Source organism: Dermacentor albipictus, chromosome 8 (genome assembly GCF_038994185.2).
Source record: "Dermacentor albipictus isolate Rhodes 1998 colony chromosome 8, USDA_Dalb.pri_finalv2, whole genome shotgun sequence".
NCBI lineage: Eukaryota > Metazoa > Arthropoda > Arachnida > Ixodida > Ixodidae > Dermacentor > Dermacentor albipictus.
The window spans coordinates 43179283-43239943 of record NC_091828.1 but is presented as its reverse complement, the minus strand read 5'-3'; the positions used below and the strand labels follow the sequence as shown (position 1 = coordinate 43239943).

The 60661-nt window shown below is 45.0% G+C and overlaps 2 protein-coding genes across 2 annotated transcripts; one reads left to right on the top strand and one right to left on the bottom strand.

Annotated features, from left to right (window-relative positions):
- Nucleotides 1-3352: 3352 nt before the first annotated feature.
- Nucleotides 3353-36325, bottom strand: Adsl (adenylosuccinate lyase). The gene is made up of 10 exons (XM_065425587.2): nucleotides 35766-36325; nucleotides 28724-28927; nucleotides 26346-26390; nucleotides 25256-25335; nucleotides 23353-23571; nucleotides 19638-19728; nucleotides 15975-16192; nucleotides 11296-11476; nucleotides 7354-7530; nucleotides 3353-3573 (listed from the first exon to the last, which is right to left on the bottom strand). Exons 1-10 carry the CDS (start codon nucleotides 35898-35900, stop codon nucleotides 3487-3489), a joined length of 1437 nt encoding a protein of 478 aa, XP_065281659.2. The 5' UTR covers nucleotides 35901-36325; the 3' UTR covers nucleotides 3353-3486.
- A 119-nt stretch (nucleotides 36326-36444) lies between these two features.
- On the top strand, nucleotides 36445-54250 carry LOC135897024 (uncharacterized). Its single transcript, XM_065425588.2, has 5 exons — nucleotides 36445-36467; nucleotides 36741-36908; nucleotides 41395-41475; nucleotides 43896-43926; nucleotides 52700-54250. Exons 1-5 carry the CDS (start codon nucleotides 36460-36462, stop codon nucleotides 52892-52894), a joined length of 483 nt encoding a protein of 160 aa, XP_065281660.2. The 5' UTR covers nucleotides 36445-36459; the 3' UTR covers nucleotides 52895-54250.
- The last annotated feature ends 6411 nt before the right edge of the window (nucleotides 54251-60661 follow it).

Here is a 60661-nt window from a genome sequence, read left to right as displayed (position 1 = left end):
GGGTTTCTGCGAGTGTTCAGCATCATTGGAAACTACATGTGCAGAGCATCGTTTTTGAACTAAAGAGATGTAGGTGGCAAGCCCACATGTTTTCGTTAGGCAACTGCACTTGACATCTGAATCTGGCTTTTTCTTGCTTAAAAGTGCCCCCAAGCCACCACTGATAATAATAATAAAAAAAAATCGCAGGCCCCTCTTCGGGCTATTTCAGTCCCTTCCTCACAAACCGCGATGCCATTCAGAGTCTGCGCATGACATCATGAATGTAAAAGTTATCGACTAGCTATCTGCTAGTTTGCTGTAGCATGGCCACTCTTCCTTGTCTCGTTTGCCTGTTGTGTACAACCAACTGATGTCACTTCGTGTAGTGTGTTTCACACTGTGTGTGCAGTGGCAACAGCAGGTAGCTGAAAAGCGCATTGTCCACATAAGCAGGGGTTTATGGTGCTTTCAAAAACAAGGAAAGAGTGTCGGTGTGAAATTTCTAATGTCCACTGGTCCTCTAGATAGATATGTGGTGAGGAACCACTAGCTCGCCTTCCAAGTTCGGAGTGGTTTAGCGGCAATTTAAGAGTAAGCTTTAGCTCGGGGCCAACTCCAATTTCCCAGGTCAAATACCAGTAGAATCTCGTTCATACGTCTTGGAAAAAAAAAATGCGAGAAAAAAAACGTACTAACCAGGAAAACGTATGATCCGAAGTAGCTAAAAAAATTTGGTGAACTCAACTATTGTTCACATCTACGTAATGCGAAGTGTTGGGCTAGTAGTGCTACAGTGGCCTGAGATGCATTTTGTTGTTTTCCTATTGCTTGGTGTTTTAAGAGGGCGATGAGAAACTGAAACGAAATCGAGCTGGTGGGCGACGCCGGATGCCACCTAAGCAAAACGCGATTCCTGCATCGCACTGCCTGCAGCAGGGAATGGCAGTGCATTTGGATTATTGCCTACTAAAAGCGTGCCGTATGCTACCAGTTGCACTATGCACCACGTGCTGTAAAACAGATAGGTGAAAATGCTTATCGCAATAGATATGGCAGCGATAGCTGTGAATGTGGCGTGCGACGACCCGGGCGGAAATTTGTTGGTACTGGAATAAGAAACTGTGCACGCCATTGTTTTCACGTGAGTCGGGTGGCTATATACACTTCTTGAAAACATGCACCTCACAGTTTTTCTTGTTCACATGGGATCTAGAGGCCAGAAAACGTATGTGATCGCAGTCTGCAGCAGGCAACGGCGGTGCGTTTTGGTTATCACCTATTAAAAGCGTGCGCTACACTTCTGACAGCACCACGCGCTGTGAAACAGATGGGCGATGATGCTCATTGCAATAGGATTGGCAGTGATAGCTGTGAATGCCGCGTGCAACGGGCGGTCAACTATTGTAGTGAAGCTGTCGCGACGGGCAGCTACATACTGTTCTCAATCGTGCGCGCCGGAAAATGCATCATACGATCGCAGATTGGTGACACACTGAACACGCTGGTGCCAAAATTCGTGTTTTCCAGGAACATATGAACCGGTAGAAAATGAGCCTAATTTTATTGGGTCATATTTTGTGTTCTCGATTTCGAACGTTGGCGCCGGGAAAACGTATGTAATGGGAACATTGTCAATGAGGCTCTACTGTAATACATGCGAAATACATAACTACTCCAATTGGACTACTAGCTCAACCCATTTGAAAGAAATTTGTTGCCTTTGTGAGATAAAGCTTAATTCCACCGACTGTAGGTTTAAAGTTTGATTCAAGGCCTCAAATTTTTTAAAAGAGCTGCCAATAATTTGTAAGTTAATATAAAATTCAAGCACATAGTTTACAAACCCGTAATTTTGCACTGAATAAGTGTTTTCAAACTACTTCTATTAGAGCATCTGAAGTGTACAAATTTGATGTACTATATCAGTTTACAATTTGTGTTAAATTTTTAGAATTTACGAGGGTTTTGCAGAAGTCCTATGACAAAATAAAACAAATGTTCACTCTTTTTTCTAGGGGGGGAGGGGCCACAGCATCATTAGAAAAAGCTTTGAATGGCTGCCAGTTATTAGACGTCTCGGTGCTTGTATTGTGGCCAGGGACAGTGGGGCATGTGTATAATGGAGGAACATGTACTGCGTCTCATGAAAGTGGCCCCTTTCCACTCTTAATGTTTTACCTTAAAACTTTCTGTATGCTTCTTCACGTAATATGGCTGTACTATAGCAAAGTTGACTCAACAGAACTTGTCATCATGCATCTTATATTCAACCGTTGCATCACATGCACTCCTCAACGCATGATGATGACGAAGCCTCAATTAATGGCACGAACCCAGTACGGGGGATAGGCCACGAATCAGGTGGTAGTATGATTACCCCAATATGTCTCTGTCTGAAGCAAACTGAGTTAGGTCTACACTGGTTACACACAGATGGCTTGGATTTAAATCTGACTTCGGCTAGATACCTGGCACATAATGACAATTATGATGTGGCTGTGCTGCATGACCTTTCCTTCTTTTTTTCTTTTTCAGTGGAGTTGAAGGTTCTTGCAAGATTTATGGTCATGCCTGTACAATTGGGGCGATTGGTCATAATCCACGAGTCTACTGAACAAATCAGAAGAGCTGACAGGGACACCTTACGTTTTCCTTGGCTTCTTCAGCTGTTGCTTCATATGGTTGTCGCTAACAAAAATCAGCGCCCCTCAGTTTCCCTTCTCGTTAATAACACTCTTGAATGGGCAATTATATGGCTGCCATATGGTCGCATGTAGCGTCGAAAATGTAACTTTGTTATACTTCATTTCATGCATAGCAACAACGCTGTGAATGCTAGAGTGAGTGCTCACATTTGCAACCGAAAAGTTGTGCCTCAGATATAACAGAAAATAGACGTATGCATCATGTAATTCAATCCAGCATTGTCTCATGATAATGCTACAAAATATGACAAAGTATTCCTTAACACACATCAGTCCTTCCTGTAGTCCTCGTGACATTGCTGCCATCAACATCTCACACGGTACATCTGCTTGAACTGCTGTTTGCATTTCAGCATATCTTGTAAACAGTGTAGTGCATAAACAAACACTGCATTAGATTTCACGTTGCACAGCATGACAATAAATATGAGTGTGTATCACATTTAGTTTTACAGCATTTAATTAACTGCTTCATCAATTGGATCCCAAAATTCGTGTTGGATCCGCGTAACCTTTTCAGCACTGTTCCTGAATCGGAACATGATGAACAAACACAGCAAGTGCATTTCCTGCAGGTGCAGCCACGTATTAAAACTAGCAGTTTTGTTCACACAAATGATACAAAACGCAGAATGCCACTGGAAAAGAACAACTCACTCAGAGGATTAACAAATGCAGTGTATATTTATTTTAGGACGTGGAAAACAACTGTTTCATTTTTTCGCTCTTAGATTGAACAGCTAATTGCTGCCTTGCAGCTAATGTAACCTCAGTGGCAACAACGTCAACTACCATGTATTCACAGCTGGACGGTGGCGTCGACGTTCATGTGCGCTTTGTACGGCTCCAAGGCAGGCATCACCTCCTTCTCCACAAACTCCTTCACCTGCATAGATTGTGAAGCGTAATTAGCATGTCACTGCATAATTTAAACTGTCCTTCAAAACAAAACAAAATTTAGACTCACATAAAACGCATAGTTTCATGTAGTGTACATATTGACCAGCCTCCCAGCAAAATTTTGTGTGAAATACGAGTCCATGTATCCCAAAAATCTTGTAAAAGTATGATTTTGACACCAAAACGCACAAAGAACAAAGAAACTGGTCACGACACAAAAGTGAAACATGTATTCTAAGAAGCAGTGGCAGCTTTGTTGCACATTCACAAGTCCACAAATGTGCACAGTCTTTTATTAATTGCAGTTTCGCTCGAAAGGCGAAGCAATGACAGTGATAACAAGCATATGAGACATGTGCTGCTGAGCAGCGAAGGGAGCTATCTGGAGGCTACCAAGCACGATAGGTTTATCCAACACGACAGTGATTGCATATGTGGTGAGACTGCATTATTAAAGCTACGGCAATATTGTGCACGCGTGCCCATACACATGATTAAAGGTTAGCAGATGTGCAATTGGCAAGCGTGCTTATCAAGTGGAACCTCCCTGCCTTTCTTTCTTCCCTTCTCTCTCTCTCTCTGGGCTGAAGGCAAGTATGACGGGGCGAGCAAATTTGGCGGGGTGGGCACGTCCCTTCCTTACCAACTGCTCCTCAAAACCCTTTCATGAGTGACCCCTCCATCTCCCCCTCCATATCGTCCTACCCTCCTCACAGTGTTCCCCTTTCAGCTCCCACTGCCTCGCAAAACGAGTTACTAAATGCAGCTCTATACAAAACGGCAAAGTAGCGCCACCTCCCTGAATGCCAGGAAATTCGCGTGACAATTTCGTGGCACGTGACATATATATGGGATAGATTTTCGCTGGAGCACAACAGAGAGCACTTCTTAAAAAATGCTGCCAGTACCACTCGCCAGAAATGATGCAGAAACTGAAGTATTGGGTTTCTTCGACTATCCCCGACAGTACTGGACTGCCCAAAGCAGTGCTTTCAGCCAATGAGCTTTGCGTATACAGTGTCTTGGGCAGTCGTGGAGAGTCCGGGACAATGCATCGAGGAGGCCCATTTAGAACCAGTGTGGGTGCCTGAACATAATCTCAGGAGATCAGGTGGTCCTCACAGCATGCTGGGTGCATGTGTTGCATACTTAAATGCTATACAAAGGTTGTTAACCTTTTCAGTGTCAAGTTTTTTGGGAGGTGGAGCATCCCTAGTGTCTGTTTTTTCTTCTCAGATATCATACAATGAACAAAACAACTTACTGTTGGTTGTGCAGAAAAGAAAAAAATGACGGGTAATAGCAAAAGCTCTTTCCTTGGTGTGGCCTCACAATCTGCCAAAAATAACATGGTAGGACAGGAACGTACTGGAACATCAGTGACGCTCAAAGGGCTAATCGGGCAACTATACAATTGCCAGCCCTGCACTATTGCAGAGGTTGCTTTGATATGCATATCTTTCTAAATTTTCAAGCAATAATAGGCATTGTTCAAATCTACACCCAAGCGATGGCTGCCTCAGAGTAACAGAAACTGACCACGAAGGATATATGCCTTTGTGGGCTGCACGAGGGGGAAGCGACTGCAGGAGCTGGGTAACATGTCATGGCCACCATGTCTTAGACATCACCTATTGAATGTGATCAATTTGCAAAGCCACAAAGTCATCAGAAGCCAGAAATGATAAAGTACTGCCCATCGTTCCCATGCTGGTGAATCGCCACGCTTGCAGTACTTCTGTGGACATGCAGTAGCGCCAGGTATTCCTCTAGTAATTTTTGTGGGACATTCTATAGAAACCAAACAGGCTCCATGGGGGAAAGCAAGCATCACAGACGGTGACAGAGTACACGGAATTGTGACGAGGTTAGGAAAGTTGCTGGCATGGGGTGGAATCGGCTGATGCGGGGTTACACGTAATCCTCTGGGAGATGCTTTCATCCTTCGGTACATTTGATGATGATGACGACGACAGTGATGGAGAAGGGCACACTGCAGAGGAACACCAATAGACAACATGCAGTGGCACGATGTGCCAGTGTGCAGTTGCCAAGGCACAAGCTACCAGCTGACATCAGCATGTGACAAGCTTTGAGAAGCTAAAGGTTACCAACAAAAGAAATTGAGCAAGAGGTCGAACATTCATTGCAAGAAACAAAAGGTGCATTACGACAAGGACTAAAGGAAATGAGTACCAGGAAAGGTGCTCTGAATTTGTCACTACTCCGAGTCACAGTTTTTTAAATTTCACTATCTCTTTGAGTAGTGAGAGACTGAAACACATCCATCCCTTATGTACTCAGTACCACTTGAATTGAATTCTGTGTTTTTATGTGCCAAAACCATAATTTGATTATGAGGCACGCCGTAGTGGGGGCACCGGATTAATTTTGACCACTAGGGAAATCTTTAACGTGCCTCCAATGCATGGGACATGGAATCAAATCACCCCAACCGGGATTTGATCACATGACCCCGTGCTTAGCAGCAGACCACCATAGCCACTAAAGTCAGTACGCTTCCGTTAATTCGATCCCGACCAAAGGCCGGCCGGCACTGATGCATTTCTATAGGCTTAAACTTTATTTCTATCCTAAAATTGGCCTTCGCCTGGTAATTCGAACGTGACCAATCGGAATGCACGCGCCTGATCCCTATGGCAACCCCTTTACTGGCAGCATCTGTCCCGGCAGAGCTTAGAGGACAGTGAATGTGTTGAACACATTATATCTCGTACAAAATGCTAATTTCAAGCAACGGTGATCGTAATGACTTATCACAGTACTTGACTGATTCTAACGCACTTCTTTCTTTTTTTCCAAGAAAACAACCAAAAACCACATTGATGGCGTTCGTATGCTTTGCCGCATAACGCGACTGTATTGCGGCAATGCTGACTTCAGGAAACCAGCCACCACTGTGCAACATGGATCTGTGCCCATTTTTCTCGAAAAAATATCGAGTGCACATTAGATGTCCGCTTTGTGTAGGAGCTTGATGTTATCTCTACATTATTTTTCTACTTTGGACATATTGAAAGCGGGTCCACGTTTGATAGGGGCCGTGTTAAAATCGGGCAACTACTGCCAAACGAATCAGCGGTGTGCTTTGAGGTTTTTTCTGCATCTAGTTTAATTCGACCCACCGGATAATTCAATCAGTTTCATTGATCCCATCAGGGTGGAGTAAACGGAAGTCGACTGTAGTTGCTTAGTGGCTGAGAAGGGGAACTGAAGAACTATATTTTTCTGTAGGACACAACCACGTCAAGCCAACCAACAATGAAGCCAAGGATAGCGTAGGGGAAATTACCTGAAATGTACAAATGTTAAAGTAAAGGGAAATGAAAGCGGATGAACAGATAACTTGTCATAGGGGGGAATTGAACCCTCATCTTCTGCGTTAAGCATGCAGTTTGCTACCAGTTGAACTGTGGCAATGGCTGTTCTCGTGTTCACTTTCTTGGGTAGTTTGCGTATGCGTACAAGATCTGACCATGGGAGTTTTAGCCAGCAGCACTCTTGGCCTTATCATTTCTACACTTCAGTTAAAAAGCATAAGTAATTTCCCTGATGCTTTCGTTGGCTTCATTGTCTGTTGGGCTCATGTGGTTGTGGCCAACTACTTCATGGGGCCTGCAAGGAAATAAAGTGAAGGAAAGCGGCATGCATCATCACTTTTTCTTTTCCTTTTGTCCTGTCTCCGCTCGCACAACGTTTCACACCATGGCTGAGCAAGGCATTGAGCGTGCACAGGATGACACACCTGTTCAGAGGCCCGCCCAGTGAATGACGAAGGGTGCAGCAGTGAGTCGAGCTGCTGGTGAATCGGGGCAAAGTAGGAGTCAGCCCGGATGCGCTCCACCAGGTCATTGGACAGGCCTTTCTCCTTGACCTGGGCGGCCGCCTCGTGCGACAGGACGCGAATGCGCTCGTGGCAGTCCTGGAAGAAAACGGGATCATTGTACTCACTGCAGTACCCTACAGGTTCCACGGTCAGCAGCAGCCATTCGTGGGAACGTTAGCACAAAGTCTGCAGCATTAGAACGTTTTGGCATGTTGTTACAGCATCGCATTTCTGCTACTGCCGCATGGCAGTTGCATATTGCCTTGTGTCATCATTTAACTGCATTATGGCATTACGGATTCAGGGTGTAGACGAGCCGTATGTAAATATATTGAAAGATATCTATAGCAGCTCCACAGCGACCGTAGTCCTCCATAAAGAAAGCAACAAAATCCCAATAAAGAAAGGCGTCAGGCAGGGAGATATGATCTCTCCAATGCTATTCACAGCATGTTTACAGGAGGTATTCAGAGACCTGGATAGGGAAGAATTGGGGATAAGAGTTAATGGAGAATACCTTAGTAACTTGCGATTCGCTGATGATATTGCCTTGCTTAGTAACTCAGGGGACCAACTGCAATGCATGCTCAGTGACCTGGAGAGGCAAAGCAGAAGAGTGGGTCTAAAAATTAATCTGAACAAAACTAATGTTCAACAGTCTTGGAAGAGAACAGCAGTTTACAATGGGTAGCGAGGCACTGGAAGTGGTAAGGGAATACATCTACTTAGGACAGGTGGTGACCACAGATCTGGATGATGAGACTGAAATAATCAGAAGAATAAGAATGGGCTGGCTAATAAGAATGGTTTGGCAGGCATTCTCAGATCATGAAAAGCACGTTGCCATTATCCCTCAAGAGAAAAGTGTATAACAGCTGCGTCTTACCAGTACTTACGTATGGGGCAGAAACCTGGAGGCTTACAGAAAGGGTTCTACTTAAATTGAGGACAACGCAACGAGCTATGGAAAGAAGAATGATAGGTGTAACGTTAAGGGATAAGAGCAGATTGGGTGAGGGAAAAAATGCGAGTTAATGACATCTTAGTTGAAATCAAGAAAAAGAAATGGGCATGGGCAGGGCATGTAATGAGGAGGAAAGATAACCGATAGTCATTAAGTGTTATGGACTGGATTCCAAGGGAAGGGAAGCGTAGCAGGGGACGGCAGAAAGTTAGGTGGGCAGATGAGATTAAGAAGTTTGCAGAAACAACATGGCCACAATTAGTACATGACCGGGGTAGTTGGAGATGTATGGGAGAGGCCTTTTCCCTGCAGCGGGCGTAACCAGGCTAATGATTATGATCATCATCATCATTTTACTGGTGTCACTTTTCAATGGATTGTCACTGTTATTGCTTTGTGCCACACAGATCTACTGTAGCTTAAATTTTACAAACACCGTCGCCAGTTCTGTAGCAAAAGAGACGTGTATGATTAGGTTGAGTATACATGGGGACCAACGATTACCCTGTTGAGACATGTACAGTGGCACGATATAAAAAAGTTGGCACTTTACTTCATTCTATCGAACATTTTGTTGTACATGTATACTGAAATTTGAACTTTTATGCAATAAGTACAGTCATAGATGGATTTTTCTTACACAAAAGGAGCCGTACAATTTTCCAAATGATCGGGGCAATCGTAAAGAAATAAATTTCAATTGAAAAAGGAATCTCATTTGTTAAATTTGAGAGTCGCCAACGAAAGTTAGGGTTTCATGTTGTGCTGATGATATTTTCACATCTGCAGTAGAAGGCGAAGCCAGCAAAGCTTTCGCATCCATGCTGCAGGTGACGGTGCTGCCCTCAGTGGAATTTGGCTATTAAGAGGAGTGCAGGCAAAGGGGAACGAAAGCTTTGTCTACCTCTCACTTCAACGAGTCTCCGAAACTTGAGATTACGTACCCTCTGGAACTAAATGCACGGGAAACCAGTGCACCTTTCAAATAAACGTTTTGATATATATAACTTCGCTTGCCGCAGATTATTATAAAAGATAGCACAATTGGGGCACACACGTGCGTGCTCAGCCATGCTGACAGCCCTGTGTAGCGAAGGTCGGGATAGCAAACACATTCCCTTCTTATTACACGGTTGATCACATTACTACCATGTGTTTGCCCCCCCCCCTTACCCTTGCTCACATGTGAAGATGGCACACATCAAGTCACACTTCCTTCTCGGCTCACCGCTGCACGCTTTACCTCACACCTACAGCATACGTTGCTCGAGGCACAATATTCTTATCACACTTGAACTTTGTGCAGAACATGACAGTGAGAGGGCCTTGCTGCTAAGCTTCGGCAGTCACTCTTAGTTGTGCAGCGTGTGGTTTTAGAAGTGAACTCACAAGCAGTTGCGCGTAATTCCATCCGCATGTGTAGCAGCTGTTAAATTTCGTTATACGGAGAAACCTCATTACCATGAGGTTTACCATAACTTTTCATGAATCCCTTGCTTACCTCTTATAGTTTCAATGTAGAAATATTTAAGTGCTACAAACTTCAGAATACCAAACCTTCCAGAACGACAATCATTATTCAGTTTCTGTGTCAGGCTAACAGTGCCTCAATACTACAAATTAATATTTAAAAATCTGGGGTTCCTTAGATTTTCGTGTATTCTTCACGGCAGCCGGAGCAGTAGAGTAGCAGGCAAGGCACAGAATGCAGATGCCACAGTGCATCGGTTTGGAAAACCTGAGACAGTGCTGGAGGAGGTAAACACTGTGCAGATACTTTTTTTTTTTTCTATAGCGGAGGTGATGACACATCAGGTTTTCCAAGTGCATGCTCCGCACGGAGAAGTGTCACCTAGCAGCGGAGGCACTCCTCTTCCTTCTTTTGCCCTTCTTTCTGTGAACGTACTAGCACGCATGGAGTAAGGTAACCTCTACGCTCACGGGGATGCTACATGGTCCACTGTTGCACTTTGCAAGTGGTGTTGTTTACACACGCTTGCACTTTGAAATAGTTCAGGTGTCTGCCTCGAGCGAGACAGTTGTGGTGTTCAAGAAACATGGAGCTTCCTCTTTGTCAGTGATTTTATCGGTGTCAGTGGCTCTTGTGCGCACACCACTCTTGCTATACGGTGCTCCGGTAGCACGTAGCGGTGGAATAGATGGAAAATAGCAGCAGCGCAGGGCGAGACCCAACAGCAGCATTTTCGCGGATAGCTCATACAGTGACAACTGATGGGTTGGTGGGCGAAGTGGTTGATCTTGACGCTTTCACTGTGATGACCTTTCAGAATAATGAGCAAGTGGCCACGATCCCCTAAGTTCGTTATATTGAGATTTCACTGTATTGAGGCTCAACATACATGGTGTTTTATGGATTCAGACTGGGATACATAGCGCAAAAAAATTACACAGGGACAAGCAGAACACAGGACGAGCGCTTGTCCCTGTGTAATTTTTTTGCGCTATGTATCCCAGTCTGAATGCATACCACCAACAAGCCCAAACTTCTTCCCTGCTAAAGTGTTTTATGGACCTGACGTAAAAACTGAAATACTTTGTTGTACCCAGAATTCCGTTATATTGAAGTTCATTATGAGGTTTGACTGCGTGCATTATATGTATATAACAGATGGAACTAACCCACCATATCAAGTTCAACAGCCAAACATTGCTCTCCACTATTGTAATTCAAGGGTTGCTTCTTTTTCTGGGTGCAAATTCACCAGATAAAAAGTTACACTTGCATCTCGTACCTTTGGAATTGTTCAGCTCTGCACCTACACTACAATACTATAAGATGTGAGGAAAGGAACAGTCTCAGGTCTTCATCTGCCGTCGCAATAAAACGCCACGGAACTCTCTCACGTATATCTGGCTCGAGTCTCTCTCTTCAGTACCTGTCGGTTGCCGCCGGCCTTGACCATGGCCATGATGACATTCTCGGTGGCCATGAAGGGCAACTCCTGGCGTATGTGGGCCTTGATCACCTCGGGGTAGACGACCAGGCCCTCGGAGATGTTCTGCAGGGTGTTCAGCACCACGTCCGCCGTGAGGAATGCCTCCCCCAGGCAGATGCGCCTACGTGACGTGGAAGAGATTGCAAAGAAGTAGGTAAGTTTACAGGAATGCAACCTAACAAACGTTATGCTTCAACTACCATAGGTTTACGTTAATTCCGCTCTAACTAAGCTAGTGGCAACCACAGTTGTGTCAAGTATTTTCGGCGTTCCTGAAAATTCCTCGTATTGCAGGACGAACTGGCAAACTACATTTGGCTTAGGTGTGGGTTACCACATGGTTTTGCAATTGTTGCAGGGCTATGTTATGAACGCGGAATACAAATTGTGCTACGGACCATACGAAAGACGACACATTATGTTCCATGGGCAGTGATAAAGTTCTGTACGAGAGTGATGACGATAACCATAAAGTTCAGTTCCTACTATGACAAAGTAAACTTCACTCATTCAATCTTTTTCTGATTGCCAGGTACGCAACATTCTGACAAAACAGAGTGAACATGGATTTCTACATCATTTAGGTGCTCTAATGTCATTTCTACATTAGTTTTGTACAATTGACTTCCACTGATTCAATCCCGACAAGACGAACACAATTGATTGGATTACCTGGCAGCTTGAATTAAACTAGAGGCAGTATGCGGTAGTATGTGCCCGATACTAAAATGAAAAAAAAAATTAAATTATAGGGTTTTAGGTGCCAAAACCACGATCTGATTATAAGGCACGCCATAGTGGAGGACTCCGCAAATTTGAACCTCCTGGTGTTCTTTAACATGCACCTAAATCTTAATACATGGGTGTTGTTGCATTTTGCCCCCATCGAAATGTAGCTGCTGTGGCTAGGATAAATACTAACATACTCTTGAATCGAACGTGCACCCACTTTCTACGTATTCAAAGTAGAAAGATAACATAGAAATGCCATTAATGCTCCTAAACAAAGTGGAAATCGAAAGTGCACCCAATTATTTAGCAAGAAAGATGCCACATGCCTTTGATTATGGCAATAAGCAAAAGACAAAACCAGCGAACTTTACGTTCACAGAATGGAAATTAATTTACTTAATGAGCATTGTCATCACTCTAAAACAGCATTTACCACTGCCTATGTTGTCTGTATGCTTTAAAGTGCATTTGAGAGTACTGGATTTATTAAACGACTCCACAACAATCACAAACAAGATGGCTGTCCATGCCTAGACTAACCACTTCGCTCGTTTGCCCTGCGATGCATACAATTCTTCAGAATGCCAGAAACATGTGATGCAACTTGTTGCTAGGTTAGTATGTAAAATATAACGTATTTTGAATGAGTTTTTCGTAACTGAAGACTGAAAGCGGCGCATCGTTGCCGTCACACTATACTAATACTGCTACTGTTACCATCTTGTGATGGCACTGATGCTGGCTAGACTGGCTCTTGGTCTTTGGACTAGTCTTTGGTTTTATATCTGATAGTGCTACACAGGCTATTTCTGGTCCAACTTTGTTTGGGAAAAAGAATGCACATTATAACCATGTCAATAGCATAATCATTTATCGTGAGTTATCGTTTTCACTAGAAAATCTTCCAAGGGAAGACTGGAAATGGGCGTTTTCATCAGGAGACTTAAATGTGCATCACATATATGTATTATTAAACAATTTCAATGAAGGAGTCACTAAATGGGTCATCATAAGGGCCAGGCGTATGCATGCTGACCGGTCATGTTTTAATTATCCAGCAAAGCCCAATATTAGAAATGAGATAATGAAACTTAACTTAGGGCAATAGAAATGCGTGGGCATCAGCAATGTATGAAACCTAAAGTTGGGATAAAATTGACTAGAAAATCAAATTACCTGGAGTCAAATTAATGAAAGTTATCATACTTCGAAATCACAAAAGCTGGGTGCATTTTAGATTCAGGTGCAGGCTAGAATTGGGAAAATACTGCCAATTGATGTAGCCATATGTTTTTGCATTTTTTCAGCCTGTTCCAAACTTTTATCGAGCACGTTACTGTGCGTTTGGCAAGGTGGCAAGAACGAGCTTGTCAAGCACATAGCTGCACAAAAAACCACAAATTAAATCTGTGAGCAGCACAGAATCCCTGTTTTTGTGCCTAATCAACAAAAAAATATAAAGAAACAGTCGAACCCAACTATATTGAACTCGCAAAAAAACGCTTATCAGTTCGATATAGAGCATAATTTGATTTAAGCCTGCTAAATAATTGGATGTCATAAAAGCACATACCATTCATAAAATCACTTAATCGATGAAACTAGCTTAGTCTGGCATGAAATAGTCCTGTATTTTCTTCTGCTTGGGCAATTTTGCTGCCTGCTACACACGCACTTCTCCATGTTGTCTAAGGAGTCTGAGCAACTGAGGCAGCAACATTCCGCATTCACGCAGAAGCACCGGACTAGTGCAGCACACCAGTCACTTCGGAGGATGTGGGCAAAGGACCATTGTTGCTTTCGTCATTGTGCCCACTTTCACTTGTGCTGGGTACGATGTCAGCAATGTAGTCTCCGTTTTCGCGCTCTCCAGTGGTAACGACGCCATCATTCGCACTCACGAACTCGTCCACCATTGATTCATCAACAGCTCTGGAAATTCTGATAGCTCACTCCAAATTTCGGCAACATCGGCAACGGCTTCGTCGCATTCATCAGAATTTACAGTCATCGCAGAGCATGCGGAAGTCGCCACAGCTGAAGCAATTTCGTATGAACCACTCGTACACAGCCGTGCGTACCCGTCGGGCGCCACGGGCACCAGGCTGCGAGTTTGGCCGCTTTAGCCCTATCTCCCCCTTATTCTTCAAGATCGTGTTGAGAGTGCTCCTCGGAATCTTGTACACTGCGGGGATATCCGACTTATCACCACATTTGACCTGTTTTATTATTTCGAGCTTCACGACACAAGGCGAATTCTGCCGCTTCATCACAGCAACACTGCAGGAGAATGCCCACAAGGCACAAAAACAATGAACCAGAAAAGCAGTGAGACAACTCCCACTTTCGCCATCGTGCACGACCAGAGCACAGGAGCCTCCGATTGGCTGTCTGAGCAAACGTTGCTGGTGGGCCCGGATCATTTTTTGCAGGGCGCGTCAATGGCTCGTTCGAGGCAGCGCAGTCACAGTAGGGAGAGCGGTTGGATGGAGCCAGGCCGCCGGGTTTCCTCACCACCGTGAGGGAAAGCCAACTTCTGGGGGCATTTTTCCGCTGCTTGACGTTCGATATATGGGGAGTCACTGCTATTTTAGAGCACAGCTCTTTGGCGTCCGTTCCTGGGTTTCGCGTCGTCGTCGTCGTCGCCGTTGTCGTCGGCGTTGTCGGCGTTGTCGTCGGCCTCGTAACCAGCTCGCCGACGAATCTGCTGCTCCGCCGCCGCGCATGCGCGCTGTCGGCTCTCCGGGCGAGGGAGGATGATGGAAGGGAGGAGGAGAGACTGTGGAGGAGGGCTGGCTACACAAATGGCTCTTTGGCGTCCGTTCCTGGGTTTCGCGTCGTAGCTCGCCGACGAATCTGCTCCGCCGCCGCGCATGCGCGCTGTCGGCTCTCCGGGTGAGGGAGGATGATGGAAGGGAGGAGGAGAGACTGTGGAGGAGGGCTGGCTACACAAATAGCTCTTTGGCGTCCGTTCCTGGGTTTCGCGTCGTCGTCGGCGTTATCGTCGGCCTCGTAACCAGCTCCGCCCCCCTTTCATCCCCCCAGCGCTAGCAGCGACCGACTGATACCGCTTTCGTGTGTCGGCTACCGCACTCACGAAAGACGTCGTGCACTTCCTGCAACTCGCATTAACCGTCCATCGATCCACACCGATGTTAGTAGTGGGGGACTTTAATGTTGACATAAAGACAAACAGCAATTTCCTAACACTTATGCGGGAGAACATCCCGTTCCTCTCGCTCGTAACGCGTCCCACGGCTGTGACAACCTCGCGAGGCACTTGTATAGATCTCGTCTTTGAGAATCAAGCATTGGTGTACCAAGTCAAACATATATCAGTCTATTTCTCCGACCACAAAGCTTCCTTCATGACTGTCAAGAACTGTTAGTGGAGTCTTTGTTAAAGGAATACGTGTGAAAAATAAAAAAAAAATTCTGTGATAGCGCATACATGTGTTGCTCGATTTCTTTGCCTCAATCAATCGAAAAGGTGAAACAGCTTATTTGCTGCGCTCAAATTTCGCATTAGGAAGTAACGTAATCGTCGGTAATTTTTTGTTTGATGTAAGCATAATTTTTGCTATATATACTCATTGTAACTATACCATGTCCAGAAATCGTTCAGTATATAGAATAATTCGATGTAAACTGGTTCGATATAGTCAGGTTCGATTGTATTGAAAAACTGAAGCAAGAAGTGGGGACACAAATTATATGTAAATTTTGCCTTCAGGTGCAGCTTCACAGGCCACGAAGCCACACATACGGGGCAAAAGGTTGCATACAAATAAATCATTAACAGCCGCAAGGCTCCACACCTCGTAAATAAATCAGTCTACGCGACATGGGCGCGCAGCTGTGTGTCGCCATAGAACATGTAGACGCACCGGTTGGCGCTGTCGTCGAGGGTGCGCTCCATCCACTGGGTGGCCTGCGTGGTGAGTGGGTCGGCCACTAGCGCCATCAGGTGGCGCGACAGGGAACAACACCGCTCGCTTCGCATTGGGTTGCGCTTGTACGGCATCGCGGACGACCCAATCTGAGTCTTCTCAAAGGGCTCCTCCACTTCCTTCATGTGCGCCAGCAGCCGGAGGTCGGTGCAGATCTGTGCATACAAAAATGACGCGGTGAGAGATAGGCAGGTCCCTAACCTCTCATTACCCAAGCACATTCAATGCAGTTAGCATTGTTCGAAAACTTTACCCCCTTCGCAGTGTGTAACTAACCTCTTTCAGCCAGTGAGCCAAGTTGTCTACTAGCTTGTGACACTAGTATGCTGGTTGCTGTCTTCCTGGGCAGACAATGTGGGCCACTGGGTATGTACCCGAATAGACAAATTGGGTCACTGTGTACGTGGTATTGGTACTGTGTACGTGGTAATCCAAGCACTGGGCTACGACGACATCTGAGAAACTATCAGGACCAATGTGCATGAACAAATCCGTAAAATGCTTCCCACGTCCCAGCCTCAGGTCGCCTCGATCGCTGACATAGTGAAAGAACTTTAGCGGTCACTGGGAGTTCCGAATGTACAGCATGGAACGGCCAGAAGCAATGACCTATGCTGCCGTCTCCCGCAGCCAGGATCTGCATTCGCGCCAGCACCCAGTAACACCAGAATTCCATCGCCAGTCACTGCCAAACCATCCTCCAGTCAGCCCATGCAGTACTTCAAAGATGATGGACATATAGCGTGACCGCGACCACCACCCGTTTCCTCGCAGTGCTATCACTGCGAGGAAACAGGCCATGTCTACCGCCGATACCCGTACCGTGAGATGGGACTACAAGGCTTCACCATCAATGCACGGCATACACAGGTGGGTGAACAACCACGATCCATTACCGGCTACTTGGTCACAATGCAGTGGAGAGCCCGGCAATCTTCCCGTTTGCAGTTTCCAGGGCCACAGTGTCTACCGCTGTCATGTTGTAGTGACAGTAAAAACAGCACAGTGTCATAGCTGCCAGTTACAATATTAACTCTTTATTGGGTGAATTTGCGCCCAACAAAACTTCTGTGGCCACAGTGCCAACCATACACAGGTCCAACCCGTGCCTTGTCAGTTAGCCCTTATTTGGAAAACTAAAAGCAGCAACCGATGGCGGTGCGGTTGCTGTTCACAGAATGCATAAAAGCCTCTGCTCCCAAGCATGGCACATAAAGATCGAATTCGACGATGTAGCAATGGAGCACCACCATCTCAACGAAGCTTTAAAAGAAAGAACATGCCACCTAAAGAAAATGCGCAATGTGATAAAACAATAGTGGGACAATATGAAGCAGGTATGACTCACTGCCACGACCTAACTGCAATGCAAGAGGAAGAACCACCGATCTCAATGTGCTTTTCAATGGCCCCGAAGTCACAGGTGACTTTAGTATACAAGACAGAGGAGCCGACTATTTTGTCACCAGTGGATCATTCGCCGCCAAGTTGAAGAAAGTCAAGAATGCGTGGGAAAACCCTAAAATCCGCACAGCTGGAAGACACCTGATAAGACCAACTGCAATCTACATGGCAAGAGTTACAATTCATAACCAGGCTTACCCTGTGATGTTTGTTATCCTGCAACAATGCTTACAGGACATAATACATGGCATAAGCTTCCTCAACCAACATGGCACAGTCATCAACTCAAGATCCAAGTCGATAATGTTGTCCAATGGACCAAGCGATACCGCCGTTGAGGGCCCTCAGTTACCATGCCTTGAATGTGCTCGAAGACTAAGTCAGCATCTCACTTCACGCCAGCGTCACCATTTCTGTTGGCACCGAAACATTTGCAGACATAGAAAGCGTCATCAAGAGCAACACACATCTAGTGCTCGACTGTGAAATTTGCATCGCAAGAGGAATTGTGCAACAGCATGAAGGAAAAACTAAGGTGCTGCTGACAAACTTCAGCAAGAAGTACAAACATCTGAACAAGGGCACGACAGTCACATACGTCAAGGAACTTGTGGAAACCAGCAACGCGCTTGTGTTCTCGGATTCTGCCGCATCTACCTCAATGACCATAGTTCCCAAACCAGCCTGGGACATCAATCAAAGCCTTCCCATGAGTAATCAGCAACAGCTCAAAAGTGCAATCAATCAACAAGCTGATAAAATGCTGCATGACGAAACCATGCAGCGATCCAAGAGCCCGTGGGCATCTCCTGTTGTTTTATTGAAAGAGAAGGATGGTACCGTGCGTTGTTGCATCAATTATCATCGCCTGAGCAAGATCACAAAGAAGGATGTGTACCCCTCCCACGGGTATACGATGCATTGGGCCAGCTCTGCAACGCTAAGTATTTCTCATGGATAGATCTCAGAAATGGCTACTGGCAAATAGGAGTCGACGAGAGGGATCATGAGAAGACCGCCTTCACCACCCCAAACGGCTTCTACGAGTTCAAGGTCATGCCGTTCAGGCTGTACTGGGCAGCTGCAACATTCCAGCATGTGATGAACACAGTATTGGCAGGATTGAAGTGGCAGACCTGTCTTGTTTACTTGGATGACATCGTTGTCTTTACTGAAAATTTCGCCGATCACCTTAGGCGGCTTGCGTCAGCAGTACAGGCCATCAAGTCATCAGGGCTCACTCTGAAGCTGGAGAAGTGCCACTTCCCTTACGATGAGCTTCTATTCATGGGCCACACCATCAACAAATCTGCAATCTGCCATAGTTAAATTTTCATAGCCTGCCGACAAGCAAGTGCACAGGCTGCTTGGCCTGTGTGCCAATTACAGGTATTTCGTCAAGAACTTTTCACGCACCGCCGAGCCATTGACCCATCTCACAAAATCTGACGTCGAGTTCAAGTGGGAGATGCCGTAGCTCGAAGCATTTCAAGAACTGAAATGATGCCTGCAGTAGCCGCCAGTTCTCGCAAACTTCGACGATGACCCCGATACTGACATCGTTAGCATGTGCTCCATAAGCTCCAAGATGTGTTAAAGGTGCCCATTTGTACGCTAGATGTCTCTAAAATGGCCGGAATACCTTGCGGCATCGTCTTTACCATGCAGTAAAGCTCATGATGATTCTGTTGTCACTCATTTTTCAATCGCTCAATTACAGTGTGTGCTCATGTCGTATTCTATCATCTGCATTTTCTTAAAAACAGGATTCGCAAAAGTAGCTCTCGATAATTTTCTTTTTTTTCTCGCTTTTCGGGTAGCGGTGTCCAGGAATGTTCTATGAAAACTTTGTTGAAGAAACAAATGTGCCCGCAATGGACTTTGTTGCAGTGGTAATTTCAGTGCACAAAGTTTTAAGGAACACCAAATGGGAATAAAAAACTCCATGTGCTGGAAATTTCAATTTCGGGTAGCGGTGTCCAGGAGTGTTCTATGAAAACTTTGTTGAAGAAACAAATGTGCCCGCAATGGACTTTGTTGCAGTGGTAATTTCAGTGCACAAAGTTTTAAGGAACACCAAATGGGAATAAAAAACTCCATGTGCTGGAAATTTCAATTTACCGGTATTTGTTATGCAAGGATTCGATCGTATCAATTGTTGTGGATAACAGCGTGCAAATAAGTTAACACACTCACCTTGTGAACCGAGGCACCGAGGCTGGCCAGTGCCGCGAGGCAGTCGATGTCGACCTTGCGACTGTAGGTCTGGCCACAGATTATGTAGGCCCTGCAAAGTGTCAACATGAATCGGCAGCAATCCAGAAGCATCCCTCACTTTATCAGAACATGATACACACAGCATCCCATGTGGTCACAAGAGCCGGTTGCAAAAATGGCGCCCAGCATGCAACTGGAGCACAGAACATGTAAAAGAGACACATCATTTGCTAGGAAGCTATGCTGATCATAGCATGATTTGGGTAATTACTACGAGATGCTTTAACATGCCAAAGTAACAGAGGGGTTACGAGGCACCGCCACCAGGATCACTGCATAAAATGCAGGAAAAATTTGTACTTGTGACATTAAAGGGGCCTCACAAAATTTTTTTTTAAACATGGCAACAGTCATTTCATCTACTGCAGAACACTGTCATGACCACTTGTGCTAAATCTTATGCTAGTACACGCATTGCACAGAGCCTACAATTTTGCTTGAAAGACCACACGCAGACCGAATGCAACCAATTTTGAATGTGGCTTCGCTAAATATAAAAATTTATAACTTATGACCAGGGGGTAGACACGGGTAGGACCCAGGTAGACATTTATGACTTCACGAACAGTCAATGGCAAGAGCTGAACTGCCTTCTCCAGAAAACAATGCCGTCGTCCCAAGCGTTTTTTTTTTCTTTTAGAGCGTAGCTCTTAGGCGGCCATTCCTGCGTTGAGCGTCGGCATCTCTTGTAAGGAATGTAACCAATATTACATAGCTGAGATTAAAGGGGCCATGAACCACCCCTTAGGCTTGGTGAAATCACATAGCCTGCGGGTAGCATAGGCTGCTGTGAACACCTCAGCCAAGTTTTGCTGTTTTACGTGGTGTGTGGAGCTCGCAAGCAGAGCGCCAAAGCCACCTTTCTCTCAAACATTCTCTTTTCAATGGAAGCCTGCTCCTCATTCTCTTCTGGGCACTTTATATCATAATCAAGTGGATTCCCATATGCGGCTGCTATTAGTAGCTGCTGTCTGCTACGTAGCATACATACTGCGGCCACCGCGGGCTGCCACCACAAGTCCACTCGCTAAGCACACTGCGGCTTGCTGAAGACAACTGTGTTTGGCTTACGTTTAGCACGTTGTAGGCACCTATGTTAACATCCAAAATTACATTTGAACTGCGTGCCACGGTGACATGTAGAAGACTGAGCATTGTGGGCATGCCCTACTCCGCTGTAGCCTTAACAGTGCAAGGCATTGAAGAAGGAACGGGAGCACAGTGGAGGCCATATTTGATTATAAATAACTCCGCTTCTGCTGAATGCACTGAAGTACATTTAGTGGCAAAATATTTCTGAAATAGTCCATTTTCACTTCAAATGCTTTCCTTCAGATCTATTAAAAAGTGGGTCAGGGCCCCTTCAAGAGGAAGTAGTGGAGTTGGGCAGGCCATGTGATGTACAGAGCAGATAACTGAATGTCTATTAAAATTGAGCCCCGATATAACAAACACAGATATAAATATTAATGCGGATCCCATGCACTGTGGGAATCAGTGTAAACAAAGCTTTCCGTACTGTTTGCATTGATTGACGATAATTGGTGGTGATGTTGACGGCAGATGTTCCAAGTTTATCAGCCCTCGGTACAACACGAGAGCAGTGAGGTGATGTTAGAACATCACCTTGCTCACACTTGTGTTTGTCTACTTAGCACACAGAACACACAATGAAACATGTTTGCTCGAGGCGTCGTCGTGTGCCATTGTTCGTAGCCTGCGAGATCAGCACTGTTAGTGCCTCACAAGTGTTGATTTGCTGGACAGCCACTCTTGCAGTGTCGTCTCAATGCTGCGGTGCTTTAATGCAGCTTTGCGTCTGCGCACCCTACGTCAATCATCCGCGCGCGCAGACTTGCAGCAGTGCATATTTTTCAGAAACAGCACAAACGCATGGTGCCGTACCATGAATGTATATTTCTCCAGTGTGCCCGTATCTGTTGCTATGCCTAGTAGTAGCATGTCCTGTGTTGAAGCGGCTCTAAACGAGGCATGCTTTCCGACGTTTCCTTTCTCATGCTCCTGCCATGCAGACGGTACATGCACTCAACCAACCCCTGTGCTACACGCAAGACAGCAACAGCAGCAGCGGAAAAGTTGGAGGAATAGGCAAAGAAAGCTTTGTTTTAAGATTACCTGATATAACAAAGAATAATGTAAAATATGTAATTTTGGGGGGCCTATACCAGCCTGTACACCTATAACAAAAAAAGAAAAGATTTAAATTATGGGGTTTTACATGCAAAAACCATGATCTGATTATGAGGCACGCCATGGCGGAGAACTCCAGAACAATTTGGACCACCTGGGGTTCATTAACATACGCCTAAATCTAAGTACTACATGGCTCTTTTAGCATTCTGCCCCCATCAAAATGTGGCCACCATGATGTCTATAACGAATATCAGATATAACAAAGGTATCTTGCATTGAATGCAAATTCGTTATAAGAAGGATCAAGTGTAGATTAACAGAACGGTTGCCAAGGGAAGGAAAACACAGTAGGGGACCAGGTGGAGCAATGAAATTGGGAAATTTGCAAGCATAAGATTGTTTCACATGGCACAATTGGGGCGAAAAAAATCGTTCTGATGCACACGTCGCAGAGCGATTTTCACCGACAAATTTCATGTGCATTTGGGGCAGCACAATTTCAGTCGCAGCGATGCGCAAGGTTGGCCCCTGCTCACAAAGCATCCATGCCTGCATCGTTAAATGAAAACAACATGTAAACTAGCCAAATAGTATTGAAATTTCCTATTATTATTCAATAATAGAATAAGTACACCATTTTTTTATGTTTAAGAGTGTTGAGTCTTTACAACAGCTTGCGGATGCGGTGAGTAAGACGCTGCACAACACCACTAGTATGAGCCTGCAGCTTGTGCGGCGTCGGTGGGCTAGTTCCGTTTAGTACATTCTAGTTTCGTTGTTACTATGGAAGCCACAAGTTTTTTCCTGGAGGAGTATTTGCGTTTGCACAAGAACAAGCTACTACTGAGGGTGCATGTACAACCAGCTGGCACAATTTGTAGCGATGAAGAGGTTGACGATGGTGGAGATCAAGTGGGTACGTGCCTTATGTTGAGGCGGCATCTGCTCCCGACCTGGATAGCGCGCAGCTTCTCCTTTTAAACAAATTGCGTAAGCGCAAGAAAAAAAAATGTTTATGAAGCTCCTAAGCTGCAGGCGCTGGTGGGTACGCCGTATTAGAACATAACTAAAACTGGCACATGTCATTGTTCCACAGAGCTACCAATGCGTGGTAAAACAGGAAAGCGCCTATTTTGACGGCGCTTTGTTTCGTCACACATTGCCCCTCCCACATCGCGCCGATCACTGCGACTCAGTGACGGCGCGACCAACTTGTTGGAATCTAGTCACAGAGAGCCCACGACTTCACAGCGGTCGCAGAGTGACAGAATTCACTGTCTCTGAGTGAAAATCGCGCCAAATGAAACAGCCTGTAGCATGCAGCCAGTGGATGCAAGACAAAGGTAATGACAGATCACTGGTCTTCATGCTGAAGCACATTTAAATAGATTAATGATGGTGACGTCATGGCAATGCCAGAAGAGAGAAGCAGAGGGGAAACAGACGCAGGAGAGAGAGAACGGAGGAAGTCCAAGCGTACTTTTCGAATCCGGCCATCTTGGTGACAAGCCGATCGAGTTCCTGCACCTTGGCGTGGTCACCGTCGAAAAGCTGCAGGAAGCTGGCCTGGGTGCCCGTGGTGCCCTTGACGCCGCGAAAGCGCAGGTCCGCCTGCGCTCGCTGCAGGTTGCGCAGGTCCATCAGCAGGTCCTGCACCCACAGGCACGCCCGCTTGCCCACCGTCGTCAGCTGCGCCGGCCTGTGCACATGCCACAGCAGAGCTGTGAAACACGACTCGAGCAGCTGAGCATCTTAGCTCTTTCGTTACTGCGCCTGTAGAAATCGGTCAATTTGATCGAAAGCTTTTCTAAATGCTGTTAAACATTTCAGCTGAAATTCTACTAGCAGCGTCATGCACCATCTGAAATTATGACTGAGCTTTAGCTGTTTGTCTGATCTGACCATTTTTGGCAGGTCTGGAAAAATAAAACTGACAGGAAGTATTGTCAAAGCTAGCCTCCAGTGCTCTTAGCACTTCCACAATAACATGACTCAGAATTTGCGCTTTGGTAAACTCAGCATTGTGATTCTTAAATGACAGTAGTATGGAGACACACAAGCTTTTCTCGGGTTGTCTAGTTTGCCAATCTGACATATAGGCTTAATGAGACCGACAGAACTGATATAATTATCTGGTGGGTCTAATTAAACAAAAGGCAGAAAAAAATGACAAAACACACTGCTGATTCATTTGGCAGTATTTGCCCAATTCTAACGTGCCCCCAAGTCGAACGCTCATTCACTTTTTATGTGTTCAAAATAGAAAACTAACACAGAAGTCGCATTGGAGCTCCTAAACAAAGTAGAAATGTAATATGCACCCAACATTTTAGCAAGAAAAATGTAGCAGGCCTGCGATTCTAGCAGTTAAGAAAAGGTGATATCAGCTAACTTTACTTGCACACATTACAAATTTAGTTACAATTAATGTCCATCGATGTCACCCTCACCGTCCATGGACCTCAATCATAGCACATTGCACGTTTGACATTCCACATTTGTTAACTCTGCAACAATCACAAACGGGAATGTGGCCCACACCTGGATTGACCACTTCGCTAGTTTGTCCTGCGACCCACGCATTTCTCTTGTACACCAGGGATACAAGCCGCAACTTTGTCGCCCATCGCTCGGCATGTGAAATAACATGTTTTGTAATCATAGCCTGAAAGTAGTGTCACTGCCACCATCTGACAATGGTGATGATGATAGATCGGTAGGCTAAGAGCACCATGAATGCTGTTTTGTGCGTGACTACCCCATGCAGGCAGTTTTCAGAACAATTTTCTTTCTTTACAAAATGTGTGCCTTAGAAACAGGCAAATAAAGTAATCATTAATTGTTTGCATCGATTTTAATTTTAATTATTTGTTTTCATTAATCATTAACCATTTTCAAATAAAAATTTTCCTAGAGTAAATCGAAAATGGGCTTCTTCGATGGACGATAATTTGTACTTGACATACTCGCTGTCCCCTAACACTGCCAAGACAGACTCTGCAACCACTGTCGTCGTGGTTGGGGTCACTATTGGGGCCTGGTGCGATTGTGCCAACCATTCAATTTCGAGGGCCATATCGGCATCTAAATAAATAAATTTTCGGCACAGGGTAATGTATGGGCCCCAGCCAGAATCTTTGATTAAATAGATCGAAAAATCTAATTAGCTGACCTCATATTAAAGTCCACCGTATAAACTATCAAAACAATCTTAGCAAGGATGTCAGAGTGATAACCGTCCAATTTTGTAGATAACTCTTAAATAGTACTAAGCAGACAACAAAATTGTGGCCTACATACAAGACAACCTGTAGGTGGACCGTTCAAGCAGTTTCTATAGCGAGGCAGTTAAACAACTCTATCAAAATCTTTGTTTCACTTACTGGAAGTGCGTGTACCCAAGTGTTGGAATCGTGGCGTACTCAGTCGCAAACTTTGCAAGCCGCTGGATGCAACGGGCAAGCTGCAGCGAAGAGCAATGGTTATTGAATCGTCCCAACAGGTTTTGCAGAAACTCACAAGGTGTAGGTAGGTTCATGAAAGAGAACTGTTTTTCTTTACAAGGGCACAGTATGGGTTTACTTCTGGTATGCCTCACTGATTGATTTACTGTTTGATTGATTGGCTTTAACATGCCAAGGTCCCAAAGATTCATATGGCTGTAATAAGTATACATGAGTGCTCTCAGTACACGCATCAGCAGATCTTCCAGTACTAAAATATGAAAAATACTCCACTCAAAGACAAGCAATACTCAAAGTTGGTTAAACAAATACTAGAAACAGCATTTATTTACGAAACATTCATGCAACAGGGGCTTAAATTTCTGTTGCTATCACCCTGTTTCTATGGAGTAGGTGGCCATGATATGGCTAGGTCTTAAACAAGCAGGTTTTAAAATAATGACTAAAAATTGTGTGCTGAATGAATTCCTGTGCAATCACTTTTGCCCTAAACTTGATGCAAATCAAAGGTAGTACTAAAACTACTGGCACCATTATCACAACTGTAAACAAGCTATAAAAGTAAGGCACTTCACAACAGATATGTAAAAGACAGAAGGTATGACATTGTAACTGACATACTGCAGCAGTTCTGACACAGGCAAGCATTTACCCTGACATACACTTTCCTATGTTTAGAGGTAGAAACTTCTACTAGTCATTTATAATCACAGATGTGTTTACAAGCATTGTACTGAAAGCATTTTGCGTTGGTATGTGCAGCTTCATGTTTTCTCATAATATAACAGTGGCTTATTCTGGTTGGTTCGCACACTATAAGATGTAGCAGCAGCTTGCAACCTAGCTACAAATTTTGAGCTCTCATAATTTGTGGTACTGATAGCAAACACACTGCACATTTTCCTATTCCAAGCACTTTTGCCGAGCTTGAAAACATTTCAAGCATATACCTACAGGAACAGGAGTAACACATGAGCACGCAAGAGCAACACGTGTAGCATGCACTTACCTTGGGCAGAAGGATTCCAAATGCCTCCTTGAGCTGGATCAAATCCTGCACCAGAGACAAGCACCAGTTACGAATCCGTCGTGTCACTAAAGATCACGCCAACGGCACCACAAGATGACACAGCAGTATTATTAGGGTATACACTCTTTTTGTCATTGAAACAAGCCTAAAATTACATGGTACATCAGCGAATAGCCACAACAGTGAAAATCCCCAGCGGAAACCAAATAAACACACTCATAATGTCACACATTATCGACTGCATTTGCACAAGGATGTAGCAGTATTCTCGAGCAATCACTTTTGGGGATACAATCACTTTCACAAGATCCTGGGCGACTCGGCACCAGATGCATTGCAATATCCTTCACTGTCCCTTTGTACCCGATTAGGTACCTTGCCTTTAGTCCTCTTCGAAATAAACTCGTAAGAGCCTACATAAAGTAATGATTCCATATATAAAGTCAGATGCTTGTGGAACTATACAGGAGTGGTTTTGTGATATTCTGTCAAAATTTACACCAATTTGATCCAATCCCTTGCCTTGCCACACATGAGAAGAGCACCTGCAAAGGGCAGTTCCAGATATGGCAAGTTGACACAAAAACCCAGTATGCAGCATCAACGTGTGCCAGCCTACCACACACTATTATACGCTCATCTCTGCGCTTAGACCAAGAAAACATTTTTTTACAACAACAAATGTAAGCAGACAGTTAATTTTCCCGCTTACATGTCTTCAGCACTTAGCCAGTGTATATATAAGCAATAATTTCTTTTTTTAATGTTCTAATGAGAATTGCCAAAAGAAGCACCATTGGCTGTATCTGAACTGCACCAGCCGAGTTGTCTGTGGCATTCCTTTAATCTGTGGCAAATGCTATATCGGTCAAACAGGAAGGTGTGCGAATGACCGGTTTAGAGAGCCCGCCTTGAATATTAATAAAGATGGAAAGAATGCATTTGGCGGATCACGTGAACTCTTGCGGAGGATGTGAGGCATTATTTCGTGTCGCAAAGTTTCTTGGTAAATGCCACAGTAAACAGAACCACTTGATACTGAAAGCATATCACATAAAAAGGAGGGGCGAAGGTTGCATCACTGAGCCTTCGTTAAGTCTGTACACACAAAAGTTTGCATACCTCGATGCGCATATGAATTAATCAAGCATTTCTTATACATATATTCATATCTTGTATTTTTTTCCATAAATGCATCTGCAATTGTGCTTTTCACAGGCATATTTCATGTCAATGTTGTCAAGTAAGCCGTTGCAAGCAGTGCCTGTCCTGTGTATGACCTTCCTTTTGTGCCGTGTCTCGTTTGCGTGCACGCCTTAAAAATATTTTTTTAATATGCACCAACTAGGCCCACAGAAAGTTCTTCTAAGCCATATTACTTGAAACATCATGAAAACATCTTTCCTGCCACGAACTTGTTCAGCTGTCATCCCACAATTTTGTTCTATAAATTACATGCTAACATCACTCACACTAATTAAATGGTTTGAAGTTTCCTGCTGTAATTCCAATTTTGAGTTGCCAAAAGTTCTCCCTAATCACGGAAAACAGACATTAAAAACTGACAACTTCATTCATGCCAGTAAAAATGTGGAATGGTTTGCCATATTCACTAAAATCTTAATCACCATTTGTGCACCCGAACTCAAGCACAAGCATTATTACCTGTATAACTAAATGTTATTTACTTGTTATTTACTTTCTTATATTTGTATCTGTAATGCTACTTTTCTTTTTTGTATGTAATTATAGCAAAGTATTCTGACTTCACACCTGTTGTACTTTCGTTACAATGTACTATGTTGCATGATACAGTTTGTTCTTTTTCATTTTTTGCTTATAATGTTCTTTGTAGTTTCCTGAATTTTTCATGTTTTGCCATTTTTATTATTAACAGAGGGTACCCCTGAAGTTTTAACCTTCATCTGCTTATTATCTGCAATTCATTCATTGTCCTTTGAAAGGCTAATAAACTGAATAACAACAAATGACAGACAGTAAAACAAAGTACTAAACAATAGAGAATCTGCCCAGACTGCACAGCATAAACTGCAAGGGCATAGCGTACAAACATATTGACATTCCACCCTCAACAAAATGCACAGTCAAACCTCCATATAACGGACATGGATACAACTAAGTTCATGTAAAATGTTTCTTGCCAATATCAGTGTGTTGGAAATATATGCTTGTAACAATTGTGGGATATAATACACATAGTTTTGCGACAAATCAGACTTCGTTATAACGAGGTTCAACCGTAGTTGGCAATAAAACCCGCAATGGCACACCCAGCAGCAGTTTGGCACAGACACTGAGCAACGATTGGCGAGTTGTTAGGCAAGATGGGCACGCACCGTGTTGTCGCCAACGTAGCAGGAGGTGGCCCCCAGGTGGATGATTGGTGCCGCCTTGGGGCACTGCTTGGCAAAGACGTGCACGTGGGCCATCACGTCGTGGCGCGTCAGGCGTTCTTCTTCAGATGCCGCTGCAAAGTCAATCTCATCCACGTGGTCCTGCATCTCCTTGATCTGCTCGTCAGTGATGGGGAGCCCCAGGGACTGTGCGCGAGCAAGAGAGTGCAACGTGACTGAACAGCTGATTGATTTATTGATTGATCGATCAACCAAATCATCAGCTTTAGCATCCTAAAGGAAGACAGACATAACAACTAGCAACTTCTGACTAATTGCCTGCACAGGTGTTCTTTAGCATGCACACCCGCACTCAAGCAAGAGAGCGCAATGTGGCTGAACCAGGCACAGGCCATTGGTTGACTAATGCAACACAGCCACTCTATGGAACGGCTCCAGATTATTTTGGAATGTGTTGAGTACAACTAACAGCCACGAAAGGACACGCTAGGCAAGGACAATGGAGTGCAAACTACCAACTGCTTATTGTCACTGAAACGTTGCCCATATATGAGCTGCAATCACGAAAGCGTGTGCAGATGCTGAAGTTAGAAAGTCCAAAACAAAAACAAAAAAACAAACAAACAAAGAGAAGCTGGGAAGATGGAATGAACACAGTGACAAAACAGCCAGTATCTCGCACGATTAGCTCTCACCAGGTCTTTTTCTTCGTCAAACAAGCACCTAATACTAAGTATGCGAGCTTTTTTTTTTTTTTTTCGTTCCATCTTTATTGGAATGTGGCCACTACGAGGTGTGGAATCGAACTTGAGACGTCATGCTCTGCAGTAGGATGCCATGTCGGCTGTGCCACCACAGCGAGCCATCGTGCTAATTCACCTTCTGGAAATTCCACATAAGGTCGAGACACTCTATAACAAAGTTGCTCTTGACACTAAATACCTTCATCACATCCAACATTCCTTATAAGCATGCATATCTGTTACGCACTGATATTGATGAGGAATACTTCATCGTACCTGATAACTCATGATATTGAGGTTCAACTCTACATACGACCTCCAGTGAGACCCATGAAACATAAGACCTTTCATCTTGCTAGGATCTTGCTGCTTTCATCTTGCAAGGCGTGAAGAATTCTGCCCATTCACGTTGTTCCTAGTATGTACTTTTTTTTTTGCCTTCAGCTTCAGTGAGGTTAGCAAAATGAAATAGATTGGGGTCACACAAGGGCACAGGCTGTCAAAGAAGCCTATGAATGCTAGCATGACGTGCACGACAACAGCTGTGCCTGCATTTTAGGCAAGGCACTTGCCATAAGTACCACAACATCTTGCTACTCTTAAGTACCAAACGCAACTGGCAACAGCACACACTGGCACACAACACAGTAGCTTGACTCTGAAGTAGTAGCGGTGTGCAAATGTTAGGATGTTTCAAATAATGAAGCATTTATACAAAAAATAAGAAGCATTCAACTTCCCAAGCAGAGATACAATAATTTATAAATATTTATCAAAAATGTAAAGGTTGGTCCAGCTTCACAGCAACAATACTGGGCGCTTGCAAGACAATCCTGAAAAGTAAACACACTAAAGCGATTTGTACGCGACACCTTGAACGGCCTGGTGCCAGCTCAAACTTACTGAAAGACTGCCATGAGCAAGAAGAATGCGGGCATTTGAGGGGCTAAATTTTTTGTTAGTCCCAACCATAGCAAGTGACAGAACACAGGGTCTCTTTGAAGGTCCCCTGGACAATGCTGAGCTGCTTTTTTTTTTCTCTCTTAATGCATGCAAACTCTGAATGCTTAGAGTTTTTCCAACTGAATTTCCCAATTTTACATTCCACCTAACCGGAATTCTGAGGCTACAAAGAAATGTGTTTCTATGCTAGTAGGTGTGGAATATAGGACATATGCAGCCTCGTCTGCATAGCAAAGCGGTCTTTAAGGAAATAAAACTGAATTAACTGAACTGTGTTTCAGTGATCCCTAACAGTGGGGAAAACATGCATTTGTGTTCTCTGTGCTAAAGATGCAAGGTGGTAAGGCATTAGTGCATATTCATAATAATAATAAAAAGATTCTGTTGTTTTGCATGTCAAAACCACAATATGATTACAAGTCATGCCATAGCGGAGAGGGTTGGGGGTCTTCGGATTAATTCTGACAACACAGTTCTTTAGCGTGCACCCAATGCACGGTACATGGGCATTTTTGCATTTTGGGCACATTTAAATGTGGCTAGGATTTGATGTTGCATTCTCGGGCTTAGCAGCACAACCATGGCCAGTCATATGCAGAATTATATAACATTGTTTGTAGACACTGGTAATGATGCTGTAGATGAAGTAACATCAGTTAGATTTCTCACTCTAATTTCTATGCCTCTGTCCTATGCTCTTGCACATGCCAAAGTCAGCAATGTTTACCACATCGTAAGGTGCACTTCAACACACGTTCACTTTAGAAAAGAAACAATTAGCAAAATTTCAATGTACAAAAGCGAGTTTTATAAGAAAATTTTTTTATTTACATTCAATTTGGCAAAAACGTTTGATGAAGCCTCTAGGATTAGTACCCATATACCCCTACGACCTAACTTGTACGTAACACGTATCAATGTTTGTGCTACTTTGCATGAAATGGAGCTATCCTCTTAAGACACAAATTATGATGGACTGTTGTGAGACGTCTCAAAGTTACACAATCTTATGCTATGGCAATGCAGACTCTGTCAGAAGAAATTTAACATTGGAGAATGATCATTTATAGATTTTCTAATGAGCCGTTGTCATTACAGAACAGCTCAATGTCAATTAAGCATTAAGCCAGACATGTTTCATTTTCATAAAGGGAACTGTGTCACTAGCTCAAAGCACATGCACAAGTTAATTATCATTTGCAGGCATTATTAGAAAGAATACGCTTTTCCCACCATTGCTGAAGGAGCATGAAGAGTTAAATTTCATTCCATTCATTACCACTGAAGGGCTTAGAGGCACTACATAACTTCTCGCCAAGCACGCTACTGCCCTTGTAAAGTCGTCCTGTGCAGCAATAGATGTTCGCTCTTGGGTGAAACAGCCACATGATTTCAGTGAAGCAGGGAATTTGGAAAATATGTTCACGCAAACATGAATGACAAGGGCATACAGAGGTACTGAGTATGCCCAGTGCCTGTGCATGTCCTGATCACCACCAATGTTTGCATGAAAGTGTTTTTTTGCATGTGAGCTGCTGCACCAATGTGATCGTGGATCACAAATTCTCCCATCAGTACCTATTAAGCCACATTAGGCGAACAGAGGGTTCGGTTTACCCACAACTAAATTTCTGTGGTTTCCTTTTTTTTCCTTGGCCTCACTGCTGTACGTAGCTGACAAAAATAATTCAAGCAGCTTAGTTGCGACAAGAAAAATGGAGTACAGAGGCATGTTTCAGTTAAGCTTTATGAAGAGAGCATTTAATCCAATGTGACATAGGCAGTTTGGTTGCGAATAATAGTGATCTATGTTGAATGAAAAACTTTATTGCCACAAAGAAGGTATACCGGCGAAGGTGGAGCTCTCAGTCCAGGGCCCCAGTGGCCTTTGCCATCTTGCTAGCTCTGTCGATCAGCTTGAGCTGTTCTTCAGGCTTCGAGCAGGATAGCGCAGCCTCCCACTGCTCCGGTGTTGGTGTTTTGTGTAATGGCGCTACCTTTGGCTTTTGGCAGGCCCATGTAACGTGGTAAAGCGTTGCGTGTTCACCGCATAGCGGGCATTTATTGTCGTATGTTGACGGATAGATTTTGCTGAGCAGACTCAGATTGGGGTATGTATTAGTCTGCAGTTGTCTCCAGGCAACCGACTGCTCTCTACTAAGGTCTTTGTGGGGAGGGGGGTAGATCCTCCTTAGGGCTCTTTGGTTTTCTAAAATTGCTCCATAGCGTCTGGTGACTGTGTCCGGTTCCCCGTCGTGGTGCGCCCCCCGGTTGGCGTATGCTCGGGCGTTGGTGTCTGCACGCTGGTTCCCTGTCACAGTCTCATGACCTGGTGTCCACGTAATGAAGCATCTCGAAAAGGTTATTTTTCTCGTCTTGAGTATGCGGATGGCCGCAGTGGATATGCGTCCACTGCTGTACCTTCTGCACGCTTCTTGCGAGTCCGTAAGTATTGTTGTAGTGGCCTCTTCGCCCTTGTGGGTGATGGCGAGTGCGATTGCCACTTCCTCAGCCTCCAGGATGTTGTTGCCTTTGATCGAAGCGCAATTGATTTCTCTAAGCTGGTGATCAACAACGCTGACTACCGCCCCGGAGTGCTCATTGTATGTGGCCGCGTCGACGTATAACACGTCTTTTCTCGCCGAGAAATATCTGTTGTGTGCTTCTGATCTTGCCTTTCTTCTGGCCTTGTGTAAGTTAGGGTGCATGTTTCTCGGTATCGGGCTAACCTCAATGATCTCTCGAATCTCTTTAGGTATGCTTTCCGTGCTGTTAATTTCTCTGCAAGCATCTCTCATACTCAGTATCTTCAGCGTGTTCCTGCCCGTTGGGGTCAGCATGAGTCTCATTTTCTGCGCGAGAAGGTGAGCTTCGATGTGTTCTTGCACTGTATTGTTTATGCCCAACTGAAGGAATTTCTCCGTCGAGGTGTTGACCGGTAGTCCGAGAGCGCATTTGTAAGCTTTCCTAAGGATTGCCTCTAATTGTTCTTTTTCCTGCTCGAGCGGTGTTTGGTAGGGGACACTGTATACAATCCTACTGACCACGAGGGCCTGTATTAGCCTACATGTGTCCTCTTCTTTCATACCTCGCCGTCTGTTTGAGATTCTTGCGATCATCCTCGTGATCTGAGCTGTAGTGTTTGCCAGCTGTCTGATTGTGTGGTCCACACGACAGTTGCTTTGTACCCACATGCCAAGGATCTTAACTTGGGATACCTCCGGAATCTTCCTCCCCCCTATGAAGATGTCTATGGAGTTTTGCAGATTGTAACCTCTTCTGTAGACTCTGAGCACCTCGGATTTCTCAGGGGAGCAGACAAGCCCGCAGTGTTCAGTGTATGCATGGACTGTATCTGCTGCGCTCTGCAGAAGGTCTTGTTTTTCTCCTAAGGATCCCTTGGTCACCCAGATGGTGACGTCGTCGGCGTATATGGCATGCCTGAGCCCTTCAATTTTTTCGAGCTTCCGTGCTAACCCGATCATAACAATGTTAAAAAGCGTAGGGGATATCACAGAGCCTTGCGGTGTTCCCTTTTTGGGCATGTTGAAGGTGTCAGTCCTGATGCCTCCTATACCAATGGTGGCGGTTCTGTCACTGAGGAAAGCTCTGACGTAGTTGTGTATTCTCTGCCCGCAACCAATGTTGCTGAGACCCTCCAGCACAGCCCTATGACTTACATTGTCGAAGGCCTCCTTAAGATCGAGTGCAAGCAAGATATGTTCTCCGTATTTCGGGATGGTAGTAAGTACCTCCTCCTTAATCTGCAGGAGGATGTCTTGCATTGAGAGGCATTTTCTGAATCCAAACATAGTGTGTGGCATGAGCTCGTTGTCCTCCAGGTGGGTCTCCAACCTCTGAAGCACAATTCTCTCGTATACTTTTCCCAAGCAGGACGTTAGCGAAATGGGTCGCAGGTTTTCCAGGCAGGGAGTCTTTCCGGACTTCGGAATCATAACTATTTCCGCATGTCTCCAGTCGTCCGGGATAGTCCCCTGTTCCCAGTGTTTATTTATTAATTCTGTAAATCGTTTGATGGAGTTTTCGTCCAGGTTCCTTATCATGGCGTTGGTGATGCCATCCTTGCCTGGCGTGGTGTTCTTTGTGGCAGACATCACAGCGTGTCTTACTTCTTCTATGGTAATGGATTCATCTAGAGCGGGATTTGCTTCGCCCGTGTATGCCAAGCTGCAGTCGACGTCCGTTGTATCCCCAATGTAGCGCTGCTTGATGTTCTTGAACATTTCCCGGTCTGTGCCTTGGAATCGTTGCGCGATCAGTTGGGTCGTTTTACGATTTTCGGACTTGGTCATGGTTGGGTCTATAAGACTCCTTAGCAAGGCCCATGTCTTTTTCCAGCCCAGGGTCCCCTGTAGTTCATTGCATTTTTGGTCCCAGTTGCGCCCTGCGAGTTCTGTCGCATACTCTTCGGCTTGTCTGGTGACCTCAACGATTTTTAGTCTGAGTTTTCTGTTGTGCTTCTGCCGCCTCCATCTTCTTAGTAGCCCCCGTCGGGCGTCCCATAGGTGTAAAAGGTGCTTATCCACCTCGGGTGTGTTGGTGGTGAGGGCGACCTCTCAGGTTAGCCTTTTGCAGTCTGCCTTGATTCCTGCGACCCAGCTCGTAATGTCGGTGATCTCAGTGTCTTCGGACTCCGCCCTAGTTTTTCTATAGGCTACCCAGTCGGTGAGCCTAGCCTGGCCAAGTCTTTTCCTGATCGGGAGGGTTTCTATCTATGTTGAACATTCTGAGTACGGTCAAAGTGCAAATTATGTGGAAATCGGCATAGCTTGGTGAAAGTAGTTGAAAGTGCCCATGCGACAAGGCAAGTATTAAAAGACATATAAGGGTATCAAAAGAGCATAATTCATGCTCTATAGGTGTTTACGCATCGCAAATGTAAAACAAGTGCACTGATTTATATTTGTCTTTTTAGGAATGCGATGATGTCAAGACAGGTTTGAGTTTCCCCATATTATTTAACTTTCTGCTGAAACTGCTAAGCTTTCACGTTTGCAACCATTTCAAACATCTGTACACCCCGACGTAAGTGCTTTATATGTTCGCTAACTGCACATTACCACAAATTAATATGTCGTGCTAGAAAAAGAATGCTCCTCGACTCTTCTCGCGATGAAAAAATACTGCTCTGCGCACAATCTTATCGGTCTGTCTAGACAAGCAGCAGAAAACTGTCTGCTCCAAACGAGTTCGTCTGCTACGGGAATACGCCGGTCACTGCACATTAATTAGCGCTGGTTACCACACAGCTACAGCACCTTGTTCTATGCTTGTACTAAAATGTTCTGCAGTTATACCTTTTCGGCTGTAGCCAGGTAGATCCATAACTTCCTCCAGGTCGAGAACTTCTTTTGGTCGCTCCACAAAAAAGACATCTCGGCGCTTGCATAGCGCGATGACAGCGGAGTCTGGTACTTCGTGTGTGAGCTCATGACGGCCGCTATACGTTACAAATACGTGAACCGAACTTTTGGGAAGACCAGATGAAGCTTAGCGGTAAGCGGCGGCAAAAAAATACAGCGATCGCTCTTCTTCGCCTCAACCTCACGAAGTGACCTTCCACGGCCGCGAACGCCTTCGTCTTCCTCCTCTCCGCTCGGGCCTATCTTATCGCCCCAACGTCATCGCGAGTGTTCCGACGGGTCTGACGACTCTCTGATATATTGGCGGCGGCGTCCGCTGTGGCAGCGCGGAGGCGCTGGGTGTGGTAACTTCGTGCGACTATTGCGGCCCCGGCTATCTGGAGCTGTAAATATAATTTCAAAGAACCACGCGAGCCCGCTATGCGGGATTTACGGACGGTACACGAGTATGCCGGCAGCGTGACAAGACTGTTAACAGAGCGCCGTGCGTAAATTTAAATGAGAAACAGCTGCGCTTAACAGCTGGCTGGACGTATCACAGGAGGGTGCACATGAGCCGCAGGAGTGAGTGGACCACTGGTGATCAGTCGCAACGCTTCCAGACCTGAGAACAACTGCCGCAACCACTATGCAAACGTACATTTAAATAAATTGGTATTTTTATCAGTTAATAAGAGCTATCAAAAGGTACACCGGTATCTCGCATCCTGCTGCGTACTTTTTTTTAGTATTTTATTTTACTGTACATTCTGTGATTGTACTTTATGATGCGCACTTAAAAGCAAACAATGTTACCAACTAAACAACTAATTACGAAACCTGTTCGGGTAATAACGCTTCAAACGAAATAAAAAAATTGGCTTTATGATGAAGTGTGACGGCGACTTGCTTCGCAAAATCTGCCGCCAGAGCGACGCGCGTGTTCTCCTCGGGAGTCTTTCAACATGGCGGAGCCAGCAGAGCTCTGTTAGTTTCGAAGTGGGAGGTGCAGCTCCCGTTGGAATTCGCCGTGGGCACCAATCTCGTGGCGTCCGGTCAACCGTCGCTGCAGGCCGACATGACGCTGACAGAAGGCTCGTGAGTCCTGTCTTCGCATCATAACCGACTCCTCACAAATGCGGCATTCTTTGCTTGACCGTGGCTGAACACGGGAGTGCCCGTTCATGGATTGTCGCATCACGGCTCTCGCGCGAACGAGCCGGCCTTCCTTTTCCTAGACGGTCTCGACTTTGACGCATCGCGCAGAAGAGGCCGCGGATGAAATAAATAAAGATAAATCGGACTTCGATCAAACGTGCGCGTGATACGACTGTCCCTGCGTGAACGCGACATCTACGTCATCGCCGTCTCGCAAGGCTTGTATGTACTACATGTCACCGTAGAGCAGGCGTCGAGCTAACGCCGCGGTTTTCGCTGCCGACAGCGTGTTCGGGAGTGTCGTCGCAGCGACCTTGTTGCGCCAGAAATGTCGTGAGTGAAAACTGACACCTCTCGGAACAGACGGTCTGTCCGGTCGGTACTGGCACCCCTGTGGGTACTGCGACGAGTTTTTTTTTAAAGCTACCCTAGTTTTTCACGCTGGGGCTACGCGACGGCTGCGCACGGTATTTTTGCTTGTTTACTGCGCTAACTTCGGGGTGAGCCGTTCGGAGGACGTCGGCGTGCCCCGAGCTGCAGCGTTTCGCTGCTGTGTCGTCTTGTCGGCTGTTCAGAACGATATTAAATGGCGGCAGCCCATTGTAGATACCTTGTCATCATAGACGCGCAGAAAATGAGTGATCGCAGTTCTTTCGCCTGTGTTAGCGCACGTCGCGAAGTTAGCTGCAGACGTTGATCGAAGACGGCCTACGCTTTCACCGTTTACAGCTAGTAAAATTATTGGTAGTGACTACAGTGACGGGGCCCGGCACTTTAAGATCTGTACTACAGTGACGGGGCCCGGTACTTTAACATAATCGTGCACTACAGTGACGGGGCCCGGCACTTTAACATCTGTACTACAGTGACGGGGCCCGGCACTTTAACATACACACTACAGTGACGGGGCCCGTCTCCTTAACCACAGACGGGACCGGCACTTTACGTCGACACTGTAGCGACGTCAATGGCCGCACTTCTTTCAAACATTCTATGCAAACAACTTCGAGCACTTCACGGCAGGCAGTGAACTTTATTAAGGTCCTGAGGAGCGACTCCGAAACCCCCTTATGAGGGAGGGGGCCGCCGCGAGCCGTTCCGACGTTGGGACGGGCAGGCCGTGCCTGACCGCCTCCTCCCACTCTTCATCCGTGGTGAGATGACCGTGGTCCCGTAACGAGGGACACCGCCAGAGCATGTGTTCTAAAGTGCAGAATGGATCTCCGCAATCCGGACACCTGCCCCGCACGGACGCGGCATTAGGTTGCCCCTGTGATCCACCACGGCCGCCGCGAACCGGTCGGACGAACCGTATTGGGCGACGTCGACGAACGCGACCGATCGTGGTTCGTCGGCGACGGATCCGAGAAGTGCGGCCCGGGCCCGGCGTGTGCCTACATTGCGTTGCGGGTGCACGTTGCGCGGGAACGGCGAGACCGTGACGGCCTCCCGCGACCACGCGTCGAGCACGCACTGCCTTTCCCTGACGGGTTAAAGTCCAGCGGACTAACTTCTGTGACCCAACCTCATCGAAAGTGTTGTGGACCCCCAGCTGCATGAGCTTCTCGGTGCTGGCGCCTATGGGGATGCCAAGCACTTTACGGACCGCGGTATTTTATTCCAGTACTGTCCACAACACCACGTGAATTTCACGATGTCAGCAACTTCCGTGCAGTAATCGAATACATGATTGCACACATACGGATCGAACGACCGCAATGGGTACTTGTCCACGAATGTACAATCTTTTGCGTATGCACTGTAACACGTATGATGATTATAATAAAGAAAGTTCACTCTAATGGAAGGGGAACGGTAAAAACACATTTAAAAAGTCACGGCCCATGTTCCTGCTTGTGAGCACCTGACAATCAATATTCTACTGAATTAAGAAAAAGAAGCAGCGGGTAATTGCTCGCTTAGAAGACCGATAAACATGCAGTTCGATGAAATTTTAGAAATAATGATATTGAAGCTTCCAAGACTTTAGAATAAAAGAAAATTAAGACTGAATCATCGCGACGGAACATCACAAGTCGCTGTAGGCGTCGAAGACCCCTGGCTATAACGAAATTATTTTTGAACAGCTCCGATAGTGTCCATGCAACAATGGTAGCTTGCGTACTGTCAAATGCTCATATGCTGCGGCATAAAGCTCACGGCACGGTGCGAAAACGTGCTCGGAGCGAAAGCGAAACATTGCGCGAGGACATGCATGTAGACGCGAAGTCTGTCACCGCGAACCCGTGCGATCGCTGCATTGCAGCTTCATTCTGTTATGCTACATTTATTTACACAGACAGCCATCCCACTATAAGAACATATTTCACATAGTTTTCTCAGCGATTGCTTACGTTTCACGCAAACCGGTTCGGTGGAATCGATTGCGGCGACCGCTCGCAGTCCCAGCTTACTGTACGTAGTAGGCAAAGAGATAGCGTTTGTAAACCATTATGTGCTTTCTGTTTGTCCAACATGATTATTTTAAAGGTAAAATACTGCCATTTCGAGAGTACTTGCAAAATTGTTCAGGAGGGCTGCCGCGTAGTATGTTTATTTAACCTTTATTTAACGCCGACGCATATGAGGCGCTTCCGACAGATGGCGACTCCGTAAGTCGACCTCGCCCCCAATACCGACATAGTGACGGCCCCGTCGGTGTAGTGTTGTTGTTAAAGCGACGGGCCCCGTCACCGTAGTGAGGATGTTAAAGTACCGGGCCCCGTCACTGTAGTGCAGATGTTAAAGTGACGGGCCCCGTCACTGTAGTCACTACCAAAATTATTTGGTCGCTGTTCCGCGGCAGGTGCGATGTGATCTGCTAGACTGCGTTTTACGGAAATTTATGCACCTATTTGTTCACCGTGGTTGTAAATATCGCCGCAGCCTCGAATTTGCGCCTAATATATGACTTCCATTGTTGCATTTCAGATAGCTCGCGAGACAGAAGAAACCTTGAACTGCACTGATAAAATGGTCATGAGTTTCTTTCTTTTTTTTTGCCATTCACTAGTGTTTGGACGCTGTCTTGTGAGGGCTGGAAGCTAAAGCTTGAAACAAACCACTGATGTGACTGACACCAGCAGCTTGTCGTCTGCATATGAGTTAGTGGGGGTTTTGTGCACGTCTTTATGAAAGTTCGCGGATTTGTGGGCGAGATCTGTATAAATAGAGAACTTTAGATAAGGGTACACACGTGACTTATTACAGTTCCATTTTGTGTATGCAAGCTACTTTTGTCCCAGTAGGACCTAAGCATAGTGTGGGCTATTGTGTATGTAAGCATAGCTGCTTGTCCTGTAACCTAAATCTGATGTCTACTGCTGACGCAACTTGCAGATAGAGGTTGAAAAGCTTCTGTTAAATAAGCCTCGACGATTCTGTCAGCGGAATACATAATGACAGCATCAAACTACAATGTGCTACAATCAAAAGCATTGGACACCTTTGGCCACACAGTTCTTGCCCAGCATGCAAATGGAAGACAAATAGACAACATATGAGACAAACTGCCTAACTCCTGACATGGCTGTATTTCAGTATAGTGCATTGGCAGAGATTTTCCTCTGCCAGTTTTTGCCATACCAGTAGCTCAAGGAAGAGAGTACCTGGTGGGGCTGTCTTATTGCACTAGAAGTTTGAGGTATGAAGTTTTGCAAGTTGGCTAATTGGAAGGTCACTGGTTTGATTTCCAGGTGCATGCCATTTCCAGGTGCATGCCATTTCATTGGGGACAGACTTCAGTGACTATTGTGTGCTTAGGTTTTCATGCACATTAAATAGGGTTTCCATGGTTCCCCCTCCCCCCCCCCCAAAAAAAAGAACTGCACCAACAGGGGAAGTGGGGGAGGGGAGTATTTTGGGAAAAGTACTAGATGCTAACACATGCTAAAATATAAGTAACATGAAAAAGAATGTATTGATATGCCACACATAACCTTTATCTGTCTGAACTTTACCGAAAAGTGTTCTACAAAAAACAATGGCACACTTTTAAACTGTTTGGGCTGTTGCTATTGCAAATTTATTTGGCAGCCACATTAGTATCCTACGAAGAACCAAGGAATACGTAGAAATGTAATGACAACAATATGTTTAAGGGAACTTTGAGGAATTGTGTATGACACTAAAACCATAAAACCAGCAAATTAATGCTACAGTCACAGCGTGTCTGTCAGAACTTGCTTATCTGCTGATTTCTCACTGTACAGATGTGCAGCAATGCATATTTTGCACTGTTGGCTGAGCATGTACACGAGCGCAAGAGGGAGCTTTAAATGAGGAGAACACAAGAATCCAAACTGCACTTGAGTCTTGCTGCCGCCCGTGTTACTCACACGGGGAAGGCACCGGCGATCACTGATCCAAAGATGTCTTGGCAGTACGCAGTCTCTGACCTTTTCCTTGATGATTTCTCGTCTTACAGCCGCAAGCGCCCCCGCCCATGCGACGACGAGAGCTGCGAGTTCATGCCAATTTCAAAGAAGATTAACAACCTCAGGATAAGGTAGGCGTCTGCCATCCGTGCTTTTTCATATCATGCGTAAATACATGTGTTGTAGCACAAATGTCATTAAAGGATGCCCAAGTGGTCTGCATTTAAATCTGAAAACATGGTTTACCTAAAATGCTATGTTCATCATTACCTTTGTTGCTAGCTTCTGTTTTGTGTTTAACAGCGACTGAAAAAATTTATGAAATGCAACTGCTGAAAAAAAAATAATAACCCATCATTTTTGTATCTCCCAATACATTTATGTTGATGCTTTGCCGTGCAAAATTTGGCTGCAGGTCTACAGTAGGGGTGTGCGAATAGTCATTTTTGAGGCGGAATTGAATATGAATAGTGCCAGAAATGAATCAAATATTGAATAATTTTCAGATAAACATCTGTTATCAGAGTTAATATAAAACAATGTTGAAATCCTCATGTTCCTAAAGTGAGCAAGTTTCTGTCATTATGTAGTGCATTATGAAGCATTGTTTATTAAAAGCACAAATAGAGCACAAGGAGCAAACAAGTAGTTTCCATGCATAGAGAGTGCGAGTGATCCATGTATAGCCTGTAAAGTATGGCTACCTAAGCTACGTAGCCTGCTCCACTACACAAGTTCTCATGTTTTGTCTCTACTGTGCTGGCGAGGGTGAAAACTTACAGTACTTTTGCTCCAGTTTTATGTTTAACTGAGCATACTTGATGTTTTAAAATATTAGAAAAATAATTGCATTTAAGAATAGCGTCCAATTCAAAAATCGAATTCAGTAGGACACTATTCGATTTGGAATTCAAAAGTTCTGAATATTTGCGCACCCTTAGCTTATTTTTCCAATCATTAACAGAACCAGTAAACAAATTTAAACTGAATATTTTTTTTAGAACTATATTTGTAAATTTTACTTTGAGGTTGAGAAAAAAAAAACAGACCTTAATTTTTTTGTATTATGAATTGAAAGCCAGTGACACGCCAGTGTGATGTCACAAATTTTAAAATAGTTTTTCATACTTGGGCTGTGAAAATTCTCATACAGCTGGGATATTGTGAAATTTGAAGGGTCAGATTTGATGCCTGCGGTTAGAATGGTGTTCCACATCTTCTGCCATGGCCACAATTAGCATTGGCTAACATTCCCAGGTTCAGATCCTAGCACACATGCTCAAGCTAACTTGGAGAATCCATGGGAGAACAGCTGTCAGAGTAACTCGGTAATGGAGCACTGCACGTGTGATGCCCAAGATGTGGGATCAGCTCCCGCCATTGGCAGGTTGCTCTTTCAAGGCAAAAGCCTGAAGTGGCTCATACGCCCGATGGTCTGGAAAACATGGCTTGCGGTACAGAAAGTCCTGTGAGCTCGCCTCACGCCGACATACACTCTTGCCACTGCTCGTGTGTTTGTGTTGTCCCCTTCCCCAGCTGGCTACGATGCCGCTCGTCACGAAAAAAAAAAAAGGCATAGTTAACATAGAGTTAATTCAGGCACTCAGATCCACCACCGTTAGTGTAAGTAGGGTGAAGTTAATTAAGGTAGCATCAATTAAGGCACTCGAACCCACAACCTTTGGTGGGAGAAAACAAGTAATAAGAAGTGACAGCTCATTCAAATGAGGATGTTAAGTTGTTTAATTAATGTTTCTTTTAATGTTTTTTATTAGTCTTTCTTTTTAATTAATGTATGCTACAGTGACTGTAAATTCTTTTTTTTTTTACTTGTTACAGTTTTAGTTTGTCTGTAAACTGAACATTTGTGAATTACCAGGTTACCAGAGCCGTGGATGGCAGTGGCAAAGCTGGTAGTGACACCTGGTGCTGTTTTGTCCAATTGCAATCTTTTTAAATTTTGTTGTTGTTTTGTCTAAAGAATATAATAAAAGTACTGCACTTTAACAGTTAGGTTACTACCAGCGCTTTACACCAGCATTGAAGTAGAATATTGAAGTCACTGCAGTGTTCTGCTTGCTCTCTGCTTAGACACCATCATCACCAGATGTCGCTACCAGCGTTGTTGCTGCGGTACACCTCAGCAGGAACTTCCTTCGTACTCTCAAAACGTTCAGAAATTTACAGACAAATTAAAGCTTATTTCTGCATTTCAGTTATAGTCACAACAGAACAGCTAATTTCTCCTGTGCTTTACTTGGTTTCCTAATCTGTCAGCTTTGTGTGGTTTTAACTCGTGCCCCTCGACTGGTTCCCTTTAGCATTCAGAAGTCCGCTGTAGCATTTGGGGCGTCTGTGGTGTGGTGTATCCATAAATGGATACATTGAAGGAACATTCAAGTGGGAAAACAAAGTTACCTTAGCCTGGTTTACTATCCTCTCAAAACTTTGTCAGCTTCTCATTGAAAAAAATTTATCAATGGAGTTTTGTAAAACTATGTCAACAGCGTCAAGAAAAGTTCACACCATCTATTGTGGCTTGTTTTTCTAGGGTCAACTCCCACGACACTGTAGACGAAGACGTAAGTGATTTATATTTTTAATCTTACTACATTTACCTTCATATTTATTTTAATAAATGAATTTGGTCCTTTTCTAGACCTTTTGACTGTAAAGACCTGTTCTTTTATTCACAGTGTTTCAGTCTGCAAGGGCTTTAAGGGTTCCTTGTGTCACTTGCACTCTGCAAGTGACAAGAAGCTGTTGTTGCAGGTTGGAAGCAGCTGTGCCGAGACCTTATTCTGTGCAATGTAGTTGAAGTACAACTTCTGGTTTAGCATCAACTTTTGCTGTTTTCAATTTGACTTGAATTGATGCAAAGGGCACAGGCTCACACGTGTTTCCTCAAGTGGGTGTGATTGTTGTAATCTACACAACGCCTGTAACTGGAGTGTGCCCAGAGATTTGGTGCTTTTTTCACTAATCGCACTGGCAAACGCCTCGCTTGACAGTTGAACTCTCTGTGAGCAAACTTGTACCCTGAAGACAAGCAACACTCAAAGCACTACCGTAATGGTGGGCACGATGGTTGGACATTGAAAATTCTACACACAAAGGATGCATCCACTTATTATTCATGAATCACTGTGCATTTGAGAATATTCGCTCGAGCTTGCTTACATTCTAGACTGTTGGAATGCGGTAAGTGTGTCTCGCACTGAGTGACAAATAGATTGCAGTGAACGTCAGGGAGAAAATGTCTACAGTCAAATGCAAAACAGTGTATTTGTGGTAATATTGTTATATATAAATTCATTGATAAAACATGATCCCTCTCGCTAAGGCATGCAGTTTTGGCAAATGTGAGCAGTATTACCGGTGTGTTGTTTAACTTTAAATGGAAGCATGAAAACATCTGCGCTCAGTGTACCATGGTTTCAGTCATACTGATGCGCTTTCTTTGTTTACTTGTTATACTCCGCAAGAGTGACTAAAAGTGCTTGCATGCAGGAGAGATTTCATTTCAAGAAAACTTTACTTGCACAGCTGCGGCCATGTTTAGGCCAAGCCACATTAAAAAAAAGCCAATCCTTTCATGTTATGGCATTCCTAGGGAGTCCATGTTTCTTTTAAAAGAAACTTACATGGATTGTGGTGCCAGGTATTGCTCTTGCTCTATCTGGTAAATTGTGAGGAACTCTCTGGCTAAATAGGCCTGGACCTCGAAACAGATATGTCACAAAGGTGATACCAGCAGAAGTAGAGTTGATGTGAGAATTTTTTTTAGCTAAGGCAAGTGAATAGTACCGTATTTGCATGAATGTGATGCGCACCTTTTTTCCACAGAAATACGTCTGAAAGTAGCCTGCGCATTACAATCAAATACAAAACCAAAACCGCGTTTGCAGTATTGGCAACAGTCTACCTCAGCGCCATGATGACACTCCGTAAAACACGCTCTATGATGGCGGCAGAGCATGTTTTCCTGGAGGTTGCTGTGGGTTCGTTTCGTGTTGGCCACAGTCACTGCCAGAGATGCAATCACTGCCGCAAGATTTTTCCTCAGCTTGGCACCGGAGGCGTCGGCGTATTCGGTGACCAGCGTTTCTGGTGCTGTGCGAAGCTTGCTGTCTGCGCAGAGTGCCTGCAACGCTCTCGGCCACACATTACGAAGTCCGATGCTGAGTTTGCTAAAATCTCGTGAAAACGATGGTAGTACAGTGAAAGCTCGTTAATTCGAACTTCAATAATTCGAATTTATGGATAATTCGAACTGTACGATTTGGTCCGGCCAAGCTCCACAGAAGTCTATGTATAAAAAAGTTCGTTAATTCGAACGCGAGAAGGTTCCCTCACGGATAATTCGAACTACGCTCGCCTGGCACACGGCCAGAGAAACGCGCCTACTGCCTACACACAAGGCTGTATTGCCTCCGAAACGGAGAGAACGGCGAGAGAAGGCAAAATCTGAAAAAAATCTAACCGACGCGGGGTCAGCCAGAAGGCAGCGGCGGCTGCCGCCTCTCCGTTCTATGTAACCTCCGAAACTTCTAGCCCGTTGCGAATCTCGGAGGCTTTGCAAATCTTGTACAGCTGCTAATGTTGTGCGGAGATGGCACGGCAAGCGCCAAAACACAGCGAATCAAGTACGTCGCAGCTGCGCTTGCAATCAAGAACCAACGAATCAGGGCCTTCGCCGCCTTCACATGTTCAGCGTCTTTGTCTCGGCAGTCTTCATCAGCTGTGCACCTCTGTTTTCAGCTTAGGAGGTATCGGCCGTCGCGATTCATTGTGTTCGTTTCGGTGGACATCGGTGGTGTGGCACAGTCGGACCCAGAGCTTCGACTTGATCACTTTCTGACATGCCCTACTGCTTCCAAATTGCAGTGTACTGTTGCTCTCCTTCACTTTCGTTAGTTCGAACTTTCGTTAATTCGAACTGAAGTGGCTTCCCCTTGCGGTTCGAATTAACGAGCTTTTACTGTATCTCTAAAAGTGATCACTAGATAATTGATATCTGTAGCTAATGAATGCAAATGGCAATGACGACGCACGACTTTCAGTGTGAAACGTTATTAAAGAAATGTTTGCCTTTGAATGTGGGGACATACTATATTTTTCTCTTCTGGATTGGGTACAGATTACATTGTTGTGCATGTTGCATTCGGGTGCACTTTTATTTGCTTACTTTAAGCACGCACAAATTGGGTGTGTGTTAGATTTTGGGTTGTGTTAGAATTGTGCAAATACTGTAGCTTAATAGTATTTCCGCAGCCTGGTGTTCAGATTTCTAGCCTGTACTACACTGACAAACAACTTCCCTAGGCAACTACGGGAAAGCTGTGGAGGCAGTGCACACACAAGTAAAAGTACCCCTAAAAAAAAAGTCCCATATTCGCTTCGACATTAGTTTTGGAGAAGAGATACTATAAACATCTCATTTACAGCAGCAAAATATGGCGAAATGCACCAATAGGTTTTAAATGTGACTTATTTTTCTGCTTTTTTTCTTCTCCATTTCGATGATTGCAAAACTCTCGCATGTGGAGGCTATGCTGATTCAGTATCTCTTGCAAGAAAGGAAAGGAGCTGTTGAACGCTGCCGAAGTACTTTGCACAGTAGCACAAGGGCAGAAGCTCTGCCCCACTAGCTTTTCCTCCACTGCCACAGTAAGTTGTCCGCGAGTATAGCCTATGCGAATATTGTATGGTTTTACTGGCTACGGTGACACATTGCTGCAAAATTTGCTGTTTCCTCAGATCCTGCAGGCTGTAAACTTTTGGTGTAACTGTATCTTTACATTTTTGTAGCCGAGCAGTCTTCCGAAGTATTGAATACTTGGAAATGGAAAAGGGAGCAAAGCCTAGGCAGCTACTCGTGGGATAATGACAGCTTGCAGTGAAGCCAGTTGTTGCCTCAATCCTGTCCACCCGTCAGAGCATGTGCAGCTGTGAGAGGCATGCAGTGCTTGTAGCGCACTGGTGTCTACTCAGTGGAGTCACGTTTGTCGAGTGTGCCTCAGGCACAGCTGCCCTAGAGGGATACAGTCTCGTTTATCTGCTCAATCGTAGAAGGTCATCCAGACATTTTACTTTTCATGGTGTGGGATATCTCCATCCACATTGCTGTTCTTTTAGCTTTTAGACATCGTCATTTCAAAGCCCCGCAGCTGACTTGTGCTTTCTTTTGATGCATCCTTTTTGCTTTGTTGGGATGAAGTGATAATGCCTACAGTTCACTGTTTCAAAATCGTGGGCCTACTATGGCCTATGGAAGTTATACAGTAAATGCAAAAGTTGGAAAGTAAGCAGATTCTTTTTCTTAGTGCTAGTGAGCATACCTGGCAAAAACTGCGAATGTTTTAACGTGGTGCTCGTGTGTGTAGCAACCACACCAACCTGTGAAGTTAGCATCGTCGTCCATCACTTGTTACAAAGAAATGGGCATTGACTGAATACATGGTGGTGTTGAAGGAGTACAATGTAGAAAACATTCAGATTGTCTGTGTGATACACAAGAGTTATGTTGCAGGGCCGCTTGAGCTACAGATTTACAAGAGCAATGTTGAATGTCAATTAGAGTTGTCTGCCTCTTGATGCATACTTGAGTAGACTGCCTTAGTGGACTGCCCATCTGAATAATCGACCATCGAGAACTGCTTTCCTGGAGGTTAGTAATCTGCATCTACCTAGCCATGATAGTCTATGGCACCTAAAGAACTAGGCGAAAGCTAAAAGTGTCAGAAGCTTTCCACATCACTCAACTAGAGGGCTTGAGTGGGGAGAATCTCGGCAACATAGAGCTTCAGTATCTAAGTGTGTTGTATATATGCCAGCGCAGTAGTATACGAGGCAGGATCAGAGTTTCGAGACTGCCCCTGTTTTGAAGAAAGTAATTTGTGTATTCAACACTGTCACCTTCAAAATCGTCCTCTTGCACAGTAATGTAGCACTCCCTGCGTTCCCCCAATTTGCGAATATGTCCTGGAAGCCTCTTTTCTGGAACAAGTCCAACACGCGTCTGCGATTGAGCTTGGCAGTTGCATCAAATTGGCTACCTTTGAGCTGGGTCTCTAATTTTGCGAGGAGAGTGGAATAAGCGCAAGTGAATCTTTACGAATGACTCGTCCTTCACGTCGTGGATCATCACTAGGGACGAAACTTAGGTGTACGTGCACAACCCTGAGAGGAAGCAAGAGTCGTCACAGTGGACAAGCCCAACGTCCTGACATCTGAGGCCGCCAGGCACAGGCCATTGCCGAAAACGTTGTAGGAGCACCAGATTAGGTGCTGCTTTTCCCCTTCCCTGTCAACAGACATGCTTTCGTCATGCATGATCTAAGAAAAGGCTAGATCTGTCTGCAGCTTGACGGAAAGCGCATGCTCATTGTGTCTTTTGGCATTCACGGTATTGTGCATCAGAAATTCGTCCAGGAATGGCCAGACTATGAACAGTGAGTTTTACTGCCAAGATTTAGGGCGTCTGAGGGAGGCCATCTGGAGAAAATAGCCCGATCTAGGACGCACGAGGAGCTGGATGCCACACCACGACAATGCATTCTATCACAGATAACTCCACGCACTTGAGTTTCTCACTGGAATTGACATGGTTTCTACCCGACTCATCAGACTTGGCTCCTGCTTATTTCACTCGCTTCCCAAGATTAAGCACCTAAGTCAGAAGTTGCCGGCTTGGCATGATTGCTTAAATCAAGCTCAAATTACACAAGGGTGCTCAACTCATTTCGGAAAAGAGACTTCCAGGACATATTCGCCAAGTGGCAGAAATGCTGGGAGCACTGTTGTGCTGTGCAAGGGCGCTACATTGATGGTGACAGCATTTGAATGCACATAAGTAAACGCCAAAGGACGCCATAAGGACGCCAAAGACTTCAAAAATTATAGACCGATCAGCTTACTGTCCGTTGCCTACAAAGTATTTACTAAGGTAATCGCAAATACAATCAGAAACACCTTAGACTTCTGTCAACCAAAAGACCAGGCAGGATTCTGTAAAGGCTACTCAACAATAGGCCATATTCACACTATCAATCAGGTGATAGAGAAATGTGCGGAATATAACCAACCATTATATATAGCTTTCATTGATTACGCGAAACCATTTGATTCAGTCAAAACCTCAGCAGTCATGGAGGCATTACGTAATCAGGATGTACAAGAGCCGTATGTAAAAATACTGAAAGATATCTATAGCGGCTCCACAGCCACCGTAGTCCTCCATAGAGAAAGCAACAAAATCCCTATAAAGAAAGGTGTCAGACAGGGAGATATAATCTCCCCAATGCTATTCACAGCATGTTTACAGGAGGTATTCAGAGATCTGGATTGGGAAGAATTGGGATAAGAGTTCATGGAGAATACCTTAGTAATTTGCGATTCGATGATGATATTGCCTTGTTTAGTAACTCAGGGGACCAATTGCAATACATGCTGACTGACCTGGAAAGGCAAAGCAGAAGGGTGGGTCTAAAAATTAATCTGCAGAAAACTAAAGTAATGCTTAACAGTCTCGGAAGAGAACAGCAGTTTACAATAGGTAGTGAGGCACTGGAAGTGGTAAGGGAATACATCTACTCAGGACAGGTAGTGACCGCGGATCCGGATCATGAGACGGAAATAATCAGAAGAATAAGATTGGGCTGGGGTGCGTTTGGCAGGCATTCTCAGATCATGAGCAGCAGGTTGTCATTATCCCTCAAGAGAAAAGTTTATATTAGCTGTGTCTTACCAGTACTCACGTACAGGGCAGAAACCTGGAGGCTTACGAAAAGGGTTCTACTTAAATTGAGGACGATGCAACAAGCTATGGAAAGAAGAATCATGGGTGTAACGTTAAGGCATAAGAAAAGAGCAGATTAGGTGAGGGAACAAACGCGAGTTAATGACATCTTAGTTGAAATCAAGAAAAAGAAATGGGCATGGGCAGGGCATGTAATGAGGAGGGAAAATAACCGATGGTCATTAAGGGTTACGGATTGGATGCCAAGGGCAGGGAATCGTAGCAGGGGGCGGTAGAAAGTTAGGTGGGCGGACGAGATAAAGAAGTTTGCAGGGACAACGTGGCCACAATTAGTACATGACTGGGGTAGTTGGAGAAGTATGGCAGAGGCCTTTGCCCTGCAGTGGGCGTAACCAGGCGGATGATGATGATGATGAAGTAAACTGCTTGCTTCAAAACAGTATAAGGAGAGTTTTTGTAACCACCATGTATTTACAAAAAGTCAGTAAAGTTCACCACCCATATGTTGTGTGCTTGTGATGACATGCAGTGGCCTTTCTCACTTGCAGCAGGGTATTGTCATGAGGGTGTCTAATGATAGCAGTACCCCTCTCCCTTTTTTTTTTCCTTTTCTGGCTCTTTATAAAAGTGCATCTGCAGGTGTTTGGTTGGTATCCTTTGCGTTCACACATCAGCACCTTTGTGTGTGTATCTCAGCAACACAGTCTGTACCGTAAAAACATTCCTGGCCCAGTGAAGAAGCTGTTCACAGTTAGTGTAAATTAAATCAACTGCTCAGGTGCATTGTTTCTATATACAGAATAATCATAAATTCATCTCGTTCATCACAGTCTTAATACAAAGTGTCTTCAGAACACTCAGTGTTCCAATAAGGTGCTGAGCTATCACTGTGACTGCCACAAATTTACATTAGAGTTTTATGGATGCTCCTTTGAAGTTATGCTGGCATGTCCGCCACCTTCCTGTTTGTTTCCACTCAGCATCACCCTTCTTTATGTGTGTTCCATTGGTGTGCCAGAGATAGGGCTGCAGCACTGCTCTTTTGCAAAACCTAGTGTGTGCTTGGGTTTTAGGATGGCCAGCTCGGAATAAACAGAGCTGCCTGCCTCAAAGGGATCTTGTTACTCTCGGCCATGAAGAAGAATTTCTGAGGAGGGAACTGAGATGAGGCTAGCCAAGACAAATGTTTTCAGAAGACTACAATGGGTGTTGAACGTTGAACACAGCAGTGCCTTCACATTGTTCAACCTCGCAGCATTATTTCACTATACATGGCGGCGGCATCCTCCAAGAAGTGAAGGCAATGAACCGCCGATCACAGTGAAGGAGATCAAAATGCATGTTTACAGGGAATATGCAATACTAGATGCCAAGCTTTCTAGCCTTTTGGATTGCTTCGGCTTAACCTACACATGTATCACAACCTATGCATGTATATGCATAGTTTGCATCACGTTGACAGAGACCTTGGGAGTGCAAGTTTAATGACTCTAATGAAAATAATTTTTCTTTAGGGTGCTTTCTTTGCCTCTTCCTTCGACTTTTCCACTGCTGCTGCTGATGATGATGTCTTGCCAAATAGCTCAGGCACAGGATAGCACTTCCATTTTTACTACCCCCGCAACTGTGTTGGCTCGTCATTATTCTGGCATTCCTTTGTCATGCCATCGTCATACAGTTGTCACGCTGTAGTGATCTTTCCATCCTCGTCATTCTATTGTAGTCATCCAGGGTCGTCATCAAGCAGCCATCGCCATACAGTCGCAGTCATGCCATTGTGGTCATTCCATCGTGGCCATTCTGAGATAGACACCAGTGTTGTCTGCCATTATACTCTCATTGTCATCGTCCTTCCAGTGTCATGTTGTTGCCATACAGTCGTCATCCTTCCAACATCATTGCCCACTTCCGTCATGCCGTCATCACTACAGCATCCTCATGCCATTGTTATCATGTCATCATCATTCCAAAGTCATAATTCATTCTTCATCATTACGGCGTTGCGATACATTCATCATCATGCTGCTGTTGCCGTTCCATTGTCGTCATTCTGTCATATTCATTTGGGTGTCATGCATTGTCGTCGTGCTGTCACAGTCATTTTGTCATTGTAATACAGTTGTCATTCCATTGTTGTTATACCGTAGTCCTGTGCGGGATCTGCATGTTCGAGCTCCACAATTTAAGTTCGCATTGTGCGAGGCATTTCATGGTGAAGATGTGTCCAACTTGGTTGTGTGCTCTACGTTTGAAAATGGCTGCTAAACAAGAGCAGCGTTCTTCACAAACACCAGCCACAGCTTTGCTTAAACCAAGTCCCATAGTGTGCAGGATCCCCAGATTTTTTTTTTTAGTCATTGTTTTATGGTTTTATATTTTCAGAAATGCAAACGCAACCATGACTACCTGTTAATGGCACTGCGAGCGCATGAAGCATGTGTTTGAATATGCAAACCTATTACGCTTATACAAACGCATGAAGCATGTGTTTGAAAATGCAAACCTGTTACGCTTTTCTGCTTAGGTATCATAATCAGAAACTGTCTACTCTGCCATCTTGTAACTCTCGGCACCTGCTCGCCTCTCTTTGACAGACAAGCTCTTCCGGCGGGTCTTGCCCCGACCATGCCCCACTGGCGCACCTGGTTTCCAATGGCGGTGACAACAACCCACACTACGGCGCCATCAACCGGCTTCTCTTTGAAGCTCACATGCAGAGGCAGCAACGAATGCTCGGTGCCTCCCATCAGCGACTTCCGGAGCACTGTCCCGGTCCGAGTCAGCTGTGACCGCTCCCGCACCCTTACTGAATGGCCTTGCATGCTTGGTGTTTGGCTGCGATAGCAGCTGTTGTTTTACCGTGACAAAACTGTGCTCTTCAGAAGGATGCCAGCAGAGACGTGTCCTAGTGAGACGCAGGCACTCTTTCACGTCTGTACGCCAGCCATCTCTGCACGTCCCTGCAGTGTCAGAACCGCACCATTTTGTGTGGTTTTTGCCATGGCTACAACAGAAGCAGTCGGGCCGTCTGCCTCATTCCAAGGGCGTTGCACCCACAGGACGTAGCCCTTCTGCGACTGCCTTGCGACTCTCAGGTGTCATTTGTTTTTCTCTGGTCACTGCTGCAAGGAAATTCAAGCTGTGTGGTACACCCACCTCGTCACATTGCTTATGTTCATTAAGGAAACATTGAGGAACAGTGCTAATAAGGCTGCTTACACATTATGGTGTTATGTCTGCCTGCACAGTGACTTCATTTGCATTAAACTGGTTGTAGAGAAAGTTTGGCAGGACTGCAGCGTGATGCCGACGCTAGCACCCGTTGACCAGGGTTGTGACAAATTGACCTGTTCTTGCCGCAAAGCCACCCACCATCATTTGACTTCAGCGAGTGAACTGCATTATGGCAATTTGTAGGACTTTCTACGTGACTTGGTTTTGCTCTCTGTCAGACGACTTGTCGCGTTGTCGAGAGTAGGATCGCCCGCAAGGAAATGTCGGCTCATCGTCTTCGAACAGTGTGTACAGCCGGGCATTTGAGAAACATTGTGAAATGCGCCGTGGCTACAAAGCTTGCCAAGAGAACTTGTGTGTGGAGAATGTGTGCCAGAGTCGTTGCATCTGTAATGTAGTGGCGCTGGGTTTGGTGGGGCCATTGGACAGTTGTGTCGGGATTGCAAATACTTCCTTTTATTACAGAATGAGTGTGCAGCCAGTGTCATTATTAGCCAGTGACAGGGTACTACCACGAAGCACAAATAAAAATTTGTTTTGGCCATTCAACCCTGAGTGTAATGCAAGACTTTGATGTGGCACTGTAACGCTATACCTGCCTCTTACAAGGCAACTTCTTCATCAGAAGGCAGCGTTCCTGCTAAGCCCTCTACTTTTGGTTACATTGTGTATTGTGGCCTGCGCTAAAATTGTCAGATTTGCATTTGATCCGAAGGCCCAGATTTAGCCTTACGTCACCGTCTGCCTAGAACAATTAGGAGCACTTCCTTTTAGCATTTTGAGGGCCTTTTATTCTTAGTGAACCTGGTTTCAATTGAGTGGCACGTGGCCTGTGCTTGCAACAATCTTGTTTTTACGACTCTTCGTTCCTGTGTAGCGTCCTACATACAATTAAATTATCTTCTGCAGTGGTGGGTGCATGTTGCAAACGTGTATATTTCTGTGATAGAAGTGCTTAGCAGCATTTCTTGTGGTGATGCTGTCATTAATGAAATCCTTTGTTACATAGGTATAGAGGCACATTGTTCCATTTAACCAAATGAGTTTGGGCTGCAAGGTGGAAGGACCTTCAAGAAATGCAAATTTGTTTCGTTCCGAATTATCCGCGAGTGCTGTAAAAGAAACCAGAACTTATTCTTTGGAGAGCCAATTGATTAGCTGAAGTTATAGTTAGACATTTAAAAGCTGTGTCTTGGTATGAACGCTTTACTGGGCAGCTGCACATTCGATAACTGTCATCTCGGGGTGCAGTTTCTGCGAAAAAGGTTAATTTCCTTGCAGCTTCGTCATGCAACAATTAAAGATGGAAATGCCACATTCGTTGTATGTGCTTTTGCAAAATGCATCTCTGAACTCAACAAGTTGCACTTCGAGGCTCTGCAAAAGTTGGGCTTTTTGTGAGAGAGGCTCCTTGTGAGCATTTTGGAGTGAATAGGACATAAGAACATAAGGCACCACTGACTTAACTTCAAGTGTTGTCAAACAGTCTGTGGTTTAGACGGGGCTTTCAAATTTCCACTGAGCAGATTTTGTTATCATTCACATTATCAGGTACCGAAGGTTTGCTGCACAGGGCAAGGACTCTCCATCTTCATTATCAGTTCATTCTGTCAAAACAGGCCCAAGTCCCCGAGACCAAGTTCCATGTTTCATATTTGTACTACTTGAAGCTTGTGATCTGAGGGGTGTGGCGTGCATTATTTCTCACAGAAATATGTCTGTGTGTACAAACAATGTTCTAGGCACATGAGGGGTCATTTTGTCGAGTTCTTGTCATGCCTGCATAGCTTGCCCTGTTTCAGCAAGATGCCGCATGATATTGAAGTGATGCATGCATGTGACCGTACAATTTCGATGCCTCGTAAGGTAGTAAAGAATATGGGACGTTCAAATTTTCTTAAGTAGCCCTTTCTACAGCAGGTATATTGCAGTCAGGAAAGAAAAAAAAAGCTTCACTTTTGGAAAAGTTGACCAGATATTACGTTCTCCCCCATTGCAATATGCTGTGTGAGATCACTTGGTGTTTTCCTTCCTGTCTCCTCGATTAGCTGGCTGTTCTAGCCTCTGAACTTTTATTTTGTACATGTTTTACATGTTTTGACACTTTGGGTGCACACAAGTTTGGTTAACCCACATAATTGTAGTGGAATAATCGTGGTGCTTTTGGCTGGCTTATCTTCAACGACTATTGTTTCTCAAATTCTTTGTCAGTTTGTATACTAGCTGCTCATATAGTTTCACACTCCTTGCATGAATACACATTGTGTGAGTAGCACTTGGGAAGGCCTTGAGCAATTTTACATTCAGTGGCCAATGCTCTGTAGACATCAGACTTGGCCCGAACATGAAACTTCGTAGCTGGCATATGCAGCCGGTGCCTAGGAATATTGGCCACGAGGTCTGAGGCAGCGCCCAGAGTCTGTGTGCAACATTTGTCGACAGTGGGCCTAGCAGCTGTGGCTGAAGTGTGGCAGCTGCCGAGACGAGCGACTGTGGTTGCTGTTAAGCGCTTCATGCCAGTCTGAAGCAACTACTCGGATTCAGCAGGCAAATGCTCCACAGTGCTCGTGCATTTGATGGTGGCACTGCTGTAAGCGTTTCCTTCTTGTCCGGCATGACTGATATTCTGGACAGGTATTCTGTGGAACTGGCCAGGTACACCATGCAGTGCAGATGTAAATAGCATTGTCTGCATTTTATCTACATTTCACTGCACTCCTTATCATTGAGGTGTAGTCCACAGATGTCTGGCCCATGTTCGTCAAACCACCACGTCCCATGTGCTGCTGTTCTATGCACACACACACACAATGCTGAGTATCCATAAGTGGAAGAAGAAAGGTACTAGATGTGCAAACTTGCTGTTTGTAGTGCACATCGTTAGGATTTGCATCTTTTCATTGCATGGAACTGTGCAGCAACATGCTGCTGACAGCTGTAGCCGCAAGTCTGACATTGTCTGCATTCGTTGACACACCTGTGTGCATGAGCACAGCTGTAGCACATGCTCACACAAACGCACACCTGCTGCACTTTCTGCGTGGCTTACGTGTGCAGTAGAAGTTCAATTGGTGGCTCATATTTGGTACTCAGCACTCAACTGTAGTACGAAACAAAATTGAGCTGTCTGGAGCTGCAGTAGTCCAGCACCGCGAGACCATTTTCCTGTGATATTCTGCTCTTGGACCACAGCTGTTTTGTGAGCTGTACCAGAAAGAACATTGTGCCCATGCTAGGTTCTTGAAATGTGCTGTAATGGCTAAAGGTAGTGTTTGAGTACTGCCTGGCAGAGTTGCCCTGATGTGAACTAAAAGTACATCTACCCTCGCGTTACCTTCCTGTTCATGAAATGTAAACTGCATGCTGTGTAGGCTTATTGCCTTGTTGGCAGATGACAGCAGCCTTGTCCGAGTGAGTCTTTTGCGCACTCACGTCTATTGACTGCCTCTTTCATGGACATGCTTCAGCACACCCATTCTGTTATTGGATGTGTCCAGGTTATGCAATGCTCATTGCAGATGCCTTTCCTTGCCACATTCCAAAGTTGTACTGTATTGCTGCCTTAGTGGACATCCCTTGAAGCAAGGCATGTGTACATAGGAAAAACACTCGGAAACTTTAATAGGTAATATGTACTATAAAGACACTCTCGCTTAGTTTTTCTTTTTAGAACACTATTTATTCTGACGTGTACAGTGGCACTTGTATCATGTATGCGACTGCACAAACAGTTCTTCTGTAGTGGTAAAATAAAGTGCATGCACAACTATGTTCTTGCATGTTGTTGCTTGTTTGCAGGTGATTGCATAGTAGTAAAGCCGGGTGGTGAGTGTACCATGTTGGAATCTACACTTGCCCAGTTTGTGCGTATAGTCCTAGATTTAGGCACATTGTTGTAAGTACGCTACATTATCATTGCAATTGTTAGTGTGGCCTGTGCATAGAGCGTTCGGTTATGCCAGTCTGGTACACAGGATCACTTAATGTGTTGCCGAAAATGGTGGTGATTATTGGTTGTTTAACTAAGGTATTACAGTTGGTGCCACCACGCAAGTGAACCTGAGCTGGTTACCATATATTGTAAGGTATTCAGCAACACCTGCAGGAATACAAACACAATAACGTCATGGTGCTAACTTGACCAGCTGCACTTATACTGTCCATTTAACGAGTCGTAAACATGTGCACTAGCCTATGAACATATGCAAGAAAAAATATTGCAATGGTTATCAAGGCTAATAAGAGTGAAACCCCAAAGGATACAGGACGACAAGAAACGTAGACAAGATAAGTCCCAAAGGGTGCAAGCTTTCCTTGAGAGAGAGTTTACACCCATTAGCCCTTTGGGGCATATTTCGGTACCACAACAATATCTTGCGTGTATTTCCTTTATTTAACTCTGCGCTCAGTACTTCCATGCCACTAATGGCCTGCGCCTGACATAACGTTCTCCACAGAAAAATATCCTGCCAAGAATGCTATGCCACGCTGATAACTTGCGTGCGATTCGTGACCTCCATATAAAGTTCGATAAGATCCGTATGCTGTAGCTGCGAGTGAGCCGAGATGGATGGAGGCTTGAGACACGGCGTCTTGCGCATGCAAGGTGTGTTATAGCCCAGGGCCTGTACCCACTGTAGGGGTTGGAGGACGGACTTCGGGATGAAAAACAACACTTGGGAGTGTTTATTTTACATTATTTACAAGGAGGTGAGCGACAAGTAACAGTCGTACAGTCATTACGGGCCGGCAGCAACTCGGACGCGGCGGCCCGCGGCAAGAAGTCCGAGAGAGGTGAATCAGGGAATGCTCCAGAATGCTCAGGTCTCTCTGGAAGGCTTCTTATAAACCCTTCGAGCACTCGAAGTCGCGTCATGTTCGACCAATGGGAGAGTCCACTCAGATGACGCCACTTTCAGCCAATGGTAGGCGCCCGTGCGATGGTGTCATACCCGGCGAAGAGAGTCGGCGGTTGCTCCTCTCTTGATCACTTGATCCCCCTGCGATCTTGCCTCGCAGACTGGCAATGCGCTTCTTCCAAGGAGGAGAAGGGGAGGGGGGTGCTCATGCTCCATTGTACTAGGACCGCTGCGCGGTCCTAGGTCCGCGCAGCGGTAGCAAATGTCTTCTTCAAAGGCGATGAGGGGGGACGATTGGGCTCCATTGTCCTAGGGCCCCTTCTAATCCCGGCGGCACACGACCTGGGTGCCGCGCAGTGGCGTAGCCAGAAATTTCGTTCGGGGGGGGGCTCACTTTGCAGCTCGGCCTGCTCCTTATAAAATTAGTCGAGGGATCAATATATATATATATATATATATATATATATATATATATATATATATATATATATATATATATATATATGTCATTCAACAACCTTGTTAATATTTTTGTACATATGCAACGAACAGGGGAAAATCTCAACGACACTTTCCTTTGTAAGAATGTATTGCGCAGGACTGTCAGCGGTTGTTCATTGCGAGTAATTGCTCCGAAATTAAAGTCGCAACAGAGAGCACATATAAAAAGCAGGAGTTCTGCAACATATACGAGGGCGAGTCAAATGAAAGTGAGCCAATTCGAATATATGACAAACCGGGTACTTTATTTAAAAGTAGTCACCATGAGTATTTAGACACTTGTTCTACAAACGAGTCGCGTAATTCCCGTATAATAAAACTCCTTTGATTGCTGCCTCAAAAATCTGTAGATGACTACACGTCATCTTTCGACACGAATCTGGTTCCCTTGAGCAGTTTCTTCAAATTTTACCAAATGTGGAAGACGCAAGGCAACAGGTTTGGGCTGCATGAGGGATGTTGCAGCGCTTCCCACTTGAACTTTGCCAGTTTTGTATTAACCACATCAGCGACGTGGGAACGGGCAATGTCGTGAAGGAAGATGTCCCCAATGCGCAATTTTCCACGTCGTTTGTTCTTAATTGCGACACGCAGCCGATCCGATCTTTCACAATATCTGAAACGATTTAGAGTCTCTCCAGGTTTAGAAAATTTTATCAATAGTGGCCCCTAACGATCTAAAAAGAAGTCAACGCTTTTCCGGCATAACTGACGGCCTTTGTTTTCCTTGGGAGCGGTGAATTCAAATGTTTCCACTGTAAGATTTGCCGTAGTGTTTCAGGCTAGTAGTAGCGGCACCATGTCATCCCCGGTCACAATTGCAGACAAAAAGTTGTTACCCTCATCTGGGGTTCTTTGACGTGCACTTAAATCTAAGTACACGGGTGTTTTCGCATTTCGCCTCCATTGAAATGCAGCCGCCTTGACCAGGATTCGATCCCGCGACCGCGTGCTCAGCAGCCGAACACATAACCACTGAGCAACCACGGCCTTTTCAATTGTGTTGGGGGGGATTGCACGGTGGCTTTAGCCCGGCCGTGGATCGTCTTTGTAACTTTCATGTGCTTCTTTGAACAGTTTGCTACAACGCTTCTTAGTGGCCAATGAAACGCAATGTTCAACGCATACGGCAGCCATACGGCGAATAATTTCTTTTTGGGAAACATCTTCATTTGTCAAAAACCTCACGACACCAAGCTGTTCAACTTTTGAAGTGTCGATAATGTCATGCAACCATGTTAAACCCCGTGTATGAGAGCATTAAAGAACATTTAACCTCACCTCTGCATGTCACTTGTAAATGAGATGCGTATGTGCTACGCGCATGCCTCGAAAATAATGAACCCAACCATTATTGCGCCGGGCGGGTTGTCTCACTTTCATTTGACTCGCCTTCGTACATTAGAAATGCGAAGATACGATGGAATATACAAATGTGAAGATACAGTTTGATACAAGGCAAAAAATTGTCACTGGAAACAAAGTTAACTGCGCATATACACAAAACCTCGCAACAAGATGTTTAAATATACACATAAGCCTCCAATAAATCTACGTACCTAAGAAAAAGCCACTATATATAATGCGTCAAATAAGGCAAATAAGCAGGTTGCGCAACCACAGATTCACAGATCACAGCACCCCCCCCTCCTCCCTCCACTCCCAAAATGTATCGCGTGCGACGGAAGGCGGCGCGCTTCCTCCCCGCTTTTCTCCCTTGCGCACACAAGACTCAGCCACCATCGTCGGCTCACCACCTCCCCTTCCCCCCCGCACGCTTTCACTCGGACATAGAGCATGCGGCGCGCGGTCACGATGTTATCGCCCTTGGCCTTTATTTATACGGAACATGAGGGCAACGACAGGAATGCGCCTGGAGTCTTCATAGAGCTGCTATCGCAATAATAAAATAGTATCCGGCAACTGAAGCATCCCGTCGCCCATTACTTTTCGCAAAAGAAG

What these genes read in the sequence shown, in the direction of transcription:
- LOC135897024 (XM_065425588.2), top strand. An exon ending in ATGACGCTGACAGAAGGCTC is followed by an intron (nt 36,909 to 41,394) that starts GTGAGTCCTGTC and finishes CTCGTCTTACAG; the next exon opens with CCGCAAGCGCCCCCGCCCAT. An exon ending in ACGACACTGTAGACGAAGAC is followed by an intron (nt 43,927 to 52,699) that starts GTAAGTGATTTA and finishes TCTCTTTGACAG; the next exon opens with ACAAGCTCTTCCGGCGGGTC.
- Adsl (XM_065425587.2), bottom strand. Translation starts at nt 35,900, where the DNA reads ATGAGCTCACACACGAAGTACCAGACTCCGCTGTCATCGCGCTATGCA. An exon ending in CTCGACGACAGCGCCAACCG is followed by an intron (nt 11,477 to 15,974) that starts GTGCGTCTACAT and finishes CACGTCACGTAG; the next exon opens with GCGCATCTGCCTGGGGGAGG. An exon ending in CTGGGCGGGCCTCTGAACAG is followed by an intron (nt 3,574 to 7,353) that starts GTGTGTCATCCT and finishes CAATCTATGCAG; the next exon opens with GTGAAGGAGTTTGTGGAGAA.